Below are 72,089 nucleotides of genomic sequence, written 5' to 3'. Positions count from 1 at the left end.
GGTGCACTACCACTACTGACTGTACTAGGGGGTGCAGTTGCCTTAGGGGCTGTAGTGGTAGGAGTTTGCCCTCCTCTTTTGGTGCACTCACTAAACCAGTGAGACTTACTTTTACAGTATTGGCACCACCTTTTTGACTGGCCTTCTTGAGTCTTCTTTTTCTGCTGTGAAGCCTGACCCCCACCCTCTTTGGTTTGTTGGGGACCTGTTGAAGACTTCTGGTCATTTTGTTCATTCTTGTTACTACCCTTTTGGTCTGCTTTCTTCTGACCACCCTGGTTCTGAGTCTGGTTCTGCTTGACCCTTGTTCTGACCCATCTGTCTGCCTTCTTTCCCAATTCTTGGGGAGAGGTCAGATCTGAGTCAACAAGGTGCTGATGCAACAACTGGTTCTGACAGTTATTTAAAATCTGCTCTCTCATGATCAGATTGTACAACCCTGTATAATCAGTAACCTTACTGCCCAGCAACCAGCCTTCCAAAGCCTTAGTGGCACAATCCACAAAGTCAGACCAATCCTGAGACTGAGTTTTCTGGGTGTCCCTGAACAGCAACCTGTACTGCTCAGTGGTTAGGCCAAACCCATCAACCAGTGTATTTTTCAGGGCTTGGTAATTGTTAGCATCCTCCACTCTAGTAGTGAGGAGCTTATCTCTACCTTTGCCTTCAAAGGAGAGCCACAGTATAGCTGCCCACTGACTCTGGGGGATGCACTGGACAGTGCAGGCCCTCTCCAGAGCAGCCATCCAATTGTGGATGTCATCCCCTTGTTTAAAGGGGGGCACTATCTTACTCAGGTGTTTAGTATCTAAACCCCTTTCCTTATCTCTAGGGAGATTGCTGCCACCAGTGGGTACTATCCCACTCATCTGCTGCTCTCTAGCAAAGGCAAGCTTTTCTTTGGCCAGGGCAAGTTCTTCCCTTTCAATCCTTAGATTAGCCTGTCTCATCCTTGCTTCATGTTCTCTTCTCTGAGGGGAAGTCAATCTCCTCTGGGGAGAAATCCTTCTCCTCTGGGAAGAGGCATTAGAGTGCAGAGATCTATTGGAGTCGCTAGAAGTAGATCTATCCCTTCTAACTCCAAGGTTAGGCCTTATTAGGGTCAGTACTGGGGGTCCCCCAGATCCTTCCCTAAGTAGGTCTAAGTTGGCCCTAGTGAGTCTGCTGACTAACTCAGACCTCTTGTCTGCCTCATCCCCAGAGAGGTCCTCTTGATCCTCCTCCTCAACTGCATTCTCAGTGTCAAGGAGGTCTGGATCACCAAGGGTACCCTCTAAGGCTGGCATCTTCCCATCTGTATGTGAAGCTTTCTTAGCATCATATGTCTCTAAGAGACCTATCAGAAAGGGAATTGTGGGGTTAGACGCCTGTTTTAGTTTCCTGGAGGTACACACTTGTCTCATCTCCTGGAAACTGAGAGCTGCATATCTTGATTTGACCTGTGGAGGGTCATCAACCACTAGGGGAGTCCCTGAAGACTCTCCATGGGTAGACATGCTTTTCTAGTGAGGTGTAAGTGGTGCACTTACCTACACTATTTGTTTGCCTACTGATCCCTTGCTAAGGGTTGTAGTTTAGGGTGTGCTAAGCCCTAGGAGCTACAACAGCTGGTTCAGTAGAACTCAGAGTATTCTAAGCTAAGTTATATGTACCTTAGTACTTATGTGATCTTTCAAATGATATTCTTAGGATATGCGTGGTAAAACAACAGCAAGCTCAAATCCCAACCGCTGCTCACCAATGTGAGAAGTTGGCCTGATATATAATGTTCACTATTCTAGTGAACACTTTGTATCAGTCCAAACAACCCTTATTGATGTTTGGTTGTAAGTCAACCTGATAGACCAGCTATCCTAGTAGCATGGACATGTGCAGTCTTTAGGCTAAACTCTAGAGGGCGTGTTAAGCCAGCTGTTTTACCATCACATTTACCCCTTGAACACCAAGTGAAAGGACACCACACAAGTTGTTATGAAAATAAACAGATATTTATTTATAACAAGACTACCCTGAACTCTTTATGAGTCAGGGAGCTAAGCACACAACAAAACTCTTACGAAAATACTTAAAGTCGCACAATTTACACAAATGCCCGAGGGTCACGAAAAACCATATACTATACAAGTGGAATGCGAAATTACTAGCAGGTAAGTACTACTCTCATGGACTTTAGAAACGCTAGGCCTACAATGCTGAACCCTTAGATTAGAAGCAGGAGGCCTAGGGATGTCGTGTGCAGAGTGGGAACTCTCACGCGTAATGCAGGACAAAGTCTATGGATCCTAGTAAATGCAAAAGTTAGTGTTCTCGGGCGAACCCGACTAGGTAGGTCAAAAACGAAAGTGGACCTAGACACTTAGAGAGTTGGTCTACGCTGGAGCACCGGGGTACTCGGTTTACCTAGCCCAGGGGCTGCGGCTGCATAGGGTTCAAATGTCGTCGGATGTCTTCGTTGAAGAACCAGGAGCCTGAAGTAAAAGTTGCTGGCAGGCGACCAGTGAAGATGTTCCGGGCTGATCCAAGGACTGGATCAGTTGAAGAAGAGTACCTGTAAGCAGAGGGGACCAAGTTCTGAATCACTAGCCAGTGATTAGGTGGGCACCAGGATGGCACCGGACGAGGTCACTCAGCCAGGTGAAGAGGTGACACTGGATTCTGCTGCTGCACGGACCAGGGCGCTGATGTCGACCAGGCTGGAGGTCTGCGAGCTGTCCCACGTCGGATGTCTGCTGCTGGCGATGCTGGATCTGGTGAAGGAGGCAACAAGCCTTGGCTAAGGCAAGTCCACGTGGAGACACAAAATGGCGTCTGGGATGGACCAGGAGGGTCCGAGGAAGTTCCCCTTCAAGAGGAGACAAGAGCCAGTCCAGAGGAGCTAGACCAGCAGTGAAACAAACGTAGGACGTCGTCGGGAGGGTCACTAGCCAACGGGCAAGTGACCGGGACAACGCGGTGAGCAGCAAAGAGCAGAAGGGCCCCACGCAGATCTCGTGGATGCAAGGGGGCTGAACTTCGGTGCTGGAGCTGCTCAGGGTCGGGGCTTTTCTTACCCCAAAGCACTCAGTCGAGGGTCACTCGGTGGTCGTGCTGGACAAGCGTCGTGCAGTCTTGAAGATGGCCGGTCCCTCGAGGTCTCGTCACACCCACGAATCTCAGCTGGGCTGATGATGCAGGTAGAGGTCAGAGGTGCCAGGGAAGCCGGTTTTCGTCGAGCTGGGCAGTCTTGATCCGGAGGAGAGACTTACAGCAGACCGCGATGCTTGGATGGTGCCTGCTGCTGCAGGGTGACTACTCCTTAGTCACAAGGGAGAAATCTTGAGAAGAAGTCTTGAGTTCCTTTCGTAGAAAGTAGTTTCAGGATTCAAAGATGATCTGATTTGGAAGGGGGCCTGCTCCTACCTTTATCCTGGGAAAGGGGGCTGGCACGCGACTAAGTCCTGCCCTATGGGTGGGACTAGGAGGGGGGTGGTTACACCCCTCTCCTTTGGCGGGCTTTTCCCCAGCTCAGGGGCTGGAGTGCCCCTGGAACTGGTTCAAGCCGGCCTATGCACAGTGAGCACCGGGGTGCCACTTGCAGTCACCTTCCTCTAAAGCCCTGCCTACCTAGGATACACAAAATCCTGTCTGGGACGGTGCTGGCACCGCCCCTGACAGGAAACCCTTTGTCCAGGCCTCCGTTGCTGGAAGGACTCCCAGCAGCAGGAGGGCAGACTTGTGTCTGTGGTGGCAGCATCCATTTTGTGGAGCTGAGGCTTGAGTTAACTTTAACTGGGGTTACAGCTACATACATGTCGTGTCCCTCTAGAAGGGTGGAATGCTAACCCCGTCGCCAGAATTGGCGAGGGGTTAGTATTCCAATTCGTATGACACCTTACTCGACATGTTTTGATAAAGCGATACCAGGGTTGGCATATAACCGCGAGGATTATAATGCACTTAAGAGTATATGGTATGCGTTATCATGGAACAGCTATTAGGACTTGGTTCCGCAAGCTGCAAACGGGCTCAGCTCATGCCAGAGCACCATCTCACATTATTCCAAGCACTCTGCCTTCAGGATTGAAAAGGCCTGCCATAGGAGTGACTGATAGGAATATATGTGTCCATTTTAGGGTTAGATATAGGAATACTATATCTAAAGCAAAGGGTGTGTACACCACCTTGCCCCAGCTGTCAAGCAGCCAGTTGTGTCTGTTTTAGTTAGTCAGCCCAGGGGTGGCATAATACATGCTGCAGCCCCTGGGAGACCTCTGGGTGCACCTCTGCCCTGGGTACAGGGACTTGGAGAGGGCCCAGTGCCAATTCAGTACCTGGGTACAATTTGGAATAGAGAGAACAGCTAGGCTGTGGGTCTGATTAGCAGGCCCACAGCCAGGGAAAGTCGTGAACCAGTGAAGCAAAAAGCAAAAATCTGGGTGATCATAGGATTGCAGACCCTACTCTCCTACATGACCCCCCCCCCCAAACTTTGGGACAATAAGCTAACCTTGACCAGGTGAGTCTTCTTGCTCTAAGTGGAAATACCTGGAGAGCCCATCAGCATTGCCATGATCAGTACCAGGTCTATGCTCCACTGTAAAATCCATCCCCTGTAGGGAAATGGACCACCTAAGTAGTTTGGGGTTTTCATCCTTCATCTGATTTAGCCATAAGAGGGGCTTATGGTCGGTCTGAATCTTGAAGTGAGTGCCAAACAAGTATGACCTCAACTTCTTCAGGGCCCACACCACAGCAAAGGCCTCCCTCTCAATAGCTGACCAATTTTTCTCTCTGGGGGTCAGCCTTCTGCTAATAAAAGCAATGGGCTGGTCGTTACCATCAAAATTCAGATGAGATAGAACAGCTCCCACACCCAACTCAGAAGCATCTGTTTGGACAATGAATGTTTTGGAGTAGTCTGGACTCTTTAGGATAGGTGCTGTGCACATGGCCTGCTTTAGGTCATTGAATGCTTTCTGACAGCTTGCTGTCCACTGAACTTTCTTTGGCATCTTTTTACTTGTCAGGTCATTAAGTGGAGTCACAATGGACCCATAATTCTTGACAAACTTTCTATAGTAACCAGTCAGGCCCAGGAAAGCTCGAACCTGAGTCTGGGTGGTTGGAGGAGCCCAGTCCTTGATTGCCTGTATCTTGCTCTCCAATGGCTGAACCTGGCCTCCACCTACAAGGTGGCCCAGGTATACAACCTGTGTCTGCCCTATCTGGCACTTAGTGGCCTTGATAGTGAGACCTGCCTTTTGCAGTGCCTCTAACACTTTCCTCAGGTGGACCAGCTGATCCTCCCAGGTGGAACTAAAGACAGCTATATCATCAAGATATGCTGCACAGAAGTCATCCAACCCAGTGAGAACTTGATTCACCAGCCTTTGGAAGTTGGCAGGTGCATTTTTCAAACCAAAGGGCATTACCACAAATTGATAATGCCCACCAGGGGTAGAAAATGCTGTCTTGGGCTTGGCCTCCTCAGCTAACCTGATTTGCCAATACCCAGCTGTCAGGTCAAATGTACTTAAGTAGTTGGCAGAAGCCAATCTATCTATAAGTTCATCTGCTCTTGGTATTGGGTGGGCATCAGTCTTAGTGACTGCATTGAGTCCTCTGTAGTCTACGCAAAACCTCATCTCTTTCTTACCACCCTGGGTGTGAGGTTTTGGCACTAGAACTACTGGGCTAGCCCAAGGGCTATCTGAGGGCTCAATGACTCCCAGCTCCAACATTTTCTGCACTTCTGTCTTGATGCAGTCTCTGACATGATCAGGCTGTCTGTAGATTCTACTCTTGACAGGCAGACTGTCTCCAGTGTCCACTTCATGGGTACACCAATCAGTTTGGCTGGGTGTCAGAGAGAACATATGTCTAAAGGATTGCAGAACTTGTCTACAATCCTGTTGCTGATGTTCAGAGAGGCTGCCACAAAAGACAACACCATCTACTGATCCATCATCAGGATTCTGAGTGAGCAGGTCTGGGAGAGGGTCACTCTCTTCCTCCTATCCCTCATCTGTGGCCATGAGCAAGCCCATGTCCTTCCTGTCGACATATGCCTTGAGCCTGTTTACATGGAGCACCCTGAGGGGGCTCCTGGGAGTTCCAAGGTCCACCAGGTAGGTGACCTCTCCCTTTTGCTCAATGATTGTGTGGGGCCCAGACCATTTGTCTTTGAGTGCTGCTGGGGCCACTGGCTCCAGCACCCACACCTTCTGTCCAGGCTTGTACACAGTCAGGACAGCCTTTTGGTCATGCCAAGCTTTTTGGAGTTCTTGGCTTGCCTCAAGGTTTTTAGATGCCTTTTCCATATACTCAGCCATCCTGGAGCGGAGACCAAGTACATAGTCCACAATGTTTGTTCCAGGCTTTTTGAGAGGTCTCTCCCATCCTTCATTTACCAAAAAAGGGGTCCTCTTACAGGATGCCCAAACAGAAGCTCAAAAGGGCTGTAACCAACCCCCTTCTGTGGGACCTCTCTGTAAGCAAACAAGAGGCAGGGTGTCAGGACATCCCATCTCCTCCTGAGAGGTTCAGGTAGTCCATGAATCATCCCTTTAAGGGTCCTGTTGAATCTCTCAACAAGCCCATTGCACTGTGGGTGATAGGGTGTGGTGAACTAGTTGACACCACATTCCTTCCACATTGCAGTCAGATATCCTGACATGAAGTTTGCACCTCTGTCAGAGACAACCTCCTTAGGGAAGCCCACTCTGGAGAACACTCCAATTAGGGCTCTTGCCACTACAGGTGCTGTAGTGGTCCTAAGGGGAATAGCTTCAGGATACCTGGTGGCATGATCCACTACCACCAGTATAAACTTGTGCCCTGATGCTGTCTGGAGTTCCATTGGACCAACAATGTCAATCCCCACTCTCTCAAAGGGTACCCCCACCACAGGTAGTGGTATGAGGGGGGCCTTTGTTGGGCCACCTGACTTACCACTGGCTTGCCAGGTGACACAGGAGCGACATAACTCCTTGGTATAATCATTCATGTGTGGCCAGTGAAAGTGTGTGACAAGTCTGTCCCACGTCTTGTTCTGGCCTAAGTGACCTGCAAGGGGAATTTCATGGGCCAAGGTAAGAAGGAAACCTCTCTGAGACAAGGGGATGACCAGCCTCCTGGTTGCACCAGGCTTGGGGTCTCTTGACTCAGAGTACAGGAGTCCATCATCCCAGTATACCTTGTGGGTACCTGTGGCATTCCCTGCTGCCTCAGCAGCAGCCTGCTGTCTGAGGGGTTCAAGTGAGGGGCAGTCCAACTGTGCCTTCCCCAGGTCTGCTCTGGAGGGTCCCCCTGAGCCCAGAAACTCAACCTGATCAGGTTCAAGCTCTTTAGGCTCAGTTTCCCTCAGTTCCTTGAGATCAGCTTCCTCAGAGACTTGATCCACAACCTGGGGCAAGGGGGAAGGCAATGCCTTAACCCTACTGCTCCTCTTCTTGGGAGGTGTCTGGTCCATTGTTCCAGGATCCAGCACCTGTTCAGTGGGGTATCTTTTGGCCTGTGACCTAGTCACAGCGAGGACATGTCCTGGCAAGCCTAACATTTCCAAGTGAGTCCTCTGCTCCACTTCTGACCATAGGGAGGTTTCCAAATAATTGCCCAACAGACATTCTCCTGGGAGGTCTGAACTAACCACAACCTTCTTTGGGCCACTTACCCCTCCCCAGGAGAAATCAGCAATTGCCATACTGTGATTGGTAGGGACATTGCTGGCATTGGTCACCAGGTAATCTGCACCTGGCATGATCTGTCCAGGGAACACAAAGTTAGGTGTCACCATTGTGACACTGGCACAGGTGTCCCTGTAGGCCTGAGCCATCTTTCCATTAATTAAAGGTGTCTGCCTGTATTTGCCCAAAGTATTGGGACTGGCATCAGGGGATATATCCACATCCCCTGTACAGACAAGGACATCCTGAGTGAGTGTGCCAACTAAGTTGTCAGACCCCTCAGTTCCCAAGGTTAACCCAACTATTCCCTTGGGAGGTGCACTACCACTACTGACTGTACTAGGGGGTGCAGTTGCCTTAGGGGCTGTAGTGGTAGGAGTTTGCCCTCCTCTTTTGGTGCACTCACTAAACCAGTGAGACTTACTTTTACAGTATTGATACCACCTTTTTGACTGGCCTTCTTGAGTCTTCTTTTTCTGCTGTGAAGCCTGACCCCCACCCTCTTTGGTTTGTTGGGGACCTGTTGAAGACTTCTGGTCATTTTGTTCATTCTTGTTACTACCCTTTTGGTCTGCTTTCTTCTGACCACCCTGGTTCTGAGTCTGGTTCTGCTTGACCCTTGTTCTGACCCATCTGTCTGCCTTCTTTCCCAATTCTTGGGGAGAGGTCAGATCTGAGTCAACAAGGTGCTGATGCAACAACTGGTTCTGACAGTTATTTAAAATCTGCTCTCTCATGATCAGATTGTACAACCCTGTATAATCAGTAACCTTACTGCCCAGCAACCAGCCTTCCAAAGCCTTAGTGGCACAATCCACAAAGTCAGACCAATCCTGAGACTGAGTTTTCTGGGTGTCCCTGAACAGCAACCTGTACTGCTCAGTGGTTAGGCCAAACCCATCAACCAGTGTATTTTTCAGGGCTTGGTAATTGTTAGCATCCTCAACTCTAGTAGTGAGGAGCTTATCTCTACCTTTGCCTTCAAAGGAGAGCCACAGTATAGCTGCCCACTGACTCTGGGGGATGCACTGGACAGTGCAGGCCCTCTCCAGAGCAGCCATCCAATTGTGGATGTCATCCCCTTGTTTAAAGGGGGGCACTATCTTACTCAGGTGTTTAGTATCTAAACCCCTTTCCTTATCTCTAGGGAGATTGCTGCCACCAGTGGGTACTATCCCACTCATCTGCTGCTCTCTAGCAAAGGCAAGCTTTTCTTTGGCCAGGGCAAGTTCTTCCCTTTCAATCCTTAGATTAGCCTGTCTCATCCTTGCTTCATGCTCTCTTCTCTGAGGGGAAGTCAATCTCCTCTGGGGAGAAATCCTTCTCCTCTGGGAAGAGGCATTAGAGTGCAGAGATCTATTGGAGTCCCTAGAAGTAGATCTATCCCTTCTAACTCCAAGGTTAGGCCTTATTAGGGTCAGTACTGGGGGTCCCCAGATCCTTCCCTAAGTAGGTCTAAGTTGGCCCTAGTGAGTCTGCTGACTAACTCAGACCTCTTGTCTGCCTCATCCCCAGAGAGGTCCTCTTGATCCTCCTCCTCAACTGCATTCTCAGTGTCAAGGAGGTCTGGATCACCAAGGGTACCCTCTAAGGCTGGCATCTTCCCATCTGTATGTGAAGCTTTCTTAGCATCATATGTCTCTAAGAGACCTGTCAGAAAGGGAATGGTGGGGTTAGACCCCTGTTTCAGTTTCCTGGAGGTACACACTTGTCTCATCTCCTGGAAACTGAGAGCTGCATATCTTGATTTGACCTGTGGAGGGTCATCAACCACTAGGGGAGTCCCTGAAGACTCTCCATGGGTAGACATGCTTTTCTAGTGAGGTGTAAGTGGTGCACTTACCTACACTATTTGTTTGCCTACTGATCCCTTGCTAGGAGTTGTAGTTTAGGGTGTGCTAAGCCCTAGGAGCTACAACAGCTGGTTCAGTAGAACTCAGAGTATTCTAAGCTAAGTTATATGTACCTTAGTACTTATGTGATCTTTCAAATGATATTCTTAGGATATGCGTGGTAAAACAACAGCAAGCTCAAATCCCAACCGCTGCTCACCAATGTGAGAAGTTGGCCTGATATATAATGTTCACTATTCTAGTGAACACTTTGTATCAGTCCAAACAACCCTTATTGATGTTTGGTTGTAAGTCAACCTGATAGACCAGCTATCCTAGTAGCATGGACACGTGCAGTCTTTAGGCTAAACTCTAGAGGGCGTGTTAAGCCAGCTGTTTTACCATCACATTTACCCCTTGAACACCAAGTGAAAGGACACCACACAAGTTGTTATGAAAATAAACAGATATTTATTTATAACAAGACTACCCTGAACTCTTTATGAGTCAGGGAGCTAAGCACACAACAAAACTCTTACGAAAATACTTAAAGTCACACAATTTACACAAATGCCCGAGGGTCACGAAAAACCATATACTATACAAGTGGAATGCGAAATTACTAGCAGGTAAGTACTACTCTCATGGACTTTAGAAACGCTAGGCCTACAATGCTGAACCCTTAGATTAGAAGCAGGAGGCCTAGGGACGTCGTGTGCAGAGTGGGAACTCTCACGCGTAATGCGGGACAAAGTCTATGGATCCTAGTAAATGCAAAAGTTAGTGTTCTCGGGCGAACCCGACTAGGTAGGTCAAAAACGAAAGTGAACCTAGACACTTAGAGAGTTGGTCTACGCTGGAGCACCGGGGTACTCGGTTTACCTAGCCCAGGGGCTGCGGCTGCATAGGGTTCAAATGTCGTCGGATGTCTTCGTTGAAGAACCAGGAGCCTGAAGTAAAAGTTGCTGGCAGGCGACCAGTGAAGATGTTCCGGGGTGATCCAAGGACTGGATCAGTTGAAGAAGAGTACCTGTAAGCAGAGGGGACCAAGTTCTGAATCACTAGCCAGTGATTAGGTGGGCACCAGGATGGCACCGGACGAGGTCACTCAGCCAGGTGAAGAGGTGACACTGGATTCTGCTGCTGCACGGACCAGGGCGCTGATGTCGACCAGGCTGGAGGTCTGCGAGCTGTCCCACGTCGGATGTCTGCTGCTGGCGATGCTGGATCCGGTGAAGGAGGCAACAAGCCTTGGCTAAGGCAAGTCCACGTTGAGACACAAAATGGCGTCTGGGATGGACCAGGAGGGTCCGAGGAAGTTCCCCTTCAAGAGGAGACAAGGGCCAGTCCAGAGGAGCTAGACCAGCGGTGAAACAAACGTAGGACGTCGTCGGGAGGGTCACTAGCCAACTGGCAAGTGACCGGGACAACGCAGTGAGCAGCAAAGAGCAGAAGGGCCCCACGCAGATCTCGTGGATGCAAGGGGGCTGAACTTCGGTGCTGGCGCTGCTCAGGGTCGGGGCTTCTCTTACCCCAAAGCACTCAGTCGAGGGTCACTCGGTGGTCGTGCTGGACAAGCGTCGTGCAGTCTTGAAGATGGCCGGTCCCTCGAGGTCTCGTCACACCCACGAATCTCAGCTGGGCTGATGATGCAGGTAGAGGTCAGAGGTGCCAGGGAAGCCAGTTCTCGTCAAGCTGGGCAGTCTTGATCCGGAGGAGAGACTTACAGCAGACCGCGATGCTTGGATGGTGCCTGCTGCTGCAGGGTGACTACTCCTTAGTCACAAGGGAGAAATCTTGAGAAGAAGTCTTGAGTTCCTTTCGTAGAAAGTAGTTTCAGGATTCAAAGATGATCTGATTTGGAAGGGGGCCTGCTCCTACCTTTATCCTGGGAAAGGGGGCTGGCACGCGACTAAGTCCTGCCCTATGGGTGGGACTCGGAGGGGGGTGGTTACACCCCTCTCCTTTGGCAGGCTTTTCCCCAGCTCAGGGGCTGGAGTGCCCCTGGAACTGGTTCAAGCCGGCCTATGCACAGTGAGCACCGGGGTGCCACTTGCAGTCACCTTCCTCTAAAGCCCTGCCTACCTATGATACACAAAATCCTGTCTGGAACGGTCCTGGCACCGCCCCTGACAGGAAACCCTTTGTCCATGCCTCCGTTGCTGGAAGGACTCCCAGCAGCAGGAGGGCAGACTTTTGTCTGTGGTGGCAGCATCCATTTTGTGGAGCTGAGGCTTGAGTTAACTTTAACCGGGGTTACAGCTACATACATGTCGTGTCCCTCTAGAAGGGTGGAATGCTAACCCCGTCACCAGAATTGGCGAGGGGTTAGTATTCCAATTCGTATGACACCTTACTCGACATGTTTTGATAAAGCGATACCAGAGTTGGCATATAACCGCGAGGATTATAATGCACTTAAGAGTATATGGTATGCGTTATCATGGAACAGCTATTAGGACTTGGTTCCGCAAGCTGCAAACGGGCTCAGCTCATGCCAGAGCACCATCTCACATTATTCCAAGCACTCTGCCTTCAGGATTGATAAGGCCTGCCATAGGAGTGACTGATAGGAATATATGTGTCCATTTTAGGGTTAGATATAGGAATACTATATCTAAAGCAAAGGGTGTGTACACCACCTTGCCCCAGCTGTCAAGCAGCCAGTTGTGTCTGTTTTAGTTAGTCAGCCCAGGGGTGGCATAATACATGCTGCAGCCCCTGGGAGACCTCTGGGTGCACCTCTGCCCTGGGTACAGGGACTTGGAGAGGGCCCAGTGCCAATTCAGTACCTGGGTACAATTTGGAATAGAGAGAACAGCTAGGCTGTGGGTCTGATTAGCAGGCCTACAGCCAGGGAAAGTCGTAAACCAGTGAAGCAAAAAGCAAAAATCTGGGTGATCATAGGATTGCAGACCCTACTCTCCTACACGGAGAGCTTGAATTTCTTCTAAAATTAGGATTAATGAGGGTTCTGATGATTCAACCGCCTTTGACTTAATTGGTGGAGGTGAAACTTGTTGCCTTCTTTTGATATGTACAGAATTCTTATTTTCCATTTTAATTATGCAAAAAAAGTCAAATGTTTAGTGAAAAAATATGTATTAGGGGCAAAGTTGGAAGGCAGCAAGAAGAAAACTAAAGCAAAGCTGGTGCAGCAGCTATGTTGGGCTATGGGAGTGGCTAGGCCCAATCCAGGCCCGTTCCTGAGCAGTTGCTCCGCCCCCCTGACTGACTGACCTGGCTGATCCTGAGAGCAGAGCTGGAGGCAGAGGCAGAATGGAGGAAGAAAGCTGCTCACCGTCACAAAAATCATCTATAATCACCACACCCAACAGGTATTACTTTGAAAACATAAGAGACCTTATTTTCGCCGCATTTTTTATTGAATTTTGGCATTTTTAATATAAAAAAACGGGCCCTACGCGCCGGAGCTCTTCAGGCGGCGGCCATCTTGTATCGCGCGTTCCTATCTTCAGAGTTCTTTATTGTCTGTACTTCCTTCACTTTATCTATTGCAACCATGTGTTTGTTGTGAGAAATACATTATATTTTAAGTTGAACCTTTTAGTGGTTGTCACAGATGTGACTGGATTTGTTGTTTCATTAACTCCATTATCCTGGAGTATTTCAAGTGGTAATAAGACGAATGAGTCCCACCGGACTATTGTGAGACATATTATGACTACCCTGGTCCAGGTGGGTTTAATTGTGTCTGTCTTTGTTTTCATATATTAACAAGCATTTGCAATGAAAAAGGTTTTTGCATTTTCAAGAGTTTAGGCTATTGGCATTGTAAATGACAATTCATTTTATTTATGTGTTCTTTTTCAAACAGATAAATAAAAGGCATTGTCATTTACAATGCCAATATCTTAAACTCTTGCAAATGCAAGACCTATTGCATTGCAAATGCGTTTGGCGCCTGTGCTATAATTTTTTTTTAAAGCGTTAGGAGAGAGCGTTTCTGAAAGCTATTTAAAAAAATAGTGCTTGGAGGCTGTAACTAAAGCATACTGAGTAACAACACACGCAACAGGGGGTGTCGCCATGGAAGGTTACAAAATGACACCAGGCTGTACTAAGAAGGGACTACCAAGCCTATTGACCAATGAGCAACCACAGTTTACAGTGGACAATGACACAAACCAATGAAAAATATGGGCGGAGAGTGGGCGGAGCTTAAAGTCCCTACCTGAATACAGCATGCCTCGCAGAGCAGCTCATGCGCTGCTCAGGCTAGACCTAAAATGAGAATGTATGTCACAAATGAATCAGGCTGCTGAGTAGAGGGGCATAGGTTGTACTTGAGAAAGTAACGTCTTTCGACAGCAATGCCAATATTTTTTTAACAGCAACTCGCAGCAACGAATCCTCACTAAAGCGTACTGTAATACATGGATTTCCTGAAAGGAGGAAATATCAGCTACATCCGATACTTGTATTGAAGCACTGATGCAAACCAGAAGTTCAGCTGGAAAAAAAATCTTATATTGTATTGAACGATAAGCTATTGTGGGTGTTACAGGGAACTATTGTCGGAGTAGTAAAAGAGGCTCCTATGAGGTACACATCTTGGTGGGGGTCTCCTGGCTTGAACAGATAAACTATCTTGTACACAGGAATTAAATTACATTGTCATATCCCAAGTAACTGAAAGGAACAATGAAACCTAAACAAGCTTTGGCAAAGTCAATGACACCAGGATCGGACCGATTGGCGTTGCCAGTGCTTGTTTTGTTCCCCAGATGGCCATTGTGCCTGTGCATTCATGTATGGAGGCCATATTATTTTTATGTATTATATTAGATATTTATAGAGTGCAAACCTTGCCGCAGGGGCAAAGGAGTGAGGTACAGAGAACAAAGCTAAACATACAGAAAACATGAAACGGTTAATGTGATCGGTAGTGAATTTATAGATAGGGTGGTAGAATCAGTCAACTGAAAGAAGTAGCAGGGTTAAGGCAGGAAGTGTTTTTTGAACAGGTGAGTTTTGAGTTTTCTCCTAAAGCACAGGAGATTTGGGTTCCATCTCATGTAGCCAAGGATGGAATTCCAGATTTTAGGAGCCAGAATGGAGAAGGCTTGATTAGCAGTTTTCATGTTTCTCCCTTTTTAATTTTGAAAATTTTGCCCTTAGGGAGTGGAATGTTCTAATAGCCTTATAGCCCTTCTGCCTCTGGCTATCCCGGGCTTTGAAGGTCCTCTCCCTAGCTCCGGCCTATAACTTGGGTTCAGGGCCATTAACAACCAGTATAGCCCTCGGCAGCACACGCTAAGGCTATATGAAATACACTGAAATGCTCCCTGCTGCAGATGAGCAGATACTTAACAAGAAAATGGAAAAATGTGACCTAAGGACTGGATCTTTGCCAGGCAAATTCCATGCTCCACCTTGGAATAAAAACAACAGAACTATATCGATACTGCTAATGTGAGAGCAAACACTTGAGGTTAATTTACAAGAAAGTTCTCCAGCAAAGGAACAGGAAGTAGGTGAAAGTGTTTACTCTTCACTCATGGTAGAAGGTTTTGCAGTTTTTCTTCAGTATCGAACAAAAAGATTTAGCCCGTGGCTTTACTGAAGCACCTTCAATTCTTTAAAAAGAATACATTTTTGCATTATCGGCTTATAGCCCGCTGCTGAGGGCTATACCAAATGTTAAAGGCCCTGAGCCTGAGTTATAGGCCTGAGCTGCAGGTGATGCCTATAACGAGGGAGAGAGGGTCTTTAACACCTTGTATAGCCTGAGGCAGAAGGGCTAGAAGGCGATTAGAACAGTCCACCCACTGGGGGTAGAATGTTCAAAATTGAAAGTGATAAACAAGAAGACAAACATTGGAATGTTGAAGCAGACGGCTTGTATCAGCCGTTTGAAGCCCGGAGCTGCTCCGTTGTCTTCAATGGAGCTCTCAACATTCCAAAGTTCTAAATTTATTTTAATTTACATTAACCCCATCACAGCTGGGCAAATTCTCCTGCTGTGCTGGGGGGCGGGCGCGCACAGCGCCCCCATGTTCATGACGAGCTTAGCTCGTCATGCAGCACTGCACAGCGCTCGTCATGACCACACTCCTTTCTTTAGAACGCTCGCACAGCAGGGGAATTATCCCAGCGGGCGGGAGTTCTAAAGGTCATGACGAGCTCAGCTCGTCATTAGCACATTAGCACCGTGGCTCATGACGAGCTCAGCTCGTCATGAGACTCGAAAGGGTTAAGACCAGTACAGAAGGCCTGGTGGACCTTTACACTGCCGGAAGTGGTAATCTAAGGGAAAGTAAGAAAGGGGGTTCAAGGGTGCCTGAGAAAAAGAGAGAAGGGCTGGTGAAGGCAATGGTAGGGCCAGTGGAAGGAGAAGCACAGGAAAGGTAAATTAAATTAAGATGGGGTGAATCAGGAAAGGGGCGGTGGGGGCAAATGGAATTAAGAATGAGAAAGGTTATAGTAAATCATGCAATTAAATCTAGGGAGAGCAAAAGGTGGGTGCAAGGTGGCGGAAGGAGATGGTGAGAACAGGGGGGGGGAATTGGAAGTAATGTCGGGGAGGAGGAGAACAAATTACAAAGGTCTGTGGCATGAATTGGAAAAGAGGAGGTGGCGCTCTGAAGCAGGGTGTCTGGTGCATTGGATAAAGTGACAAAGGCGGCCACAGCGAGAAGAGCTCAAGCTAAAATTTTGATTATTCAACAAGTTGAAAACTCTAAAATAAATCAAAATAAACAAGAGACAGTTGGCAGGGTCTCATCTAGTACTGGAAGTAAAGTTAGGAAGAGCAAAACATAGGGGCCCATTGCCCGCCACGCTAGCGGTGCTGGGACCGACCACCAGTGGTGCAGCGGTCCGGCACCGGCGATTAGGATGCCACCGCCACCGCAGCGGTGGCATCCTCCATTCCCAGCATTGTGGCGGGCGTTGCTCACAGCACCACCCGCCACAATGCTGGGAATACACTGCGTGCATTGTCACACACAAAGTGACAGACACCGCGAGGTGCCTGCCACCATGTCCATGGCAATGCAGGGGGATACTATAGGTACCCCCCATGTGCACCCCTGACACCCCAATACCATGGGGGCCCCGCATCGGGCACCCAAATGCAGAATCCACATGCCTTTCTGTGGCGGCGTTGTTTCCACCACCATGCTAATATGGATGGCGGTGTCTAGCAGCCACCGCCACCATATTAAACCCTTTTCCGCCCAGTCGACCTGTCGACCGGGCGGAAAAGCGGCAGACGGTATTCTCGTCCGCCGCCTTAATCCCGCCATATTAATATAGCGGGGGTAAATGGGTGGCGGGCGGGGAAGGATGTAGGGCAGATCGCCACTGCCATGCGGGCGGTGGCGATCCGCCCTACATCCTAATGGGCCCCATAGTGCAGTAAGAAATGAAACTAGAGTTGGTAGATTGTAAAGAAGTGGGGGGACTCCGTGAGGAATAGTATCAAATCACAAAAGAGAAAGTCAGAGACTCATGGGAAGGAATGGTATAAACCAAGGTGCAGGAGGAAGCGAGAAGGGGCCATGAGATAAAAGACAGACTTGAGGTGGGGAGGGCTCTCTCTCCAGCAAAGAAAGAGCAGGTGGTGACGGTGACATGAGGGAGGGACAGGATGAAAGACGTGGAGCCTGAGAGAATGAGGACCACAGGGAGAAGGAGTCTAAACAAGACAACCAAAGAAGGGGACAAGGGAGGAGCGGCACCAGCACATGGCAACGGTTGGAGGTAAGGCTGGGGGTTGATGGACACAGGAGGGGTTGAAATGCCCATTCAGTGGTGTTCTGCTAAGTTGTCTGCAGGGTCAAGGTTGGAAAGGATGACAACAGCCCTGCATCCCTACTGGAGTCTATGTTTGGCTCAATGTACACAACTTGGGTGCCAAATAATATGTCATTATGAATAAAGCAAGGAACTTTGGGGGACTTCTTGAGAGAACCTACAACTGCTTCAGCGCAAGAGATGCACGAGTAACAGGTATCATGTCTCGGGTCGAGCTATCGCTCTGTGCTCTTGTGACATCCGCTAAGTTCACTCGGTCTGTTGTCACAAAAGAAGTCCTTCAAAGGAATAATTTTGTTGCTTGGTATTTGCTGAAGTAGGGATGTGTGTGTGTGCCCCTGTGTGTGTGTGAGTGTCTGTGTATGTGTGTGTGAGAGAGTCTATATATGGGCCTCATTTATGAGAAGTGACACATCGCTGCGTGAAAACAGCGATGCGTCACTTTTTATAGCGCCATCCATGCGACATGCTGGATGCGTCACATCTATAGTATGACGCATCATGTCGCAAGGAGTTACAGATACATCAGTATTTCTGACATATCTGTAGGCGCAAAAATGATTGAGTGTGTCAAGAAAGTGACGTAACTCCATCAATGGGTCATTTCACATGAGCAGTCCCATTTCAAATGTGTCTGCGTCAGTCTTACGCCTGCTGCTGTGAGGCAGACGTAAGACATTGACGCATTTGCGTCCTAGAAGTGACGCAGTGAAATCTCATAGATTTCACTGCATCACTTTCACGAGGCTTATTTGCATCAGAACGCCCGCCCTGCTTACGTTATACCTGGCGCAGGTATAATGTTGGGCAGGGGCTTACAAAGTGACGCGTCTACCTAGATGCGTCACTTTGTTAATATGATGCAACATGGCACATTTTTTACCGTGCTGGTGCATCACAAACAGTGATGCCCCAGCGGCGCAAAAGTGACGCAAGGGCTCATAACTAAACCCGTATGACTTTACAGAATGTTGATAAACATTTTTTCTTTCTCATCTGATTATAACAACTTACAGCATGGAACCCTCGCTTCACCTCCACAATGTCAGTTGAGTTGGAGAGGCAAAAACAATGAAAAGATTTTGGAACTAATTTAGAATTTGTGGACAGGTAGGCGACTCCATCTAAAACGCAACAGAGTAGCCTGTCCGCCAAAACCTCAGCCCTCCCACCTCATTTAGAGTCAGGCAGACCATAAATATTCCACCCACGGAGACCTCATTGGCTCCATCCACAGAATACTTCATTCCATAGCCTGATGGAGTGTGAGGTGTTAGAGGAAGGAATTTGCACTCTCTTCCCTATCTAAAGGGGCTGGTATCAAGTTTTTTTTTGTTTTGGTCCATCATCACCAGGAAAAACCTGGAGATAAGGAACAGGAAAAAAATATTGATCTCCACACCCTAGTAGAAAACTACCAAGATGTGTGGGCTATTAGATTTTTTGTTTTTAAAAGACAAACTCTCACTTTGACAGTTTGTTTTTGAAAAACAAAAAAAAACTTTTGAGCTGTTTGAAGGCCGGCCCTAATGGCTGACGGCACCATCGGCCAAACTCTTCCTACATTGACAAGAACTGCGATGAGGGTGGTTTCTGTTAGTGTAGAGATTTGTCCGCAGGGCCGACAGACAACCTAAGTTTGCCGGGCAGACATCGCTCTGAAAGATGGAGGTATTGTCCTCTGCTGTCCTGATGGAGTAAACTCCATCCACCAAACTCTAAATCATACTCTTTTACTCTTTTGAAAGTCGGAAAATGAAGTTAAAGTAACGTGGGGCATATCAGCAACAACCGGCGATAATTATCGCTAAGCACGCTTAGCGCTAGGATAATTATCGCCGACTAGTGCTGGATTTTATCGTGGAGCACGCTATCAGCGATGCTTATCTCCATAGTGATAAAAATTCTAGAGTTAGCTGCCAAATGTGCGATTATCGCTGGAAATCCAGCAATAATCGCACAGCGGTTGTCGATACGTTGTTGATAGGGCAGGGCAGACTTAGCCATTATATCCAACTTCCATTGGATATAATGGCTAAGTCAGATTGAAAGCAGGCGTCAAAAAAGTAGCGATAAGTGTGGTTAGTGCTACTTTTCTTATCGCCATGCAAATTAGCGGGAGATTTGTTGATAGGAGAAATGTCGGTTAGCGACATTTCTCATGTCATTTTTGTGCGGAACGCCCACTTTGCATCTCATTAGAGATGCAAAGCTGGGCGTAGAGGGAAAGTGCGCTAAGGCAAGGATTCACGCAATAGCGTGACCTTGCTGATAATGCGATAACATTTTTGCCGCTTTTCGCCCGAAAACGGGTGCTAAAACGCCGTAATTTTATCGCGGGGCCATGATGATATTCCCCCGGGTGACTATCATAAACATTGAATACATGCTTTGTGTACACACCAGCTTCATCTGGCTAGAATTGAGTTAATGATAGTAAGTAATTTAAACATTGACATTCAGTATGTGTGAAGTGGCCTTATGGTGCTGTCAAACTGCAAACACCTTTTTATGAAGCAGCCCAAATCAAACAAACACTGGATTACTCGCCGCTTAAATATATGCAGTGGCTTCCTCGGTTGGCAGGGCAGTTGAAAGTTGCATAAACACATGGGCACATCAATGAGTCCCTTTGTCTTAAATGTCACTTTTGCTATTAGTTAACTGACAAGGTATTGTATTGTATTGAATTGTAATTGCATTTATATAGCGCTTACTACCTCTGACGAGGCGTCAAAGCGCTTTTTCGGAGAGTAGCACGCTACTCCGGGACCCATAGAGGATTAGTGTTGAATTAGTCTAGGGAAACATGCGAGTACATTTTAAGTGGTGGATAAGTTAGTCAGTTATTTGGATTTGGAATGATAGCAGAAGGGTAGAGGAGGACAAAGGTTTGTATTCATTTAGCGCTTCTCCCCACAAACACTGGTCATCCCTCATCAGGACCACCAAGTTGTCCTATTCTGTCTCTGGAAACGCTCTTCACACTGGAGTTAATGATACAACTTCCTGAAGTCCACCATTGCACCACAGGATAATATAAATATGAAGCCCCTGGCTGCGTCACATCTGATGTGAAAAGGCTCTCCAGGCCTCCATCACTCTCTCGGGTACCATTTATAATGCTGTAGGTGACACATATGGCGTAAGGCATAGGAACCCGCCAGAATCAGAGCCGAGGACCACCATCTCACCTCCAGGATGAAGCGGAAGACCCAAGCATCTTCCATCAACACCTTCCTACTGGCATTGTCGCTCTATATTTTAATCCACCCTGTGCTCTTTATCCCATGGTTTACCCCAGCCTCCTGCAACACCCCTCTCTGAATCAATCATTCCAGGTTGCAGGGAGTATTTCAAATGAAACAAACTCAACACACAAATCAATGATTTTTAAGAGTGATGTCCACCTGCAAGGAACTCCCAGCCCCTGGAGCAAGCGCCTCCTACACATGGACTTATGCCCACTCTTCTGCCTCGGCCTCTCTCCCCTTCAGCACATCACTTTGAATCCCACAAGTAACAGTGTCAGTCTGTCCACACAGGTGTTTATATAGCTAGTCTGTCCGCACAGGTGTTTATATAACTATTAGTCTGCCTGCACAGGTGTTTATATAACTATTAGTCTGCCTGCACAGGTGTTTATATAACTATTAGTCTGCCTGCACAGGTGTTTATATAACTATTAGTCTGCCTGCACAGGTGTTTATATAACTATTAGTCCGTCTGCATGGAGGCCACTCTATCTGTTAGTCTGTCTGCACCGGTGTTTATATAACTAGTCTGTCTGCGCATGTGCTTACACAATTAATAGTCTGTCTGCACTGGTGTTCATATAACTAGTCTGTCTGCACAGATGTTTATATAACTATTAGTCTGTCTGCAAATGTGCTTATATAACCAGTCAGTCTGCACAGGTGTTTATATAACTCTAGGTCTCTGTGCACAGGTGTTTATATACCTCGTTTTGCTGCAGAGATGTGTATATAACTGTTTGCCTGTTTGCATGGGCATGGAGGCCTCTCTATCTGTCTGCATAGGTGCTTATATAACTAGTCTGCACAGGTGTTTATATAACTGTCGGCCTTTGTGCATGGAGGCCACTCTATGTGTTGATCTGTCTGCACAGGTGCTTATATAACTAGTCTCTCAGCACAGGGGTTTAAATAACTGTCAGTCTATCTGCATGGAGGCCACTCTATCAGTTAGTCAGTCTGCACAGGTGCTTATGTAGCTAGTTTGTCTGTAAAGGTGTTTATATAACTAGTCTGTCTGCACAGGTGTTTGTATAACAGATGGCCTGTCAGTTATATAAAAAACCTGTGCAGACAGACTAATAGTTATATAAACACCTGTGCACAAACACTAATAGTTGTATAGGCACCTGTACATACAGACTAGTTATATATGCACCTGTGCAGACAGACCAACAGATAGAGTGGCCTACATGCACACAGCCCGACAGTTATATAAAAGCCTGTGCATACAGACTAATCGTTATATAAGCACATGTGCAGACAGACTAGTTATATAAGCCCCTGTGCATACAGATCAGCAGATAGAGAGGCCTCCATGCCAACAGCCAGACAGTTATCCATACACTTGTGCAGGCAGACTAGTTTATTTTGTTTTTTTAAGAGATTTTTATATAGCATGAACTGGACCCGAAGATATCAGGTATCAGAGCGCTTTACATGTGCACCAGTTTTGTTACTGAAGGGCACATTAATTGTTGTTGTGCCCGGGAAGATTAAGTGATTTGCCTAGAATCACAGAATGTTGAGTGTCGGTGCCAAGACTCAAACCCAGTTCCCAGCTTCGAGGTCGACTGCTCTAGCCATAGGCTAGTTATATAAGCACCTGTGCAGTCAGACTAACAGATAGAGAGGCTTCCATGCACACAGGCCGTCAGTTATATAAGCACCTGCGCAGAGGGACTAGTTATATAAGTACCTGCGCAGAGGGACTAGTTATATAAGCACCTGTACAGACAGATCAGCAGATACATTGGACTCCATGCAGACAGGCTGTTAGCTATATAAACACCTGTGCAGACTAGTTAAATAAACATCCGTGCAGAGAGACTAGTTATATAAACCCCTGTGCTGAGAGACTAGTTATATAAGCACCTGTGCAGACAGATCAACACATAGAGTGGCCTCCATGCACAAAGGCCGACAGTTATATAAACACCTGTGCAGACTAGTTATATAAGCACCTGGGCAGACAGACTAACAGATGGAGTGACCTCCATGCAGACAGACTGACAGTTATATAAACCCCTGTGCAGAGAGACTAGTTATATAAGCACCTGCGCAGAGGGACTAGTTATATAAGCACCTGCGCAGAGGGACTAGTTATATAAGCACCTGCGCAGAGGGACTAGTTATATAAGCACCTGCGCAGAGGGACTAGTTATATAAGCACCTGCGCAGAGGGACTAGTTATATAAGCACCTGTACAGACAGATCAGCAGATACATTGGACTCCATGCAGACAGGCTGTCAGCTATATAAACACCTGTGCAGACTAGTTAAATAAACATCCGTGCAGAGAGACTAGTTATATAAGCACCTGTGCAGACTAGTTAAATAAACATCCGTGCAGAGAGACTAGTTATATAAGCACCTGTGCGGACAGACTAGTTATATAAGCACCTGTGCGGACAGACTAGTTATATAAGCACCTGTGCGGACAGACTAGTTATATAAGCACCTGTGCACACAGACTAACAGATGGAGTGGCCTCCATGCACAAAGGCCGAAAGTTATATAAACACCTGTTCAGACTAGTTATATAAGCACCTGTGCAGACAGATAGAGAGGCCTCCGTGCAGACAGGCGGACAGTTATATAAACACCTGTGCAGACTGGTTATATAAACACCTGTGCAGACTAGTTATATAAACACCTGTGCAGACTGGTTATATATACACCTGTGCTGACTAGTTATATATACACCAGTGCAGACAGACTAGTTATATAAGCATCGATGCAGACAGACTAGTTATATAAGCACCGGTGCCGACAGACTAACAGATAGAGTGGCCTCCATGCAGACGGACTAATAGTTATATAAACACCTGTGCAGACGGACTGATAGGTATATAAACACCTGTGCAGGCAGACTAATAGTTATATAAACACCTGTGCGGACAGACTAATAGTTATATAAACACCTGTGCGGACAGACTAGCTATATAAACACCTGTGTGGACAGACTGACACTGTTACTTGTGGGATTCAAAGTGATGTGCTGAAGGGGAGAGAGGCCGGGGCAGAAGAGTGGGCATAAGTCCATGTGTAGGAGGCGCTGGCCCCAGGGGCTGGGAGTTCCTTGCAGGTGGACATCACTCTTAAAAATCATTGATTTGTGTGGTGTTTGTTTTATTTGGAATACTCCCTGCAACCTGGAATGATTGATTCAGAGAGGGGTGTTGCATGAGGCTGGGATAAACCATGGGATAAAGAGCACAGGGTGGATTCAAATATAGAGCGACAATGCCAGTAGGAAGGTGTCGATGGAAGATGCGTGGGTCTTCAGCTTCCTCCTGGAGATGAGACGCTGGTCCTCGGCTCGGATGCTGGAAGGTTCTAACCCATACTGCCGTATGTGTCACATACAGCATTATGAATGGTACCCGAGAGAGTGATGGAGGCCTGGAGAGCCTTTTCACATCAGACCTGACGCAGCCAGGGGTTTCATATTTATATTATCCTGTGGTGTAATGGTGGGCATCAGAAAGATGGATAATAAACTCCCCTGTGATCGCCAAATGTCCTTGCACCACTATGGATGCGCTGCATTTACTAATCAGTTCTCCATGGCGTAAGGATTAACTGATAAATCAGAAATTCTGACGCATCCGTTGGCACAAAAGTGACGCATCGGTGGATTTGCTCAGGAAAGTGACGCAACTCCAGTACTGCACCACAACAGAGAGGTGAGTCCCATTCAAAAAGCCCTGCGTCATTTCTTATGCCTGGTCTGAGCTGGGGTAGGGATTTTGACGCAGTGAAGGCGTAGAGTGAGGCAGTGAAATGTTGTAAATTTCACTGCGTCAGTTTTGCATGGCTTTTTTTGCATGGGATCGCCCACCCTGCATACATTATACCTGATGCAGGTATAATGTGGCGCAGAGCTTTACAACGTGACCCATCTCCCTAGATGCATCACGTTGTAAATGGGCCGCAATGTGTCACATTGTTTACGCCACCACTGCGTCACAAAAAGTGATGCAATGGCAGCGCGAAAGTGTCGCAAGGGGCTTGTAAATCTGCCCCTCAGAGTTTATTGAGCCGGGTCCCCTAATCTGCCTTATCAGTACCCCTATAGTTCACAACGACCTAAGACATGTAAGCGTAGACGTGGCCACACTGCGCATCACTGAGGTCATGAGGCGGTTACCTCAAACTCTGAGGCCGTGCTCTCGTGCCACCTGTCAGCGGTGGGTCCCTTACCAGCTCAGAGATCCATGCCAGGCTGGGGGGTCTCTGAATGGAGCAGAATCTGGGACCCCTCGCTAGAGCAGAGAAGCCCGCCCTACTCTAACGGGCCAGCTGGCCAACTACCAAGGTTTATGTCACCCCTACTCTCAGAAGAGCTAGTGACGTCATTGCCTACAGAGCAGGGAATTAGGATCTCTAAACAGAGAGGTTTGTTGTATTTCAGGTTTATGACACACATCCAGTGAAGAGGGGCTTGTTGTTTTTCAGATTTAATGATCTTTCATCAAGTTTCATTTATCTCAAGGGTGAATCAGTTGTAGTTTCGCCTGGTACATTATTGCTAAATACTTCTAAAGTGTTTAATAATGCTGACCATGCAAGATTTAGAGGCAGAGAAAAAAAAACAGTGAATGTGATTTTCGGTGAAACATGTGTCATTGTTTGATACCGTTGTGGTCGGTATTGTCCAAAGGTGAGAGCCATTCAGCATCAAACACACACCTGCTACGAACAAGTACGAAGAGAGCAACCTGCAGCCCTGGCCGACCTCCAGAAGGTCCCTCAAAGGATGACAGATAGCTGCAACCCTTGGCAAACAGAGGGGGCAGGGGTTACTGTACCCTTTGGAGCCTGTGACTCTTGTCGGCGGAGCCTCTGATATGGATGTCCAAACATTTATTTAATCTTCCATAAAAATGTACCTGCTGCACAAGCAGCCACCGGTAAACATGGAATTTGTTTGAAGAGTTGTTTAACTACCGCTAATCCCCTCACACCTGCGGTGTCTTGAAACGCAAAAGGATTATAAATGCTACAAACTGGAAACAGGCGAACGAAAGGAGGTCAACGCAGTTTCACTCTTAGCGACACACCTGACTCCTGAATGACTAAATTGCCTCTTTCAGTCCCTTAATAAGATATATGAATGTGGACTACATGTTTTAATACATTTATTAGAGGAAGGTATGAGGCATAGTGGATTGTGGCCTAGGGCACATTCTCTTTAGGCCTCGTCACAAGCAGCTTAAGTTGTCAGAAATAACTTATGCCATCAATTCTTTAAAATAAGCTGAGAGTGGGTTTTCAGTCATTGGCTTTCATGTGGTTTCCATGGGTTGCAATTGCTTGTGTGGACTGTCCCTCAAGGCCTTTGCATTTGGTGGATAGTTACCTTTCTCCACTTGGTTTTGGTATACTCAAATATTTTTAGGTCATGGTTTACAGACCTGTTGTCTTTGATTTCGTAACTGAGGGCCCGTTTCACAGAACTAATCTGAGACAAAATCCTGAATTTACTACTTTTGGTATTTACAGAAGACATTTAGTAGTAGTAAAGTTAGGATTTTGTCTTAAATTAGGATTTTGTCTTAAGTTAAACTTGTTTGTCTAAAGTTAAGACAAAATCCTAAATTAAGACAAAATCCTAATTTAAGGCAAAATCTTAATTTAAGACAAAATCCTAATTTAAGACAAAATCCTAACTTAATACAAAATCTTAACTAAAGATAAAATCATAACTTTACTACTACTAAATGCCTTCTGTGAATAACAAAAGTAGTATCCTGCAGTCTTTGGGTCAACCTCTGTCAAGCATTGGCTTCTTTTGGCTAGTCTTTCTCAATCACTTATTGGCTGAGCACTGTGGAGTGTGTCTCTTTCACCTAATGCTATTGGGTGTTTCCCTCCACATCCAAACCACTGCTTGCATTGAACTGCAGGAGGGACTCTTTTACCACTGCAGTTTTCACTGTCGGCTCCTTGATGCTCGGTAATCCTTGTGTCTACCTGTCTGTCTGCCCCCCCTCCTCTGTGTGTTCCTTCTCAGTCCTCCTCCCCTGTCTCTTTTTGCTGTGTGATGCTCCTCATGCTCCCACTCCATGGGGTCTTCCTTGTTCCCTCTTACTCCTCCATCTTGTTTTCTTGCTCGTTGGCATCAGCTACGCCCACCTTTCTTTCTCCTGCCATCGCTTAATAATAATAATAATAATAATAATAATAATAATATTCCACATCGCTTCAGCCTCCTTGCCCATTTTCTTCCCCATCATTTCTTCACCTGCCTGCTTCGTCTCCTCTGTTCCCCTGCCAATGGTTATTTGTTAAAAAGCAAAGCACTGTCTCTGCTGAAGGCTTCCTTCCCTTCATTGCAGTCCCCTTTTATTTCCACATGAAATGAAGCTGTGGTGACAAGAAATCCCTCATTATAGTTCTTGTTTCTTTCTTTATCATGGAAACAGCAGAAAGACTTTAATGAACTGCCAACTGAGCTTCATTTCACATAGAAACAAAATAAGTATTGCAATGTAGGCAAGGCAGCCTTCAATACAGACACCTTTTAATTTCTTAGATAGGTCCTGCTTCATGGTGGTAACGGTTTATTTTGATTTATTAGCAATTTAAACCCAGACCTTTTGGCCTAGGTAAGCCTGTGATAGTATTTACTTTGCTGAGAAGAGAATACATTTATTGCAGTTTTATTTCTTTTTCCTTTGGTCAGTGCTTTCTGTTGCTAGGTGCATTATGCTACCATAAAGACACAGGGCCTCATTTACGAAAAGTGACGCATCGCTGCGTGAAAACAGCGATGCGTCACTTTTAATTGCGCCCTCCTTGCGACATGCTCGATGCGTCATATTTACAATATGACGAATCATGTCGCAAGGAGTTACAGATATGTCAGTATTTCTGACGTATCTGTAGGTGCAAAAATTACGCATTGCTGGAGTGTGTCACAAAAGTGACGCAACTCTAGCAATGGGTCATTACACATGGGCGAGTTCCATTTCAATGTGCCTGCGTCGGTCTTACGCCATGAGGCAGGTGTAAGATATTGACGCATTTGCATCCTAGAAGTGACGCTGTGAAATCTCATAGATTTCACTGCGTCACTTCCACGAGGCTTACTTGCGTCAGAGCGCCCACCCTGCATACATTATACCTGACGCAGGTATAATGTGGCTCAGGGGTTTACAAAGTGACGCATCTACCTAGATGCGTTACTTTTTAAATATGACGTAACATGGCACATTTTTTACCCTGCCGGTGCGTTGCAAAAAGGGACGCACCGGCGAGGCGAACGTGATGCAAGGCCTCATAAATAAGCCCCTCGGTGCTATTTGCTACTTCACCTTTGGTATCTTCCTGTTTTACTTTGCTGCCATGATAACATATTGTTGTATGTATGGGGTACTCCAATCTGTGATTTGTGTGTGCACTCCTGCCGTCAATGGGGGCACACAGGTGCTGAGCAGTACATTCTCCTGGTTTTCTTGATCTCAGAACAGCCTGGTTGCCGCCAGTAAAAGTACGTCCGCTTCGGGTCGGAGTAGAAAAGGGCGCGGTCAGCAGCGGAAGACCGTCTTAAGCACACTGATCTGTTAAGACTCCAGCATTAATCCCACTGCCCAGTGTCTGCTGATTTTTCATAGCAAAGATGCCTTTTGTGTCTTCGGTTTCCCTGGGAGTGCATGCAACTGTCTGAGAAGCACTTCCGGTTCTTGAGCAGACAGGAAAGGTGTGGCCTCAGCCCTCTTCCATTCTTCACCATAGGCAGTCGTGTCGGCTGTGCAGGTCGAGGAAGCCTTTCTTATGCGGCCATTCACCGAGGGACTGGTGACAGGAACTAATCCTATCTATGTCCAGAAAGTTTCCACAGTCAAGCTAACCCACTTTTTCAGTACTTGGTATCACTCTACAACTCTGACCCAGAAAACCATGCTTAGGGGTCTTTCAAATGCAGGAGCCCTAGTATGAAGCTGTGTCCCCCAGCAGGAAATTTAAATTAAGATGAGGAAACACCCACAGAGAATAAACCTGTCTGATCCTGAGCGCAGGCCACCCACTGTGTGGACAAGAGCCCGCCTCTCTGGATGTAGTTCCATTCAAAACAAGTCGTTTGGCAGAGTCTTATTTACCACGCAAATGATGCTCTGGAAGTTCCGGCGTTCCTCTTTGTGCTGTCAGTCAGTTGTCCATGTTTTTCTCACCAAAACTGTCTTTAAAAGACGAATCCAAGCAAGAGGACTCATTTCCATCATCCACCTATCCAGGAAGTGACAGCAATGGATTTCCCATCATCCACCTGCACAGGAAGTGACATCAATGGATTTCTATTCATCCATCTGCACAGGAAGTGACATCAATGGATTTCCCATCATCCACCTGCACAGGAAGTGACATCAATGGATTTCCATTCATCCATCTGCACAGGAAGTGACATCAATGGATTTCCCATCATCCATCTACCAAGTCACATCACTCCTCTCTCCTCCCAGGAGTTACTTAATGTCTGCTACAGAGTCGACACGCAGGGGCTGTGCAGCTGACACGCTGAAGGCACAACAAAGGCAAATCCGTCTGCACCTGTCTGTTCTGGACCGCTCCAAGCGCCAGGAACCCAGGTCTACCCCCCTCCAACCGTCACCATGCTATGACCTCCAACCTGCCCTCAACCCCAGCTCCCACTCGGCCCACTGCTTCCTCACTGCACCACACAACACTGAGAGATCATTCTCCTGCACTTCCTCCAGGTTTCCTGCCGACCTATTTTAATGGACTAAAGGTCAGTGCGGAAGACCCCTCACTCCTCTTCCTACACACGCCCAAAGATTTTAATAGAGCCTGAAATTAGACTTAATAAATTCCTTGCTCTATCTGGTCACTCAAGCTTTTTAAATTTGAACACCTTCTTTTTTCTTTTCATACGCACCATTGTTGATCAATGATCACTACTGTTGTAACCAGTGGTTTACCTCCGGGTGGAGGAAGCATAACAACTAACCCGATGATGATGCTGCCACGTACCATTTAAAGGCAGAGAACCAAGATATATCGCCATCCGAACCTTGGTACGTGATTGAGGGTTTTTTACCGGTATCGTGAAACGAAAAACAAAAAAACCCTGGTGACCCAGGACAAGTGATCCGTTCCCTCTCTGATTTTTCGATAATATAATCTTGCAGCTTCCTTACTAAATTGGTCAAGGTAAGCCATCAATTATTGATTATATTTTTTTATCTCAAGTGACTTGCCACCTAAATTAGCTAGTTCATGTGTGAAAGTGTCAAATTTATGCCTCACGGTGATCACAATCTGTTTCTTCTGTCCCTTCAGCGACGTAATCTTAAGATGCAAGACTCATCTCATGTGCGGAAGGAGAGGTTTACAATAGCAGGTGGAGGCAAACTTAAATGAGAACATGTTAGTCCACCAAATAGCCTAAAAATAATATTGTTACCAACCTGGGTGTTTTTTTTTTAATTGTTTTACTTCTTTGGATAATTGTGGTATTTTTAGTTCTTTTAATAGGATTACCAAGGTTATCGATATTTATTTAACAGACCTTTCCAGTTAAGTCTCATGGTGAAAGGCAGTTCAATAATGCATACTCAAAGGCTAATGGGAACCCGAAGAAAGCTCTTGATTGGAAACCTGAAAATACAATTGAACTGGCGACTTGTAGATTTCACTATAAAGAAGTGGTTAGAGCCAGGAAGAATGAGAAACATGACACAGCTTGTCACGATATTATTCTCTCCAGTCAAACTAAGAATGTGGGATCCATTTGGAAATGTACCAATTCTATCTTTTTTTATGTTAACAAGGGTACTGAATTAGATTCATGAATCAATTATGCAGAAGACTGGATTACGCATTTTTCTAATATTTATGAAGAGGACGGTAGCTTTCCCTCCAATGGGCTGGGTCCAAACACCAGGATATATATGACTTTTTGTAACTTAGAAGGCAGAGATGCAATTATAAGACACCCTTCCTTCAAAGCCCCAACCTTGATGAGGTACTCACGGATTTATTTAAGACAAACAACTGATCGTTGGGCCCCTGTTGTTACCAGGGTCCTCAATGCTACTTGTAAGACAAGGATCCCAGACTCGCGGCCCCAGGGCGGAAGAGAAAGGTCTTTTGTTGAATGTACAGTATGGATTTAGATATGCTTTGGAAACTACTGGCCAGTGCCTCAATCTGCATCTTTTTATTGAGATGTATGCCCCGGGAATAATTGGCTTTTTGCATATGGTTTTTATGAACCCCAGTTCAGTCTTTGACCGTGTCAATAGGCCAAAACTCTGTTCCTTACTTGACAACACAGATTTTGGAATTCCATCCTTTTTGCAACATCCTCACAGTGGTCTAAATGCTGAAATGCAATATAATATGGGGGGGGGGGGTTGTGCTGCCCCCTTTAAATTGACACGGTTGTAGGAGAAGGCTCTCTACTGGCTCCAATTTTATTTCTTTTATATGTTATTTAACTGGAATCAACCTTAGTTTTCCCGCCTATAAGGATGTCTCTGTGTTGGTGGCTGATTGTTGCCATTTTCCCGATGCTTTTCTATTGTATAGGGTAGCTAACACCCTAAAAGAAACGTTTGGAGATTTTTGTTGCCTCCATGGATGACAGGGATCTTATTACAAATATTAATAAGACCTATGCAATGGTCACCATAAGATCACATGATATTTTTTATTTTAAAACAAGTCATAAACTAGAGATAGTCAAGGTTTTTTAGGTCTCGCCTAGGCAGTGCTTGCGCTGTCTCTTCGAGACATGCTGCATTCAGGTTAGGAATTGAAGCTCCCCCCATTTTCTGCCCATCTTTTCAATTGGCTCTTCTTACTGTCCTTTGTAAATGGTGGCTTTTGATTTGTGAATAGGTTTACTAGTCCCTCCTTCGTACTGCCTTTTCTCCTTTTGCAACCTCCCATGAAGACTGCCCCTGTAACACATGTTGTCACTCTGTATGTTTTATTTACAGTTTGTGAGCAATATTTTATTAATGACTTTCTCCCAGCAGCTGCATGCATGACACGCTCTCCCGCTTATACCCTGCACACGACCTAATTGTAAGCAGCGAGGCATGCCTTCTGCTTTAACAATAGCAGCCGCGCCGATCTTTTCTTTGGCGTGGCTCGCCAAACTCTATTTTTTCAATATTATATGGTTTGAGTAAACAGGGCAGCACTCCTCTATCCTTCATCTTTAGCAATGGCGGCTGCGCTTTTCTTTGGTGTGGCTCGCCAAACTCTATTTTTTCAATATTATTTGCTTTTAGTGAGCAGCGCGGCACAGGCGGCGTGCAGCGCTGCTTATGAAAAACTTACAATATTGAAAAAACAGAGTTTAGTGAGCCGCGCCTTTTATTTCTTTGGCACCGCTTGCCAAACTCTATTTTTTCAATCTGGTATTGTGATGTATTCCTATAGGTTCTGGATCGATCCCCCTATTCCTGACCCTATTCTGGTTAACAAGTTAACTAGCAGCCAGCCCATGAGGCAGAAAACCCCCATGATGCAGGAACCGTTATCTGATAAAGCCACACTACGGCACAGGAACATGTTATCTGATTAGGTCATAACGCTTGCAATCTAATTAGACAAGCGATATTCCTCCAGCCCCTGATAAGGCATACGGAGTTCTCTAAACAAATCAAACCTATGACAACCTGGGAAAAACCCTGTGGCCATTGTTTTGATTTCACCGAGAACTTCAGCAAAAGAATGTGCTAACGACCTGGTCGTATGACATCTTTATTGACGTATCTATGTCCATCCTTACGTCAATCTCGGCACCTTAAAGGTATAAATATTACCGATATTGCCCTATGCAAACACACGCGGTGGTGACGAGACGGAGCAGCCATACTTGCCGAAGCCCAGAGCAGAGCAGACCCCGCTGGCGCAGCCCCGCCCCGCCCCGCCTTCCTGACGCGCTGAGAGAAGCTGCTTTCTCCTGCCGAGAAAATCCAGCACCGGCGTTTCCGGGTAGCCCTCGCAGGCAGCCTGGAATATCGAGACCAGAGACGAGAGATACCATCCCTCATTCATCCTAGATTCCAGGTACAGAACTGAATAACCCCTCGCAGAGAATTCTTTAGTCAGTCACTTGGCAAAAACAAACTTAACTTAAACTGTAACTTTCTATTCCCGCCCACGTATTAGGCTTAGGTCAGGTACACGGGGTAGGCGTATTTAGAAACACCAGTTGAGTACGTTTAGTCAAATGTATATGTGTATGTAATATATTTTATTCATTTTAAACCTTCATATGGCTTAGAAACCATATCAATGTTTTTACAGTATTATTTTATACTTCTGCTTTTAATGTATGCACTTTACTTAGCTATAAGTATTGCAATAATATCGATCCATTTCTCTTGTACGAGAAAAGAGACTGATCAATAAATAACATCTTTTATTGAACACGCCCGTCTCTTCCTTTTCTCTACAATCTGATGAGACTAAGAATGCACGTACTGACTGAGTAAAATAAATTGCCTTTTGTTCACACGACTCTCGAGATACACTCTTGATTAGGGGAGAGCAAAGTTGTCATGTTCTATGGTTGTCAGAAACTAAATCCCTTCTTGTCTAATCAGGGAAGTTAATTCCTTCCTGAACATTCGAGAAAGTTTCTAGTGAACTCTGAGCTAGCTGGCAAACCCAAAACCTTAAGTCTAATATCGACAGTAGTAGACCTAGTTAACGTCTGGTCTAGGCCTATACTATTGAAGGTATTATTCCAATACGCAGAAAATGGACTGACACCTAGAGGTGGCACAGTCATATTCGTAATTGAGGCACACGAATATCGGCAGACAGAGGTATACTATTCATGGATAAATTTTCCAGCAGCAAATGCTGTAACAAAGTACTTCCACTATTACAAAATAGAGGAACCTCCTGAAACGTACACTCCTTTCGAGGAGGTGGAAGTACCACTCAAATTTCAAGAGCACCTGCTCTTATTTGATGGCGCCCTAAAACATAATAATCACATCACCAGGCTCGGTCCTTTAGGTAGACCAGGAGCAACGTGGCCAGTCCTAGCCGGATACACACCACATCCAGACATCGACGGGATGTCTGCAGCAAACCTTTTAACACAGCTAAAACAATTAATAAAAATACATAGACAATTAGTCCAATATGTGATGCGGACTTCAAAAATTCAACCAGCAATCAAAATTCCACAGCTGACCCCGCACCAGGGGAACACAAATAAAATTACACCACAGAACATACAGTCCTGCCTAGGTAAAGTACCGGCTAAACGGGAACAAATACCATTCTGGTCGGCACAGAAAATCACCCAAATAGAGGCGGTGTTTCCCGACACCACCCCGTTAGAAAAACACAGGATTCTGACTATCTGTCTTCCAATGGGAATCGCACCACACATTGAGGACTGTGACACTTGGGGTACAGTCTTTGCTTCCATCTACACAAAAACGCACGGTGTTCCATCCATTTCGGTAATACCAGATGTGCTAAAACAAATTCAAGACGAATATGGTCCAGAACCCGCTTTAACTCTTGGTATGAAATTACTAAAAGACTTCAAGCAGGTCTCGGCTATATTATTAGCCAACATAAAGGGAGAAGCAGCAAACGTGGCGATCCGCCAGAGGTTAAAGGAGACAGATATAGCAGACCAACCAGCTGAAATTGCCAGAATCATAGAAAAATCCTATGAGGAACTAGGTAGAGATAGTTTAGGTGGAATACCAGTAAAACCACAACTGATTGAAAGTCCAGAAAAAATATTTTTTAATAATAATTCAACATCACAGAAAAAGAGCTGGGATGGAAACAAACAATCCAATCCTAAAGAAAAGAAATTCCAGTCCAGAGGAAGGTCTCCTAGGCGAAGAGAGAAATCTCCGAACCAAAGACACAGGTCACCCCAGAGTGACCCCTCTGGGAAAAGATATAACCTTAGAAATAGGGATAATATAAAAAAGCCTGATAGATATCAAGACATTGATACACGTCCCTCTCAATCTTTTCAGACTTCCTCGCAGAAATCGGAAAGAAGAGGACGATCAGAACAAAGAGAAGAGCACGCCAAGTCCAAAGACAAGGAACCTGCTCAGCTAAAAAAGAAATGACAATTTCCAAAAAAGAAGGTAGCCAGTATCAAGGTAGTTAACAATGCCGAGAATACTGAGGACACAACTGAAAAACGGAGAATGGGCTCAGACAATGCTAGACAGCGCAGCAGAAGTGAGCATAGCTCGCAAAGTCCTTATGAATCATCTGGAGACAGTGGACACGAATGAATATCTTCAAGTGGAAACTGCAGACACCAGAGTTAGCAAACCTCACAAAATATATGAAATAACATTACGTATAGAGGGGGATAAGACTAGAAAAATAAGGGGACTATTTTGGGATAATCTCTCCAAGGGCTATGACATCCTTCTAGCTGAAAAAGACTGGCCACCAGAGTTTGTCAGGGATTGCCCTCATGGCGAAGAAATAATTATGCCTGCCTTCTCAAATCATATCCCAATTCATAAAAAATACACACTTGCTAGAAAGTGGGCAGTGGCTCTAGCTCCTGCTTTATATAAAAATCACGTAGGATGGGATGAGGACTCTCCTCCTCACAAAATCCAGTTAAAATCACAACCTACTGCACAAAGGCAGTACCCAATCAAGCAAGAAGCTAAGAAACAGGTAAAAGAAATACTAGATCAGCTAGAATACCAGGGGGTGATTGAAACTTGCACCTCACAAATGAACAACCCTTTGTTTCCGGTCTCCAAACCAGACAATTCATACCGTCTAGTTTTGGATTACCGACACCTTAACTCATGTTGCAAAACTTTTGCAGTGCAAAACTCACATAGTGCTGCACTAATGAATAACATAGTGCGCAAAAAATACAAGACAACCTTAGACATCTCTAATGGATTATTTTGTCAAAACATAGCACCAGAGAGCAGATATTTGTCTGCATTCTCAATAAATGGCACTCAAAAACAATTCTGTCGGTTAGCCCAGGGGTACAAAAATAGCCCGGGAGTATTCTCAGCGAGAGTAACAGAATTACTACAAATATATGATGATGAAGCATTATCTTATGTCGACGACATTTACTTAACAGATGATGACTTGGAGACTCACTTGAAGAGAGTGAACACCATAATACTTGGGTTCGCTGCAGAGGGTTACAAATTCAACTTTAAAAAATCCAGAATTGCCCATCTGACCGTCCTGTTCTTAGGATATGAATTATCAAGTGAAGGCAAAAGCCTGGCTGACAATTTTCTAGAGAAATGTGCCGTAATCCAAGCACCTAGAACACTAAAAAACCTACAGTCAATTCTAGGCTTCCTAAATTTCGGAAGAACCTACATTGCAAATTACGCAGAAAGGGTCAAACCCCTTTATGATCTGATAAAACCAGATTTTAAAAGAACTAATTGGACTCAAATACACACAGAAATTTTGAGATCCCTACAAACAGACATGCTAATTAAAACAAAATTAGAAACACGTGATAACACACGCAATCTTGTGATTCGAGTCATCCCAGGAAGATGTGGATTCACATACCTGACCTCTAATGAGGGAGAAAAGGTACCAATTGCATTCAAATCACACTTGTACACTAAGGCTGAAATGAAATTTAGCCCAACAGAAAAAATTCTAACTGCAACACAGACAGCTATAGCAAAAGAACGAGCCCTGGCACAAGGTAAACGAATAATAATCGTGACACCGATACCAGCCCTAGAGGCTGTAACAAAAGCAAGCATTCCGAATGCTAAAGCACTCCATCCGAGATGGATACAATGGGCTAATTCTCTTGCTGCAACAGACGTGGCATACGAATTTGATCCCAACTTAAAAACACAAGAATTTCTCCAATATGAATTTGAATGTCCTCCGCCGACCGAAATTCTGCCTCTAGAACATTACGGCTGTATAATATATACAGACGGATCAGCACAACCCGCAGTGGGGGGTAAACAAGCTTACAGTGCTGCGTGCGCGATTGTTAAAGGTCGCTGGCACGAAGGGAAATTTAAACCATTGGTCACTAAAACACAATCTCTAGGAGATTGTACAGCTCAGCGAGCTGAACTACTGGCATTCAAGATGGCGCTTGAAAATACCGATCGAGAATTCCCCACACTCATAGTGTGCGATTCGTATTATTGCGTTCAGTCTTACAATGAATACTTGCAGATCTGGCTTCAGAATGGTTTTAAAGATGCAAAAGGAGGCACAATCAAGCATAAAATGCTCTGGGAACAAGTAGTTCTTTTACAAAAAGAACTACCAAAAACTCACGTGATACATACGCTGAGTCATCAACGTGATGGCGTTCACGTTGCAGGGAATTCATTGGCTGATGAGGCCGCGAAGGCAGCTGTGCAAACGGCTTCCGTAGCTGCCATCACACGGTCAAAAACAAAAATAGACAGCGAAATATTACAGGCTGTCAGCGCTACAGAAAAGGAATCGATAGAAACACTCCTGAAAGGCTTTCCTATAAAATACTCATACATAACTGATGCAAACAATGTTCCTTTTGCTCGAATCCCTGGAGTGGGGGATAGGGCAATTCCAAACATGGAACATAGGTTAGGACTGATAATAGCGGCATACGAAGGGCTTGCTTCTATACATGCTGGCGTCTCAGCCACAGTATCATTATTAAAACAGAGATACTGGTGGCCACAAATGAGAATACAAACAAGGAATTATGTTCTAGAATGTGAGATATGTCAAAAAATGAAAGTATCAACGGTGAGACGTCCAGCGCAGACGCCCCTTCTAATCTCGGATAAACCATTAGCCTGTGTTTACCTAGACCACTGTGGTCCCTTACAAAGGGATGGTAACTATAAATATATCTTGGTTGCAGTGGACTCATGTACGAGATTCATATGATGTGGCCCCAGCGAACGGCTGACGCCAGAACTGTTATAAAAGATTTGCGAGTCTTTATCGGCACATACGCAATTGGCATGCTGCATTCAGACCACGGTCCTGCTTTTAGCTCTCGGGCTCATAAGGAGGCCATGGTCAGCATGGGCGTGGCATTGCGGTACTCTTGTCCATTTCACCCTGAGGGGAACGCAATTGTTGAAAGAAAAAACCGTGACATAAAGCAATCTATAACGGCAAAGGTATTAGGTTCGGGAGCTGGGTGGGTCAAACATCTAATAAGTGTCCAACGTAGTCTAAATAACTTGCCAAGAAATTCTCTGAAGGGATTCAGTCCGTACGAATTATTATTTGGAACTAGGATGTTGATCTCTGACCTTGACAGTCAGACTTCAGTGGTGAAGGAAAAAAGCTTTGATATCAAAGACCGTTTGGCTATTTTACAGGACTTAAACGAAACAAGAAAAGACCTGAGCAACATAAAGTTGAAACAACAGCCAACAACCACTGAAGAACCACCACCTGTCCCAGCAAGACCTGTCTGGATTCCAAAAGTCGGGGATCTAGTCAGAGAAAAGATCGCGGTAAAGAAGGAATTTGGGCCTTCTTACAGAAAAGCAGTTCCTGTCTTGTCTGTCAACGGGACAAGATCAGTTGTACTACCGCCGCTTGCTGGTAAAAAGGAGAACCGAGTTGTATCCATCAACCTGGTAAAACCACAATCATGTGGCCGATAACAAATAGTAGGCCAAGTGGACTCCCAATAAGTAGCAGAACACCAAGGTTTGCTACCAGTACAGAGGTCCTAACAAAGAGGCTAATCACATTCGAAACGCCTACAGAAGAACAACAAGGACTATGCAACAACGCAATGGAACGTAGACCTCTGAAAACCCAAATAAAAACATTTAGCAGAGACACACCAATCTATAATGAAGTACCAAGTGAAAATGCAAGAAATAGTAATCCTGAAGCAATTGGAACAATTGACAGAACTGCATCCGGCTACTTCATAAACTTCGATGATTCCTCTGAAGGCTTCAGTGAATCAAAGACACAGCCATCATCAAAAACCTTTAAAGAAAAAGCTAAAGAACTTTTGAAACAACTGAAAGAAACATATCTGATTTCTCCATGGATCGAATTTTGGGTGGGTTTTGGTGCATTTATCCTCATACTTTGGCTCATCATGGTACTTACTTTGGGACGCTTCATTGAGGGAAAATATGCTAAAATGGACACAGCAAGTCAGAAAATCAACTTGATCCTCAAACCACACACATCTTCGCACGTCGAGAAAAGAGAACTTTCTTCAGTCAACTTCACAGCCAATCCTATACCGGGTGGGGTAGCATGGGACAACACTGACTACCAAATGTATGGTCCGGTTGAAATCCTGAAATATCCACACCAAATTAAGATCTCATTGAGTGACTTTGTAAAACCAAGCTCATTTGCTGATGATTGGGACTTCGAAAGCATTAATAATATGATGTCTGACTTAGTAATGCCTGCTAAATTTACCAAACATGATTATTTGCAGGGTTCTACAAATTATGATAGTATGTATTGCTACAACCACTATGGTAACCATTTTTTACATAAATCTGCACAACCTAGAAATGTTTTAAATTATAATCAATGGGAACATTGTGCAACCCCTCCAAAAGGAAGCTCAAGAACCGTTTACGACAAATATTCATACTTTTCAGGTTTTAACATAAGTAATGCTGAAACATTTTATTTCAAATTGTCAAACAAGACAGGGACAAAGACCATGATAACCAACACAAAATTGATATATTCAGACTCATTCTTTGAACAAATGAATACTTTTGGTTTTGATTATTGGGACAAAAATGTTGAATTGAAAAGTGTTTGGGGCACAAAAGAATGGCAAGTACAGGGTATAGAATCCATGTTTAGAGCCTGCATGATCCCAGAACAAATTATATTTTTAAATGACACTGTTCAACAAACTACCTGTCTTGGCTTAGCCAAAATCAAAGATTTAAATAAACCGTCTATTCCAAAGCCAACAATGTACAGCAATACCTCTACAGATGAGGAGATAGACGTAAATTATGTATTAAACCAAAACAGAACACATCCTGATTGGAAACAGTGGTTGATCTGGCCCACAGATACTAATAACTGTCAAGACAGATTCCTGAACAAAACACAGGGGTTCAAAATGACCAGGCCAGACCCTAGATATCCTCAAAGACAACACCCAGGGATAATAACCACCTACAGTGTGGGCAAATTATGCCTTCAATGGCTACAAACTTCCACACTGGCAGAAATTAAGCAACACCTAACTTTACTTACTGATGGTGCTGACTTGCGTGATTTCATTATGGGACCGCGCAAACAGCGTCAAAAACGTTTCATAGCAGCCTCTGTATATGCAGCATACAATGAGGCCTGGAAGGTTACTCAAATTGAAACAGCAGAGAGAATACGGGAAATTGACCGTATTAATTTGGAAAAATCACTTTCTGTAGTGGACAATGGGTTAATGACTCTGTCCTCCAGAATTTTTTCTCTGGACAGCATTGTGTCTTCAGCAATCGACATATTATCGCAGGACTTACTGTTGTTACAACACGGTCAGTCTCAATTGCGTTCTATTGTACAGCTTGGCTGGACGTTACAAAATCTGCGTTCAGGCTATGTGCCTTGGCGTTTAATCAACACAACGTCACTATTTCATATCTTTAACCTTACTGATAGACAAATCAGTATGGCACAAAAGGGTGCTGATTATACAATCCTGAGCATTGAGAAACTTGAAAGATTACCAGTGACAATGTCAGAACGACCTGTCAGTGAATGGATAATACATGGGATAATTAATATTCCAATTTCAACCTTCAGGTTTCAATACTGCCAAAAATATATACAGGCTGGCATGTACGAAAAATTGGGAAAGGGGTACATTAAAACAACATGGAACCTGCCCTATTCACATGCATGTGTCAGTAATAAAGGACAGAAAGTGTTTCTTAGTGGCAATAATTGTGCGATGTCACTAAGCGGTACACTTCTGTGTAACGGAATTAGTTTGCATGGAGCCTGTGAAGGGAACTCAAATAACCTTTCATGTCACCAGCAAGGCGCACCTGCAACAGAGATAGAACCATTCTTTCAAAGACTCTATAATGGGAGTTACATTCTAATTGTAGATCGCAGATGTTGTAGTCTTATGCCCGGGACTCCTTATCTCGTAACTACGACTGCGAAGGTCAAGTGCTGTGGACACTCATTGTTCCCCAGCTCCTTTCCAGACAGGGAGGCAAGGGCATGGCCCAACTTGAAAATTACTTCTATTCGAATAGATACTTTAAGCAGAATGAAAAAAGTGCTTCTTCAGACGCCGACAAGGCTCACGTCATCAAAAGAAACGTATGATCTTCAAGTCGCAAGGACGACTGCAGAGATACATTCATTGTTATCAACTAATTCCCCCATACATTTAGCAGAAATCCTGAATGAAATCTTAAATATTTCTGATACCAGTGGGGTCTCACAAGTATTTAAGACAGTATTTTCGATGGCATTAACACCATTCAAAGCCATACTGGGTATTTTTCCAGATTTCGTCCACTCGATTTTTGGCGGACTTCCCCTCATTTTGGGACTGATTGCAGGAATCCTATTCCTAGTCCTTATATTTCGTTATGGCAAACCATGTCACAGACAAAACACCTGCGACAAGGGAAGAAACAATCCTAGCCATTGGATACCGGGACCGGATATCAAAAATCCTGGGACTATCCCGGCTTAGAGACCTGAACATGACTTGGTTTCTATCATTTCGACCAATGTGGCAACGATGTGTTTTACCTGTATTAAGGTGCCTGCTATGCGGAGAAGAATGCGTGTTAGACACCTGTCTGACGCTACAATCGGATGCGCCAATGGATGCAGAAACATTGTTGAGTCCAATCAAGGCTCACGCTTTGTGCTGCCCTCAACGGCTACCAATCCTGATGACGGCATTCGTGGAAGCTTCACCACTACGATTAAGGGGTAGTGAAGTTCAAGATGAAAGCAGCATCGATCAGGTACGACCTTCTGTCAGCAATCCAAATCAGAATGTCAATGGAGACAATCATGCGCACGAATGCATGGTTACACCGATTTCCGAGTTAGTGGAACTCTCCCAGGAAGCTGTTGACAGCTTTTTCGAAAGCCTAAATGATATGATGTTCTCATCAGAGCAGAAATAGAGACTTTTGAGCAAGCTCGCACACGGCGTTCCCTGAATTTGGCCTTCAACTTTAATAATAGAGTCACATGAACATTTTTCCCTCCAGTTCACGGACAGCAATTTTTTCAAGCAGCCCCACAATATTTTTGCATATTTTTCGGGACACTTATCTTCTGCTTAAAGTAAGAACTATTCTTAGAGAACTAAAAAATTTCTAATTTTTAGATAGCTTATAGACATTAGCTGCCCGCTGGTATGTTCATAAATATTTTATTCTGTGATGGAATGGTCTCAAACCTTTTTTCTGTATTAAGAGCCATTTCATGTGTAAATTCTCATATACCGAATAGCAATAATGTATACAAATGCGTGATTACTTTAGCATTATTCTACAGCTTGAGTGCATACAATACATATGACTGCATTTTTTCCGTATATTTGAAAATTTCAAAATGCATTTATGTATTTTGGGGTGGTAAGGTATACACACTACTCTATAGTATGTTGTACTATGTTTTACTATGCATAGATTAGTAAATATGTCCATAGTTAGCGTGGAGTGGGTGTGATGTATTCCTATAGGTTCTGGATCAATCCCCCTATTCCTGACCCTATTCTGGTTAACAAGTTAACTAGCAGCCAGCCCATGAGGCAGAAAACCCCCATGATGCAGGAACCGTTATCTGATAAAGCCACACTACGGCACAGGAACGTGTTATCTGATTAGGTCATAACGCTTGCAATCTAATTAGACAAGCGATATTCCTCCAGCCCCTGATAAGGCATACGGAGTTCTCTAAACAAATCAAACCTATGACAACCTGGGAAAAACCCTGCGGCCATTGTTTTGATTTCACCGAGAACTTCAGCAAAAGAATGTGCTAACGACCTGGTCGTATGACATCTTTATTGACGTATCTATGTCCATCCTTACGTCAATCTCGGCACCTTAAAGGTATAAATATTACCGATATTGCCCTATGCAAACACACGCGGTGGTGACGAGACGGAGCAGCCATACTTGCCGAAGCCCAGAGCAGAGCAGACCCCGCTGGCGCAGCCCCGCCTTCCTGACGCGCTGAGAGAAGCTGCTTTCTCCTGCCGAGAAAATCCAGCACCGGCGTTTCCGGGTAGCCCTCGCAGGCAGCCTGGAATATCGAGACCAGAGACGAGAGATACCATCCCTCATTCATCCTAGATTCCAGGTACAGAACTGAATAACCCCTCGCAGAGAATTCTTTAGTCAGTCACTTGGCAAAAACAAACTTAACTTAAACTGTAACTTTCTATTCCCGCCCACGTATTAGGCTTAGGTCAGGTACACGGGGTAGGCGTATTTAGAAACACCAGTTGAGTACGTTTAGTCAAATGTATATGTGTATGTAATATATTTTATTCATTTTAAACCTTCATATGGCTTAGAAACCATATCAATGTTTTTACAGTATTATTTTATACTTCTGCTTTTAATGTATGCACTTTACTTAGCTATAAGTATTGCAATAATATCGATCCATTTCTCTTGTACGAGAAAAGAGACTGATCAATAAATAACATCTTTTATTGAACACGCCCGTCTCTTCCTTTTCTCTACAATCTGATGAGACTAAGAATGCACGTACTGACTGAGTAAAATAAATTGCCTTTTGTTCACACGACTCTCGAGATACACTCTTGATTAGGGGAGAGCAAAGTTGTCATGTTCTATGGTTGTCAGAAACTAAATCCCTTCTTGTCTAATCAGGGAAGTTAATTCCTTCCTGAACATTCGAGAAAGTTTCTAGTGAACTCTGAGCTAGCTGGCAAACCCAAAACTTTAAGTCTAATATCGACAGTAGTAGACCTAGTTAACGTCTGGTCTAGGCCTATACTATTGAAGGTATTATTCCAATGCGCAGAGCCTATTGGGATGATAGGAACTACACTACAGTATTTTTTTCACAAGCAGCGCAGCACGCCACCTCCAACTTTAACAATGGCGTCCGTACTTTTCTTTTCTTCAGTGCTGCTCGGCCAACTTCCTTCTCTCCCTTTCTCGTGCCAGGCAGCTAATGTAACAAACAAATGCACTGCAATAGGTCTCGCATTACTAAAAGTTTCAGCTATTGGCATTGCAAATAACAATGCAACACCAATAGCTCAAACTTTCAGTAATGCGAGACCTATTGCTTTGCAAATGCTTGTTCTTATTTGGATCTGGCCTTTAAATATTGTTCTTCTTGTAAAGAAATATTAAAAAAGCGAAGGTATGGTATGGGTGTTTGGGGATATATTGCTCCTGCACCTTTATATAAGGAGGAAAATACATTTTGTTTCCCTGTTATCTGTTCCACGCTCTTGGCCGCATCACTCCTGTCACGAGGAGGTTGTGGTCCCCTACCTAGAGGATTCAACTTTCTCCAACCTTGTTATGGGTCTCTATATGTCCTAACCCCAATGCTACCTTAAATAGAATGATAGTTAAATATATGTTATCTATGGAGGGACATTTTAGGTGATGGTTGAGTTCTATTAAATACCTTTGTAAGAGCTTTGAAGAGCTGCATTTATTATTCCCCTGAGACCATCACCAGTAGGGATACAATATGGGTAAGGCTCCCTGTTTTCCGTTTTTACGGATTTTTACAGATAAATACAGTCAGAAAACAATCTGTTTTCTGTCTGCATTTATTTTTTAAAGTCGATAAATACAGAAATTCGTGCTGCTTTTAAGTGACTCTCCGTGCTGTCTTTCAAGAATTATAGCCTAACAGCCAAGGAGATAGACCGCATCGGAAAATAAAAAAAACGGATTACATTTCTATAAATAACGACATGTGTTAATATACATTTGTGGTATAATGCTAGTATTTACCAGTGGATGTATTGTTATGTAATATTTGGCAGTTTAATTAGCTAAAACACGACAGACATCAAAGTATGTGCGTCTATAAGTTAAATAAATGTGGAAATGTACAGTTTTACAGCTTCATTTATACGCAAAACACAAAATAAACATGGATAAATACAGATAAAATGATCAAAAGATAATTATGGATAAATACAGACGGAAAGGTTAAAAAATAAATACCATAAAACCGGGAGCCCTAATTATGGACTAAGACAATCTTCGCCCAACACAGAGTGTATGATGGAAACCATATTGAGTTATTGTAATAATGATTAAAAATCCAAATAGTAGGAAAGCAGGTTTATTGGCAGCTCAGCTTCACATCTGCTCAGGTTGATCCTCAGTGACAACTGAAGCCAACAAGATGGAATGCAGATTACAGCGATCTGTGTGGAATGTAGGATCCCAATAAAAAGATACAAAGCGCATGCTAATATAACATACAGTCTGAACCTAATATAACACAGCAGGACGCAATTTATGGCAAGACCACTCATGAAATATATATTTGTGACTCCGGGGATCGCTAACTGTTAGCGCATTTTAGGATGTGTCTGGTGCATTTTAATCTAGCCTCAACATTAGGCAGAAATTAGCATTGATTTCTGTCCTAGTGATAATCTATCATTACAACGCACTACGCACTTTATGCGTTTTTGTAAATATGCTATCTTTCCGCGTAAGACGTTTATTGTGCCTATTTTCAAACAAGTGAATTTTGCTCAGTGTAGACCTGCACTTTTGTATTTACCAATGCTCCTTACCTCCAGTGTGCTAAGCTGTTAGTCGATATTTGTTTGCTGCTTTTAGAATACCGAAAGGTTTAGAAACGTAGGTCATGGTGTAATGTGTTTTTATGTATTGATTAATCTGTTGCTTTTATGGCTCTTGCAACCTAATAAAGATGATGATGAAACTGTCAATAAAGGAAGTGGAGCCTGCCAGGACCAGTTTAATGATTATCCATGCTTCAGTCATGCTCCAGGCAGAGATGGAAACAGGGGGGGGGTTATTGGAGCCTATGCAGTGAGAGAGCACCGTTACTGCTTCCACTGAGGAGTATGCTGATTTAAATACTGGGTGCAGGGTCAAGACTGATTTGCATATGGCTGGGTTCAAACTGGAATGGCATAGGGACCAAAACAAATGATGGATTTAGTCCCAGATCTCTGTACTGGGGTGAATGTATGACATTGTTCTGCATTTGTCACCCCGAGTGGGACGGGTATGCCTAGACTTGGGTCCCGTGCTCTCCATGCCACTGGAGTCAAGCTATCCTGGCTGATGAGGGGTGTAACCCCGAACCGGCCCTAGGATGCTTGTTTCCAGTCCAGGGAGGACCTGGCTTGGCTGTTTGGGCTGGACTGCTCCCATTGGGCGCAGGGTCAAGACTGATTTGCATATGGCTGGGTCCAAACTAGGGTGGCATGGGGAGCGAAAAAACAATGGATCTCTGTACTGGGGTGAATGTATGACATTGTTCTGCATTCTGTCCATCAAGTGTTCTTTTTGCAATATCAATACAGGGCAGGTCTTCCTTTTTAAACATATGTACTCATGCCTGGTGTGACCCAAGCAAACACAAGGAGACGATGGACGAAGGACTGAAACTTTACAACCACTCACCCCCGGTCACAAATCTGGGTTTAATCCATCATTCTTTTGCTCACTATGTCCCCCCAGGCTGGACCCAGTCACAGGTGTGAACCAACACTCTTTTGTCCTTGCAGCTACCTGGCCTTTTGGTGTAAGACTCATCCTGTTTGCAGGGACAGGGTCACAATAGAAAGTGGTCCTATTTAAGGGTGACTTACTGAATGTAAAAAGTAGGTTTTTGAACAGGTTATGAATGGTTTACTTAAGCTGGCAGCAGCTTTGGGCCAAAGTTGCTCAGGTCAGTAATAGCAGCCCAGAAACCATGGTTTTAAAGTCACACTTGTGGAGGGGGGTGGAGGGGGAGGGGGTAAAACTAATCTGCATCCCAGATCTGACATTTGATATTTGAGCCACTGGTGAACTTTTTGTGCATTTTACTGTGGCCTTGCTAAAAAAAAAGTCAAATATTCCTAATGGAAATACTGTTTTCTACCAGGTTTAGGGGTCACAGCTTATATACTGGGCTCTGTTTACCAGTCTTCCAGTGCCCAACGTCCTAACACACCAGCAAACACAGCCCCATAAAACTGCGATACAGAATACCTGTTTGTGCGTTGTCTGTAGAGGTGGGGTGGGAAGGGAACACATTCACCTGTAGACACGTGAAGTTGGAAACTCCCTCCACGCCCTATACAAAGGCGCTTTCTTCCAGTCAGGGAAGTAGGGGCATGTCACATAGATATGTGGTAGAGGCCTGGGAGTGGGAATTGAGTTCTGATGACTCTGCTCATGGGATAAAAACAGTGGCGTAGCAAGGGGGGGCACAGGTTTTGTTCTTACCTGAGCCCGTCGCGGGGCGGCAAACTCAGGTATCGCCAGCACCCTCCCCCCACGCTTTCATTCAGCCGCAGCGGGCGGCAAATGCAGGGACCGCTATGGGTGGCACAAGGCCTAGCTACGCCACTGCTTAACCCGTTAAACGCAGCGCAAAATACGCCGCAGTGCGGACGTTCTATTGCGCATGCGGGGCCGCGTCGCCCAATGGACGTGCGCAGCACTACCGAGGTAGTGCCCACGACGGCCGTTGGCCGACGCACACACGCAACGGGTTAAAGGAAAGAGGGGTAATTTGGCAGCGGATGATGCCAAGTGGTGGTATGTTCAGGGACTGACAAGGGTGGCTTATGATTCAGAAAACTTTGCCACTTTACACACTCCAAGTTGTTTTCCTGTGCATGTGGCCGTATGTGCATGGTGGCTCGCATATGGTAGTGTTACTATATTGCCGGGTCTGGTGGCTTAGTGGACTAATGCGTCCACTATAGGGGGCAGTGTTTGACATCATGGTCACAGGTTCAAATGCTGGCGCGTCCGCTCAGCTTTTCATCCTTCTGAGGTCGATAAAATGAGTACCATTGAGTTGGTTAACAATAAACATCTATTATTCAGAGCCAAGATACCCTTGGGTGACCGTGTGCTTTACAAATACACGTTATGTGTAAATTAATATCCGTATGAGTATAGTGTGTTCCTCGTCTGCATGTGCCTGTCTATGCCCCTGCTTCTGGGCACATGTAATGTACAAAGCCAACCCCATTGGGTCTCCCACTGGCTGCTTCGGTTGGCTGTAAATCTCCCTCTTCGTTTTATCATTACTCTGCGCTTTGTGTGCATTGGCATTTTCTATATTTACAAGTCGTTCATCAAATGTCACAACCGCAAACCACTCGTGTTCCCTGACCTACAAACCGCCACCTCAGATCTCGCTGTTTTGTGCACTAAATGCTCAACTCTGCACCCACCGCCTCCCCCACACCACCTCCAGCTCTGTTTGCTTTCCATTGTTTCCAGTGGGTGTATGGTGCTACGTCATCAGCCATTCAAATCAACTATTATCACATGGGCGTGGCCATCACCTCAACATACCCTGAGCTGGACACGGCAGGTCCATCAATCGAGGATTCATAAAGCGTGTGGCTAATCCAGGCAGGTAAGTCAGCAGCAGATGCAAACGCCAGCCTACTGATCAGCCGATTGCAACAACCAGAGGGGCAGATTACAAGGAAGTGATGCATCTTTACAGATGTGTCACTTTCTTCTAAATCTGCCCCCTGTGCCACCATTAGAAAACCTTGCGCCACCATGGATGCACCGTATTTACAATTTGACGCACCATGGTGCAAGGATTGACAGATGCGTCAGAAATTCTGATGCATCCGTTGACGCAAAAGTCACACATTGCTGGAGTCGTGACGCAAGCACAACGCAACTCCAGCGATGCGGGTGGAGGCCTATCCTCATTGTGCTGCGTCACTCCTTACGCCTGCTTCAAGCAGGTGTAAGAATTCAACGCAGTGGCGTCCTAGAAGTGGTGCAGTGAAATCTTGTAGATTTCACTGCGTCACTTCTACGAGGCTTTTTTGCGTTGGAAAGCCCACCCTGCATACGTTATACCTGGCAAAGGGAGAATGTGATGCATGGCTTTACAACATGACGCATCTCCCTAGAAGCGTCACGTTGTAAATGGGCTGCATTTTTACGCTGCTGCTGCGTCACAAAAAGTGATGCAACAGCGGCGCAAAAATGATGCAAGGGGCTTGTAAATCTGCCCCCAGGATTTGAGACTGCATCTAAAGTGAAATGCATCCTTCATTACCCATAAGTCCAAATGAAGGGCATTCCAAGCACGAGCAGCGAGAAAAGAGGCAGATGTACCACCCCATTGTTACCGCCAAAATCGAGGCCCAACCTCCAGCCCTGCGCTAAAGGAGCGAAGGGTCCTTGTAGGATGATAAGGAGCGAGCCTATCAGTCAGAGGCATAGGGCCAGACTTATAGAGCGCTCTATGAACCAATGGGAGACATTTGAATCAGCTTCTTTCTGTGATAGGCAACTAGTGAGACACCTTAAGGAATTGGTGAATGTGCACATGTCTGGGAACTTTTAGTAGCAGCCACGTTTAGCACCAACTGAAGTCTCTTCAGCAAATACGCGAGGAGACCCAAGTAGAAATTGTTGGCACAATTAAGATGTGAAGTAATGAGAGCATAAGCAACCAACTTCTATGCCTGATCCAGAAGTAAATTCACAAATTTCTTTATTGACTTTAAAAGTCCAAAACAAGAGCCCATCGTGGCCACCTCCTCAGGGCCAAAGGAAGTCTGATCATCAAACGTGACCCATAGATTTCGCACTGTGGTGGCCGGGGCAAGTGGGGACTGGATGTGGCTAGGCTAGCTATCTCCATCCCATGGTGGTGAGACAAACAACAGGCTCTCTGTTTTACTAGTGCTACACTTTAAATTACTATACTGCATCCAATGGAAAACAGACGCCGGACAGGACTTGAACCTATCAAGAGTGAGAAAGGTCTGAGTGTCTTCGGCGTAAGATACACTCTGGGCAACAAAAGAATCCACCAACCAGGCCAAGGGAGTTATATAGATATTAAAAAGAATTGACTCAAGGCAGAGTCCCGAGAGACTCCAAACGTTAACGGCTTAGGATCAGTGGCAAATGGTGTTATGCAAAATGATTGGCTTCTATCAATCACTAAAGAGTGAGTCCAAGCGAGGGAGGATTCACAGTTACCTACATTTTCCAGACGGTGGAGGAGAATAGAGTGAGACACCATATCGAAAGCTGCAGATAAATCAAGTAATATCATTGTGACCTCTTTCCCTTGGTCAACAGTCAACCTGATGAAAACAGCGACCTCTACCAGGGTCGACTCGGTGCTAGGGGATGGAAGCCAGACTGGGACAGGTGCAACAGTTGACCTTCTTCTAGGAACTGAGACAATTGGCCATCAATAAACTTCTCCAACAACTTAGAAAAGGCAAGTAACAGAGATCAGCCTGAAATTGCTCAAAATAGATCTTTCCACTGATTGCTTTTATAGTAGGGGTACCACTCTGGCTTGTTTTTAGCACACAGGTACTATTGCCTATTGATTGGAGCAATTCAAGAGAAGGTTTAAAATGAGATTGATAGCTTTTGAACCAGTGATCAGAATTCGAGAAGGACAACGGCCGCCTGGTGTGCCGGGCTTACATAATTTCAAGGCCTGCCCAGCCTCTTCCAAAGAAATGGTAGAAAACTTACGACGAGAGCAAGACAAAATCTTAGATGGCAGGGTAGTCTATTCCCACACTTGACTGTTATCTGGGAAGCCACCAGGAAGCTTCTGCTTGAGAGATTCAACAATATCAGTGATCTTACTCTGAAAGAAGTCGGATAGCTTCTCGCAGAGGTTAGCGTATGCTTTTAAGGGCTGCAAGAGTGCATCAGGGCAGGAGAACTGCTTTACTATCCTAAAGATGTCTCTGGCTTTGTTCGTTACATGATTCTGCTATTTGGCCGGCAAAGAAAGCAGCTTGTACTTTCTTACCTGTACAGTGATAGTTATTCAGAGCTTTTTCATAGTGTTTCTTGTCTTCGAGAAGATAGTTTTTCCTCCAAGACCTTTCAAGGTTTTTTACAAGGCTTCCGCATACCTCTTAGCTCCTCATTAAACCAAGGGGCAGAAGGTAGTCTACTGGTGGGTTTGACAGACTTGTGCCCTTCGATAGGAGCCACGTGTTGGCCACGTGCGACAGCCATCAGTTGGGGATCTTCATGTCCGCCTCGATCACCCTGCTAATACTCGGAGTGGAGTGATCAGGATCGACAGAATGGCACAAGCGGAGACTTTTGAGCAGATCCTGCATGGGACCGAAGGCATAAGCCTTCCATCCAGGAGACATGAGCAGCATTCCAGGAAGAATGGATAATAGAGTGATCAAACAACTCAATAGTTCTAATGTCAGTAATGTTCAGCAATTAGAAAAACTTTGGTTAAGGATATGACCAGCAGGATGGGTAGGTTGATCAATGAATTGTTTCGGATTCCACAAGGCCATGTCTGGCTTGGTCAGAAGCTCTGTCCAAGTGTAAATTTAGGTCACCTAAGACATGGAAATTGGAAAATTGAAGTGGGTATTTAGATAAAATCTTATCCTGGGAGGTCTGAAACTCTCCTTCATAGCTCCGGGGGGTCGATAGATCAAAGTTCCGGTCAGGGACTTTTTGACAGAGAGTGAAAAACCAAAAACAAGATCAGTAGATCAGTTAGTTCAATCAAGACACCCTTGAAACTTTTTTTAAAGAAAAAAGCTGCACCACTCCTGGTTTCCCTATTTTGTCACAATGTAGCATGGTGTATCCCCTGGGTTTCAGATTCTTGACATCGGGGGCCGAGATATCAGACGTACAGGTCTCAGTAAGAAATATGAACGTCAAGCTCTTTATGAGTAGGTCAATATACGTGCAAAGCATGATTTATGCAGTGAGCGCATATTAACCAGGGTTGCCTGTATGTTTGATAACCCCCCCCTGTCTGCAATATGTGAGGGAACTGAACGCAAGAGTTTGCGTCTGCCCTATCTAGCCCGGGGAGGGTACACATACAATGGACACAGACATTAAGCAACATTTTGTAGGAAGATAAGCACACAGTTCTACAGTGAGATCCTGAATGCAGAGAGTGAAGTTCTGAAGAAGAGTAAATAAGACCCAGGCAATAAGCGGGATTGAAACGCGGACCAGGCGCGGACGGGTGCAGACGGGCTTGCCTTAGGTGTGCTAGTGTTGCGGCTGCACATCGGCTCAACTTATACGGGATCGGTACATTCCCTATCAGACAACTAGACTGCTGACTGCAAAGATGGTATTTGGGGAAGAGGGGAGTCTCTATCTCCTTTGGGCCTAGAGGCCCGCAGGAACGAATGGGAAACCATTTGCAATTTGCGATTACCCAAAAGGTCATCGCAAATTGCGCATGCAATTTCAAGGGTGATAGGGGGTCAAAAGGCCACCCTGATTCACTCCCAAAACTGGCATGTGTGCACATGTGGCGCACACACATGCACTAAGGGTATGTGTGTCACAAGGCACTTCGAAAAATTAAATTTTTAGCATTTTTCCAAGGAATTGCAACTTACCACCAACTTAATGCAAAGCCGCAATGCCAGATTGCTTCTTGCATTGCATTTAAGGAATCACAAATTGCGATTCCCTAAATGCATTTGCAAAATAGGTAATCGCAAATTTTGCGATTACCTATTTTGCGATTGGGTTTTGGCTTGATGCATCGAAAATGTCAAAATACGAGTCGCAAAGGGGCAAATTCTGTGAATCGGCCGGTTTGCGATCAGTATATTGCTTGACGCATGTGCCCCATAGTGCTTAGGCAAGTATACAAGCCCACTAAAAAACAAAAAACAAGTGCAAACGGAATAAGAATGAGCAGATTCAGCAGACAGTACAGTCAACAATTCAAAAAATCAATTAATTCAGAGATTAAAATATGACGTAAAAACAACTATTGAAGAAGGTCATATTTAGGCGGTCAGCATAGCAGCACAAACGTTTTATTTTTATTTTTTAAAGATGAGAACTAACCTACACCACTATAACAGGTTCACTTTTCTAAGAGCAATGTAAGTGGTGTCATTTGCAGGTGTTGTCGATGCATTGCTTGTCACTGTGAAGGTGTGCCCTCTGGAGTTTCCTCTGAGAGGCTGATCTCAATCTCCCACACAGCGAGATGCTAACCCCTAAAGTGTCTGAGTAGCATAGGTTGACCAGTGACTTCAGAGGTCCCCTGAAAACCTCGTTTTTAAGTTTATTTAAGCTTATCTAACTTTAAATGCAGACACTAAGTGTTGTAAGTAATTGTGTGTAAGTGTGTTTTTAATGCAGATTGTTATTGCTTCGGTTGTATGCAAAGACCCCCTTCATGCATGAACAAGTGTTGCTTACATGCCAGTCTGATGAGTAGTTCCTAGTCCCCCAGTCAGTGCTTAATTTGAGCAGGTGCTTTCAGATGCTCAGTACTGGCACTTAATTATCAACATTGGGATTGTGTACAGTCCGCCACAAGGTGGCGCTGCCTATCTAATTTGGCGATGAACACAACGATAGTTAATTATTAATTCAATATGCATTTAAAAAACTATTACCTGCCTCCCAAGGCATTCTTATAGCTTTGGGGGCCTGGAATAGTGCGAACTGTCACACTTGCATGAGTGTGATGGTAAGTTGTTGTCTTGTTACTATTGTTTGCAGCACAGCAGGGGCAGTGTGTGGTACAAGCTGCAGCGGCCTCCTGACGAGATCCCGGGCACTTATTTTTTTACAAATTAAGCACTGCCCTCAGCCCATGACGTCATGCTGGCAGTCCAGTGCTGTCTCCGCCCACAAGACCGTTTAGGCTTCTGACATCAAACATATGAGAAGGGCCAGTTTCTTTGGCAATAGTTCATCAGCCCAAACTTGAGATTATAAATGACAATGGCTGCCCTGGCACATATCTTTAGTTGTGCAAATATGCTGAAATGTGCTTGGCTGAAGCGTCCAGGGTGGGGTCGGCCGCTCACAATGCGACAGGTTATCAAAAAGCGTATAAACCATCCAAACGCTCGAATCGAAAAGCAAACAGCACAAGAAGGCTGCCAAGTGTTTGCCCAAGAATTACAGGCTCTTTTATGCCGTGTGTTGGCGCTTGCGGGCACCCTTGCGAATACAGGGAGAGCCGCTGATAAATAAAGGTGGGTTCAAGGCGAGCTTGGTGGCCAGCTTTGAGGAAGTGAGAGGAAGATTCTAGCAGGTCTCACCTCCAGCACCCTGGCTCCAGGCTGAACTCTCAACCTGAGAGTGACCCTCTCGCACTCTAGGGGTTAAAGAGTGGGAGGTGCATGGCCAATAGTCTGGAAGTAGGGTCTCACCTCCAGCACCCTGGCTCCAGGCTGAACTCCCAACCTGAGAGTGACCCTCTCGCACTCTAGGGGTTAAAGAGTGGGAGGTGCATGGCCAATAGTCTGGAAGTAGGGTCTCACCTCCAGCACCCTGGCTCCAGGCTGAACTCCCAACCTGAGAGTGACCCTCTCGCACTCTAGGGGTTAAAGAGTGGGGGGTGCATGGCCAATAGTCTGGAAGTAGGGTCTCACCTCCAGCACCCTGGCTCCAGGCTGAACTCCCAACCTGAGAGTGACCCTCTCGCACTCTAGGGGTTAAAGAGTGGGGGGTGCATGGCCAATAGTCTGGAAGTAGGGTCTCACCTCCAGCACCCTGGCTCCAGGCTGAACTCTCAACCTGAGAGTGACCCTCTCAAACTCTAGGGGTTGAGGGGTGCATGGTCAATAGTCTGGAAGTAGGGTCTCACCTCCAGCACCCTGGCTCCAGGCTGAACTCCCAACCTGAGAGTGACCCTCTCACACTCGAGGGGTTGAGGGGTGAGGGGTGCATGGTCAATAGTCTGGAAGTTGGGTCAAGAAGTTGACTCTGAATCTAGACTCTGTTGTACCCAACTTGGAAAGAGGAGATTGCAGTAGGGTGCAGTGTGTTAAGAGCTTTCCCCATCACCCACTGGAGAGGTCTTCCGTGTCCCCTCTTCCCACGTACTCCTCGTTCATGACTCTTCTTTGCCCACGCTTCTCTTTCAAGTCAAGTCAGAGGGCCATATTATCAAGAAAGGGCGATACATTATCGCCGTTTTTATCGGCAGGAAACTGCAGCTAAAGCGGCGATAATGGGCTTGATAATATGCCCTTGTGAATTCCCATAGAAGCCCAGGTTAACACCCTTTCTTGATAATTTGGCCCAGAATTCTTTATTTCCAAGAAATACTTTATTACAGAAATATTGCACATTACCCAATTCATTGACATGTATAATTACAAATATCATAAAATCAACGGTACATGGCACTTAATTGAGTCAATATGACCAACATGTGTCACCAGCCTAAAATAAATACAAAATAGTATAAAAATTAAAACATCTACTCGCTACAACTCATTAAGTGATTGACAGCCCATTATGCCACGCGAATTCAAATGTTTGAAAGTGAAGCAGATTATCCAGCTGCAGGCAACTCATTTCCTCAACAAGAAGGCATAACAAAGTGCATTGTGCAGAACCAAAGTATGGCAACCCACAAGTGTCTCATTCAGTCTAACCTCGCTAACAAAACCAATTTTCCCATTAAAAGACCAAAATCCTAATCACCCTCCTCATTCTAAGCTTCCAAGATATCCCCACTCCCGATGCAAAACCTGAAAGCTCCCACTCAACAGCGCCACCTATGTCTAAAGGAAGTCATTCCCTCAGCTAGCTCCCCACTCAACTGCGCCACCTGTGTCTAAAGGAAGTCATTCCCTCAGCAAGCTCCCCACTCAACAGCGCCACTTATGTCTAAAGAAAGTTATTCCCTCAGCAAGCTCCCCACTCAACAGCGCCACCTATGTCTATAGAAAGTAATTCCCTCAGCAAGCTCCCCCACTCAACAGCGCCACCTATGTCTATAGAAAGTTATTCCCTAAGCAAGCTCCCCACTCAACAGCGCCACCTATGTCTATAGAAAGTTATTCCCTAAGCAAGCTCCCCACTCAACAGCGCCACCTGTGTCTATAGAAAGTTATTCCCTTAGCAAGCTCCCTACTCAACAGCGCCACCTATGTCTGAAGAAAGTAATTCCCTCAGCAAGCTCACCCGCAACAGCGCCAACTATGTCTAAAGGAAGTCATTGCCTATGCAAGCTCCCCCGCAACAGTGCCACCTATGTCTAAAGGAAGTCATTCCCTCAGCAAGCTCCCCACTCAACAGCGCCACCTATGTCTAAAGGAAGTCATTCCCTCAGCTAGCTCCCCACTCAACTGCGCCACCTGTGTCTAAAGGAAGTCATTCCCTCAGCAAGCTCCCCACTCAACAGCGCCACTTATGTCTAAAGAAAGTTATTCCCTCAGCAAGCTCCCCACTCAACAGCGCCACCTATGTCTATAGAAAGTAATTCCCTCAGCAAGCTCCCCCACTCAACAGCGCCACCTATGTCTATAGAAAGTTATTCCCTAAGCAAGCTCCCCACTCAACAGCGCCACCTATGTCTATAGAAAGTTATTCCCTAAGCAAGCTCCCCACTCAACAGCGCCACCTGTGTCTATAGAAAGTTATTCCCTCAGCAAGCTCCCTACTCAACAGCGCCACCTATGTCTGAAGAAAGTAATTCCCTCAGCAAGCTCACCCGCAACAGCGCCAACTATGTCTAAAGGAAGTCATTGCCTATGCAAGCTCCCCCGCAACAGTGCCACCTATGTCTAAAGGAAGTCATTCCCTCAGCAAGCTCCCCACTCAACAGTGCCACCTATGTCTAAAGGAAGTCATTCCCTCAGCAAGCTCCCCCGCAACAGCGCCACCTATGTCTAAAGGAAGTCATTCCCTCAGGAAACTCCCCGGTGCAACAGCGCCAACTATGTTTAAAGGAAGTCATTCCCTCAGGAAACTCCCCGGTGCAACAGTGCCACCTATGTCTAAAGGAAGTCATTGCCTCAGCAAGCTCCCCACTCAACAGCGCCACCTATGTCTATAGAAAGTTATTCCCTCAGCAAGCTCCCCACTCGACAGCGCCACCTATGTCTAAAGGAAGTCATTCCCTCAGGAAACTCCCCGGTGCAACAGCGCCAACTATGTTTAAAGGAAGTCATTGCCTCAGCAAGCTCCCCGGCGCAACAGAGCCACCTATGTCTAAAGGAAGTCATTCCCTCAGCAAGCTCCCCACTCAACAGCGCCACTTATGTCTAAAGAAAGTTATTCCCTCAGCAAGCTCCCCACTCAACAGCGCCACATATGTCTATAGAAAGTTATTCCCTCAGCTAGCTCCCCACTCAACAGCGCCACCTATGTCTATAGAAAGTCATTCCCTCAGCAAGCTCCCCACTCGACAGCGCCACCTATGTCTAAAGGAAGTCATTCCCTCAGCAAGCTCCCCACTCAACAGCGCCACCTATGTCTAAAGGAAGTCATTCCCTCAGCAAGCTCCCCCACTCGACAGCGCCACCTATGTTTAATAAAAGTCATTCCCTCAGCAAGCTCCCCCACTCAACAGCGCCACCTATGTCTAAAGAAAGTAATTCCCTCAGCAAGCGCCCCCACTCGACAGCGCCACCTATGTGTAAGGGAAGTTATTCCCTCAGCAAGCTCCCCGGTGCAACAGCTCCAACTATGTCTAAGGGAAGTCATTCCCTCAGCAAGCTCCCCACTCAACAGCGCCACCTATGTCTAAAGAAAGTCATTCCCTCAGCAATCTCTCCCACAACAGCGCCACCTATGGCTAAAGATAGTCATTCCCTCAGCAAGCGCCCCCACTCGACAGCGCCACCTATGTCTAAAGGAAGTAATTCCCTCAGCAAGCTCCCCGGTGCAACAGTGCCACCTAGGTCTAAAGGATGTCATTCCCTCAGCAAGCTCCACTCTCAACAGTGCCACCTATGTCTAAAGGATGGCATTCCCTCAGCAAGCTCCACTCTCAACAGTGCCACCTATGTCTAAAGGATGGCATTCCCTCAGCAAGCTCCACTCTCAACAGTGCCACCTATGTCTAAAGGATGGCATTCCCTCAGCAAGCTCCCCCTCTCAACAGCGCCACCTATGTATAAAGAAAGTCATTCCCTTAGCAAGCTCTCCCACTCAACAGCGCCACCTATGTCTAAAGGAAGCCATTCCCTCAGCAAGCTCCCCCACTCAACAGCGCCACCTATGTCTAAGGGAAGTCATTCCCTCAGCAAGCTCCACTCTCAACAGTGCCACCTATGTCTGAAGAAAGACATTCCCTCAGCAAGCTCCCCCACTCGACAGCGCCACCTATGTCTAAAGGAAGTCATTCCCTCAGCAAGCTCCCCCACTCGACAGCGCCACCTATGTCTAAAGGAAGTCATTCCCTCAGCAAGCTCCCCCACTCAACTGCGCCACCTATGTCTAAAGAAAGTCATTCCCTCAGCAAGCTCCCCACTCGACAGCGCCACCTATGTCTAAAGGAAGTCATTCCCTCAGCAAGCTCCCACTCAACAGCGCCACCTATGTCTAAAGGAAGTCATTCCCTCAGCAAGCTCCCCCACTCAACAGCGCCACCTATGTCTAAAGAAAGTCATTCCCTCAGCAAGCTCCCCCACTCAACTGCGCCACCTATGTCTAAAGAAAGTCATTCCCTCAGCAAGCTCCCCATTCAACAGCGCCACCTATGTCTGAAGAAAGACATTCCCTCAGCAAGCTCCCCCGCAACAGCGCCACCTATGTCTAAAGGAAGTCATTCCCTCAGCAAGCTCCCCATTCAACAGCGCCACCTATGTCTGAAGAAAGACATTCCCTCAGCAAGCTCCCCCGCAACAGCTCCACCTATGTCTAAAGGAAGTCATTCCCTCAGCAAGCTCCCCCACTCAACAGCGCCACCTATGTCTAAAGAAAGTCATTCCCTCAGCAAGCTCCCCCACTCAACTGCGCCACCTATGTCTAAAGAAAGTCATTCCCTTAGCAAGCTCCCCCATGCAACAGCGCCACCTATGTCTCAAGAAAGTCATTCCCTCAACAAGCTCTCCCACTCAACAGCGCCACCTATGTATAAAGAAAGTCATTCCCTTAGCAAGCTCCCCCATGCAACAGCGCCACCTATGTCTAAAGAAAGTCATTCCCTCAACAAGCTCTCCCACTCAACAGCGCCACCTATGTCTAAAGAAAGTCATTCCCTGAACAAGTTCTCCCACTCAACAGCGCCACCTATGTCTAAAGAAAGTCATTCCCTCAGAAAGCTCCCCCACTCGACAGCGCCACCTATGTCTAAAGGAAGTCATTCCCTCAGCAAGCTCCCCCACTCAACAGCGCCACCTATGTTTAATGAAAGTCATTCCCTTAGCAAGCTCCCCCACTCAACAGCGCCACTTATGTCTAAAGGAAGTCATTCCCTCAGCAAGCTCCCCCACTCAACAGCGCCACCTATGTCTTAAGAAAGTCATTCCCTCGGCAAGTTCTCCCCCTCAACAGCGCCACCTATGTCTAAAGAAAGTCATTCCCTCAGCAAGCTCCCCCTCTCAACAGCGCCACCTATGTCTATGTGAAGTAATTCCCTCAGCAAGCTCCCCCACTCAACAGCGCCACCTATGTCTAAAGGAAGTGATACCCTTAGCAAGCTCCCCGGTGCAACAGCGCCACCTATGTCTAAAGAAAGTCATTCCCTCAGCAAGCTCCCCCTCTCAACAGCGCCACCTATGTCTGAGGGAAGTCATTCCCTCAGCAAGCACCCCCACTCGACAGCGCCACCTATGTCTAAAGGAAGTCATTCAATCAGCAAGCTCCCCCACTCAACAGCGCCAGCTATGTCTAAAGGAAGTCATTCCATCAGCAAGCTCCCCCACTCAACAGCGCTACCTATGTCTAAAGAAAGTCATTCCCTCAGCAAGCTCCCCCTCTCAGTAGCGCCACCTATGTCTGAGGGAAGTCATTCCCTCAGCAAGCACCCCCACTCGACAGCGCCACCTATGTCTAAAGGAAGTCATTCCCTCAGCAAGCACCCCCACTCGACAGCGCCACCTATGTCTAAAGGAAGCCATTCAATCAGCAAGCTCCCCCACTCAACAGCGCCAGCTATGTCTAAAGGAAGTCATTCCATCAGCAAGCTCCCCCTCTCTACAGCGCCACCTATGTTTAATGAAAGTTATTCCCTCAGCAAGCTCCCCCACTCAACAGCGCCACCTATGTCTAAAGAAAGTCATTCCCTCAGCAAGCTCCCCCACTCAACAGCGCCACCTATGTCTGAGGGAAGTCATTCCCTCAGCAAGCACCCCCACTCGACAGCGCCACCTATGTCTAAAGGAAGTCATTCCCTCAGCAAGCTCCCCCACTCAACAGCGCCACCTATGTCTGAGGGAAGTCATTCCCTCAGCAAGCACCCCCACTCGACAGCGCCACCTATGTCTAAAGGAAGCCATTCAATCAGCAAGCTCCCCCACTCAACAGCGCCAGCTATGTCTAAAGGAAGTCATTCCCTCAGCAAGCTCCCCCACTCAACAGCGCCACCTATGTCTATAGAAAGTTATTCCCTCAGCAAGCTCCCCCACTCGACAGCGCCACCTATGTCTAAAGAAAGTCATTCCCTCAGCAAGCTCCCCCACTCAACAGCGCCACCTATGTCTAAAGAAAGTCATTCCCTCAGCAAGCTCCCCCACTCAACAGCGCCACCTATGTCTGAGGGAAGTCATTCCCTCAGCAAGCTCCCCCACTCGACAGCGCCACCTATGTCTAAAGGAAGTCATTCCTTCAGCAAGCACCCCCACTCGACAGCGCCACCTATGTCTGAGGGAAGTCATTCCCTCAGCAAGCACCCCCACTCGACAGCGCCACCTATGTCTAAAGAAAGTCATTCCCTCAGCAAGCTCCCCCGCAACAGCGCCACCTATGGCTAAAGATAGTCATTCCCTCAGCAAGCTCCCCCGCAATAGCGCCACCTATGTCTCAAGGAAGTCATTCCCTCAGCAAGCTCCACTCTCAACAGCGCCACCTATGTCTAAAGAAAGTCATTCCCTCAGCAAGCTCCCCCACTCGACAGCGCCACCTATGTCTAAAGGAAGTCATTCCCTCAGCAAGCTCCCCCACTCGACAGCGCCACCTATGTCTAAAGGAAGTCATTCCATCAGCAAGCTCCCCACTCAACAGCGCCACCTATGGCTAAAGATAGTCATTCCCTCAGCAAGCGCCCCCACTCGACAGCGCCACCTATGTCTAAAGGAAGTCATTCCCTCAGCAAGCTCCCCCGCAATAGCGCCACCTATGTCTAAAGGAAGTCATTCCCTCAGCAAGCTCCCCCACTCGACAGTGCCACCTATGTCTAAATAAAGTCATTCCATCAGCAAGCTCCCCCGCAACAGTGCCACCTATGTCTAAATAAAGTTATTCCCTCAGCAAGCGCCCCCACTCGACAGTGCCACCTATGTCTAAATAAAGTCATTCCCTCAGCAAGCTCCCCCGCAACAGTGCCACCTATGTCTAAATAAAGTTATTCCCTCAGCAAGCTCCCCTGCAACAGCGCCACCTATGTCTAAAGAAAGTCATTCCCTCAACAAGCTCCCCCACTCAACAGCGCCACCTGTGTCTAAAGGAAGTCATTCCCTCAGCAAGCTCCCCGGTGCAACAGCGCCACCTATTTCTAACGTAAGTTATTCCCTCCACTGCTGCCGCTCGCCCTTACAGCCAGTACTGAAATGTTATGTCAACTGTCGTCACCAGCCACCCAACCACGCGCTGCCATCCAATCAGAGTGGAGTGATCTATCTAAAACACTCACCTGTTCTGCACCAGCAACATTGGCCAAAAGTCTCTGCACAGACCTACAGAAGTAGCGACCCTGCCACAGAACTTTCAAAATAATGAAATGTATGTTTTTAGGTCTGGCCCTAAGGACCTGAAGGGCTATTTTGCTATCCGAATGCAATCAACACAATTCATAAACAATGCATTCATGTATGAATGGGAGGGCTTTGGTCAGCTCCCTGTTAACCATTTGTCTGTTCAACTGTCATTCACATTTTGCTTCAGCCAACCACAGCACAGAGCTTGGAGCAGGGGGTCGGACAACTACAGCCATATGAGAGTGTTAAGTTATGTTAAGTTGTGTTATGTTAAGTTGTGATATGTTCTGTTATGTTACCGGAATGTAAGTGCATGTACACCAGTCGGCTTCTTGGCGCTGAAATGTAACTTTTCAAAGTCCACACAAGAAAAATAAAATTATTTTCTTTTTCACCAAGTTGACAACAGGAATGAGCTGCTGTCCCTGTCCAGAGAGAGACCCCCTCCTGCTGGCCATTCTCACCCTTCCACAGGTCCAACAGCAGAGTTTGCTGGGTTGTCCTGTCAGGGGGGCCATATGGGATTGTGGGAGGTTGTGGGACATGAAAAGTTGTGACCTGCATTGAAATCTGTTGAGGCATTGGGATAGTCACACCCACGAGGGCCACTCAAGAAGGTTTGGACTGCACAAGCAAGAGCAATTGCCCTTGTACAGATATAACCTTCATTTACCAGTTTTAAAGCACAGTGGGGCATATTATCAACGATTCGCGTTGAACCTCGCCAATCGCGCTTAGCGCGATTTTGAATATTGTCGTATATCGCCGGTTTACATCGCCGTGTTTGCTATTATTTCCAAACAGGCGATGTGAAAGCTGGCGATATACGGCAATTTTCATCAATATCATCTGAACACCAGCGACCGATATTACAACTGTGCTGCGCTGTGGTTGAACCTTACAACCCACCTCCCATTATGCACATGGCTAAGTCAAAATATTTGTAGACTTTAGTTTTCCCCGCTATCCGTGGTTAGTGCGGCTTTTTTCTTTCCCTACGCGAGTACTAGCCCGGTTTGTAAATATCGCAATGTGCGGTTAGCGAATATTCTCATGTTGTTCCCTAAAAGGTACGCCTACTTTGCATCTCATTAGCGATGCGAAGTGAGGCGATACCAAAACGGCTGCTAACATACGCTAATGCATGTTAGCGCCGCCTTGTTAATAGGGCGATTAAATTATTGCCGCTTTAGCGGTAAAAAGTGCAGCTAAAGCAACGATACTGCCCTTGTAAATATGCCCCAGAGCACTCATAGTGGCAGAGAGGGGTAGTTCTCCAAAAAGTATTACTGGGTTCCTTGCTGGAATTCAAATGTGCTTTCTTGATTTCTCAGCTGGTCGCTGAGGACAGCGTGGTCGGCCATCTTCTTTTTTACATGGGTTCGCTATCCAGCGGAGTAAAGAAATTTGAGGAGGCCGCCCCGGCGTAGTGCCTAGAGGGTCTGCTCACACCCACACAGACTTGGCAAAGATGATACTTGGCTGAGGGCCACTGCAGAACCAGGTGCCTTGGGACCCCTTGCACTGCGGGGGGCTGTGTTTCTCCCCTGGCTCTATGTGGTCTTTGGTCCAGTTTGTTCCAGGCAGGACATTGATCTAACGCGGATACTCCCTCATTTGTTGAGTGTGGGGGTTGGAACCTCAAACAGCTCTGACTCTACTGGAGATGGAAGATGAAAGAAGACTTCCAAAAGTGTCTCAGATCCAGGCCTGTTAACCTCATCACTGCGGCGCAAATTCCGCCGCAGTGCTGAACATTCCTATCGCGGGCGTGGTCATGACGGCTCCCGGCCGTCATCAGCACACGCCCACCGTGACTCATGACGGCTCCGAAGAGGTTAAGAGCTTGGAGATGCCACTGAGGTATCATTGCTGCCTCATGACTGTGGCTGATGGGTCATTGGCTGTCCTCACACTGCTCTTCCCTCATTCACCAATCCAGCTGCCCCCATGGCTTCATGATGGCTTCCTATTATTGTCAAGCAGGATGAGTGTGGCAGACGGTCTGCGCCTGGATACGTGAGTGTTGTGAACTGCGCCAAGAGTGTATGGGGGCTGAAAACTTCCATAAAACTATTTATTGATTAGGTCAACCTCAACTGCAAAGGAGAGTGGGACGTGGAAGAAAAGAAGGAGAGATTCATGTTTAAGGATCAGGTCCAGAAAAGTGTAAAGACAAGAACCTAGAGCTGTGGGACATCTGGAGCTGTGGGACATCTGGAACTGTGGGACATCTGGAGCTGTGGGACATCTGGAGCTCTGGGAAATCTGGAGCTGTGGGACATCTGGAGCTGTGGGATATCTTGATCCTTGGGATATCTGGAGCTGTGGTACAGATGGAGCTGTGAAATATCTTGAATAGTAGGACATCTGAAGCTGCATGACACCTGGAGCTGTGGGACATCTATATTGGTGGGACATCTGGAGCTTTGGGGAATCCGTAACTGCGGGATATCTGAAGCTGTGTGATATCTCGAACTGTGGCACATCTGTAGCTGTACAAAAGGGGGTGGTGATGGACGGAGCATCTGAATCAATCAAACACTCACACCCAGTCAAAAGATCTGGGTTTAATCCATCACTGTTCTTTATCCCACTCTGCCACCCCAGTTCAGACATGGCTATATGCAAATCAGTCTGACCCTGTGCCTCATGGGAACAGTCCAGCCCGAACTGCCAAGCCATGCCTTCCCTGGACCGGAAACAAGCTTCCGAGGACCGGTTTCTGGCATTCCAGCCGTCTTCAGCCAGGCTTGCTTGAGTCCAGTGGCAAAGTGAGCAAGGGACTCACGTCTGAGCATACCCTGCCACACTTATGGCGGCCAAAAGCGGTACAAAAGGGGGTGGTGATGGACGGAAGCTTGTTTCCGGTCCAGGTATGGCATGGCTTGGCAGTTCGGGCTGGACTGTTCCCATGAGGCACAGGGTCAGACTGATTTGCATATAGCCATGTCTGAACTGGGGTGGCAGAGTGGGCTAAAGAACGGTGATGGATTAAACCCAGATCTTTTGACTGGGTGTGAGTGTTTGATTGGTTCAGATGCTCCATCCATCACCACCCCCTTTGTACCGCCTTTGGCCGCCATAAGTGTGGCAGGGTATGCTCAGACGTGAGTCCCTTGCTCACTTTGCCACTGGATTCAAGCAAGCCGGGCTGAATACGGCTGGAATGCCAGAAACCGGTCCTCGGAAGCTTGTTTCTGGTTCAGGGAAGACCTGGCTTGGCAGTTCGGGCTGGACTGTTCCCATGAGGCACAGGGTCAGACTGATTTGCATATAGCCATGTCTGAACTGGGGTGGCTGAGTGAGCTAAAGAATGGTGATGGATTAAACCCAGATCAGTTGACTGGGGGTGAGTGTTTGATTTGCTCAAACGCTCCGTCCATCATCCCCTTTTGTATCGATATCTGTAGCTGTGGCACATCTAGAGTTGTTGAATATTTAGAGCGGTGGGACATCTGGCACTGTGGGATATGTGGAGCCGTGGGACATCTGGAACTTTGGGATATCTGGAGCTGTGGGACATCTGGAGCTCTGGCATATCTGGAGCAGTGGGACATCTGGAGCTGTGGGATATCCAAAGCTGTGGAATATCTGGAGCTGTGGAACATCTTGAGATTTGGCACAACTGGAGCCGTGGGACTTCTGGAGCCCTGGGACATATGGAACTTTGGGATATCTGGAGCTATGGGACATCTGGAGCTCCAGCATGTCTGGAGCTTTGGCACATCTGGAGCTGTGGGACATCTAGAGCTGTGGTACATGTGGAGCTGTGAGACGTCTGATGCTGTGGGATATCTGGAATCGTGGGGCATGTGGAGCTGTGGGACATCTGGAGCTGTGGGACATCTGGAGCTGTGGGACATCTGTAACTCTGTTATTGTGCACCTGATTTTTCCAACTCGATCTATCTTGGCCTCCCTCTTGGTCTGCAAAAAAGGCTTCAGATGGTCCAAAACCATGCTGCCAGATTGATATACAAACAGCCTAAGTGGTCGTCAGCAAGACCCTACCTGGCACAACTTCATTTGGCTCCCGATAGCTCATCGGGTCTCCTTTAAGATAGGCTGCCTAGCCTTTAAACCCTTTCACGGAAACAGCCCCAGATTCATTAGTCGCATACTCACCAAATATACCCCCCGCGTAGCCTCCGTTCTGCTCACCATCTTCTGCTTAATTCACCGTCTTGCAGACTGAAACGTCAGGGAGGGTGTAGTTTTTCTCATCTTGCCCCAAGATTCTGGAACTCTCTTCCTCTAGCTTTGAGAAGTTGCAACGATCTCCTCTGCTTTAGGAAATCTTTGAAGACACTGCTATTTGAGCAAGCGTACGCCTAGTATTCCTGATCGCACCTGACTTCAATAATCAGCGCCATAAAACCCTCGGGTGTACGCGCGCTTAATAAATTCCTACTAACATAACATCATTACAGGCTGCAGCTAGGTTCTGTCGCTGAAAATACATGCACCTTTTCATGTGGAAGATGGGAGTAAATAATTTTGCATGGTGTGAATTGAAACGCCCCAATATGTAATGGGTGTGCAGGTAAGGAACTACTCTACAGTAAAACATGCAGTCCCTGAGATTAGAAAGTCAACGTGCCAATGCACATTTGTGCATGATTTTCACGTGCAAAGTTTTCTCATTTTGGACTAATCCGATGAGCATAGGTAACAAAATACAGTACACCTGAAAATGTATGCAATGCTCCCAAGATTCTTTGCGAATCCCTTAAAAGCAAGAAATCTACTACAAATGAAAGGCCTTGGTGTATAATCTTCAGTAACTATTTGCTTTAACTTCCCAGCTGTACTTAATATCTGAATAATGCTAATTGGTGGCCTGATCTACGAATACAGTGATATTGCACTAGTGGTGTCAAGTAAAGTCACAACTGTGTGTAGTCAGAAGTTGCCTTTGTTTTGCAAAACTTCAACCACAACAGGCAGGGTTTATGACTGACAGGACAGATGTAGGCCTGTGGGACCTACAAACAAAACAAGTGCATTTGTTTTCTTAGCCAGGTATTCAAGTATTTAAAAAAATGAGCAACATTCTTTTTTTGGGGGGTTAGGAAAGTATTTACTTGTTTGTTTTTACTTCCAAAATCCTTTATTCTCACACTTGAAAAGATTTTCCCTGACAGAATTCTTGCCCAACAGCCCCTGGTGGGAAACATCCATTACAACGCAATGCTTTTCCAATGCAGCCAATACAACACCAGTTCTATTACAACGCATGCTAAGTGGAAGAGGTGTGGCGCAGCGACCAGGACGACTGACTCTGGAACCCTGGGGCTCATGGTCCGATCCCTGGCGCCGGAGACAGATCAGCCCAGCACCATGTGACACTGGGCAATAGCTTGCTTAATCTTCCCGAGGGTCCCCAGAGCCTTGACACGTTCGGGTAATTATTCGCGCTTTACAAATACTGGACATTTACATTAGAATGCATGCCATCACAACGCATAAGTCTCACTGACCAGCACCTTCCCTGAGGTAAGCACCTATGGGAGGACCTGGGGAGGGGGTGATTACACCCCTTCCCCTTTGTCCAGTTTCGTGCCAGAGCTGGGGCTGAGTGCCCCAGCAACTGGTTTGAACTGGGAAATGCATGGAGCACCTTGTGTGCCCCAGGCAGTGTCTGAAAAGCATTCACTGAATGCAACCCACCCTGCCCCAATACACTAAAGCCTGTCTGGGGAGGTGCTGGCACCTCCCTGGACAGGAAACCTATTGTCCAGGCCTCCCCTGCTGGAGTTTCGTCCAGCAGCAGGAGGGCAGACATGTGTCCGTGGCAGCAGCATCCATTTTGTGGTGCTGGGGCTCTGTTCAACTTTAACCGGGTTTACCAGTAACTACATGTCTTCTCCCTCTAGAAGGGTGGAATGCTACCCCCGCCGCCAGGACTGGTGGGGGGGTGGTAGTATTCCAAAGTGTTTGACACCTTACACGACATGTTTTGATAAAGCCAAACCAAAGTTAGCGTTAACCGCGAGGATTATAATGCACTTAAGAGTATGTGGTATGGCTATATCATAGAACAGCTATAAGGAGATGGCTCCGAAAGCTGCCGAGGGGCTCAGCCCATGCTAGGGCACCCTCTCACACAAAACCAAGCACTCTGCCTCCAGGATAGTCAAGGCCTGCCCTAGGAGTGACTTATAGGTTAATATGTGTATATATATATATATATATATATATATATATAGATATAGGTGTACTATATCTATGTAAGGGGTGATTACACCACCTTACCCAGGCTGCAAGTACAGACCATCTGAAGGACTGAGCTATTTAAGACCCAGCGGTGCCAGGGAACAACACCTATAACCTTCGTGGGATACCTGTTTCGGCGCACAAGTGACAGAGACACGGGAGGCTTCCTTCGGCATCAAAGATCAGAGTTTATTACTGCAGGGAGGCAAAAGTCACTAGAAGTACAACAGCGTGTAGGTTCTACGAGTCTGCTTCAACTTGCATATGTGAGTCGCTCTCTTTTATACAGGATTTTGCCATTTGCACAACATGTGAACAAAAGGTTACAACCCAGTTCCCACAATAAACTTCAAAAAGGGTCGCTTTCATGCTTTCAGAACTCCGGAACATAATCACAGTAACATTATCAGTCCCCAACTGTAAAAGCACATCTTCCCATTGTTAGGCACATTCCACTTGAGTTGTAAATGAGCAAGAGTAAGAGACAAGAACAGCTGCTAGGAAGTCAGGCACAGATAAAGAAAAGAGTGTGGGGGTAATATTGAAGAGATGATCATAGGATCAAAGAGCTTGATCCCAGCGCATGCACGGCTGAAACAATAGGCCGCTACGGCACGATTACCCTCAAACTGAGCCATTTGCCTCTGCAGTGTCATTCCTCCGGTCATAAAGGAGCATGAAAGGAATATGCGTCTTCCGTATGTCTTGGGAACTAAAGGTTCATGGTGCGGACACTTGCCTGTTCACTGACTACGTGAGGGCAAGGAACAAAAATGGATGTCGTATCTAAAATGGAACCCACGGGTTCAGATGCAGAAACACGTGAATAAGGCGAACCAAGCCAGGTAGTGTAGTGAAAACGCGTACACTTACCAAGCTCGCCATTTACGGTTCATAGATACCACTTTCGTCCATATTCGGCAAGGCCCAAAACACCGTAACGATTTTCACGGAACCTCAGACGCTCCTTTTGCCCTCATGTAGGCAAGCACTAGTCGAAATCAGAATCGATCTCGATATTCATCAGATCGTTCAGGTGTTGCTGGAACATTATTCTATCCATCAATGCCTCTCTGGAAACAGTCGGCCTTCTCATACACGTTGTAGCACAAAGGCCACATAAGGCAGGACCACACTGTACACAAAGACAACACGTGAACAGGAACGCCACAACAACCCCTATAATCATCAGAATCTTCCAACCCCAGGTCGACATCAGGCCCCAAAACCATCCTAGAAGCGTCCAATCTCCCTCGTCCACGTGTATGGACTCCGAGATTTTGTGCAACTTGGAGATGGCTTGATAAACCGTTGGAGCGTTATCAGGTATGAATATGCAGCAGCTCGAATGGATGACCTTACACACACCTCCTCTATCTGCTAGAACAATGTCGAGAACCATACGGTTCTGTAACGTCATAAGCCTATCCGCTTGAAGTTCTGCTGTCAAATTACCAAGGGCACTTGCGGTTATGTTAGCAGTTGACTCCACTACACGGGTTAACTGTCTCAGATTTCTGCTATTAACCATAGGGCCCAAAAACGGTAGGAAACCCTTAAAGAAGTCTCCTGCTTCTTGACCGGCAGTATCTTCTTTGCTAATAACACCTCTCTCAACTCTGGCTCTGTGATAATCTGAGGCAACAGTGAAGGTCGGAGGCAAGAGATTTGCAATATAGCAGATACCCGAGAAATCATGAGGCAACCACGTATATGCTCGATCATAACATACAAAATAGGTACCCTTGGCAGTTAAGAAGACAGGGGAAGAGAGCATCGGTAGAACGTAAGTATCCACACAAGCGCTCTTCCCAAGCTGGGCTCTTGGATTTCGGCCACGACCTTGCAGACAAAAATGGCCTAGGTGAGGTACAATCCAGATTGGAGATGAGCTTTTAAGCTGCCTATCACCCACTGATATACTATACTCAGCCTCACTAAGGTACTTATAGGCCTGCACTTCCTCCTCTGGGATAAGTGAGGTATCGAAAATGTCTCTATCTAGATCAGCAATCGCCGTTGCCAGAGACTTATGGTATGGACCAGGACCAGAGCTTGCTGAGCGTGGCTCTCGGTGGGGGTAGGAATCTAGTGCACTATGGAACATGATTTGGAATGCCCGAGCTGACCCTTGGGGACTGTACGGAAGCACAAAATACGGGATACCCCTGTCCATGGTATGTGGCATTAGTCCACACACCCAACAATTTGTAGTATTTACCACCATCTGATGCTGGTGCAAAAGTTGCACAAAAGAATTGTTTCGAAATTCCGCACGTCTGACCTGCTCATGTTGGGGCAGTATGTGGAAAGAATGTGGAGAAACAGTAGAGATGAATTTTAGATCATTAGAAGGAGAGGTAGGCAAGGCAGAAGGCAGTAATGATTGAAAACCATAATATACTCCACTCACCAGCAGCATAGAAACAGTTAGGAACAACATGAAGACCTGTAGCAAGAAACATTTTGTACGCAACACCTTATCTAATGCAGATCTTTGCGCCGACATTTTCTCTCTTTTCGACAGCTTAGAAAATTCCATCCTCTAACGACCGTCCGTGACGTTCTTGACGCACTTCGTTCTGTGTAGCGATCATCAATTCCCAGGAGTTCCCAGAAATTGACAAAAGAAACCGACCTAGTGTCGATAACTGCTAACCAGAAGAAAGTACCCGCACGGCCCTACGGTCAACCCGGATGATAGGTTCTAGATAAATTGAACATTCAATTTATTATAAGGTTCTCGGCTGCACGAAAAAGGAAAAAGGTACACCATATAAAATGTCCACAATGTTCAGAGTTTCTGCGGGATCCAAAAATAAAAAATTATTTTATTAGTCTTTTGTGCGTGGGCGAAAAAAAGTATCGGCTGCTCCCAGGGCGTGTCTGATCTTCAAACAGTGAATTGGATGGCAAATGAGTGTTCGATTGTTCAGACAATTGTTCAGCACTTGAAGTTTTTGAAGTAGAGGGAAAGGAAATTGTTTGAGGGGAATCAACAAGGGTGTCAGATATGGGCTGAGCTTCACTGAACGGGACAAAACGTTGTGGGGCGTCGGTCTCGGACGAGGAAAAACCCTTTATTATCCAAGTATCCGCCGGCAAAGGAAGCGGGACTTTCTTGGTGTGGGTGGCATGCACCCAATGCTTCCGTCCCTCCAGCCGAACCGCCGTTCTTGTTGCCAGTAGCACCTGGAAAGGTCCCACAAACCTCGGCTCAAGGCTTCGTTTTCGTCCGAAGTTACGGGTGAGGACCCAGTCCCCTGGTTGCAGCCGATGACCAGGACCCTCTGTCTGTGACGGCAGAGCCTCAAAGACCTGTTGATGAATCAAACTCAATTTAGCAGTCAGATCATGGAGATAATCAATCAGCATGGGATATTCAATTCTATCAAATTCTTTAGGTCTCGGGACTCCCCAAATATTAGCAGGACGGCCGAACACAATCTCATATGGGTTAAGCCCTACTCGAGAGTGCACAGTTGCCCTGGTCGATAAGAGAGCTAGAGGCAAAGCATCTGGCCATGATAAACCAGTTGTTGCCTGAATTTTCGCAAGTTTCAGTTTCAGGGTGCCATTGTATCCTTCCACCAAACCCGCTGACTGAGGATGATTAGCACTATGAAATTTCTGCACTATACCTAAGCCACGACACACACTCTTCATCACACTTCCCACAAACTCACTTCCGTTGTCCGACCATACAATCCGAGGCATGCCGTATCTGGGGAAATACTCTTTGAGCAGAATTTTTGCTGTGGATAGGGCAGTGTTATCCTTAAGGGGGTAAGCCTCAATTCATCTGGAGAAGGCACATACTACAACCAAAACATATTTCAAATTGTTGCATCTCTCCATATGGATGAAGTCCAACTGGATAACTTCGAAAGGGCATGTAGGAGGGGCAAAATGACCAGGTGGAGTGGGAGTGCCCTTACCGGGATTATACATCAAACACACCATACAATTCTTAACCACTCTCTCCGCACATTTAGTGATACCATCATTCTTCCATACAGGAGACAATAACTTGCATATGCCTTTTGCGCTTATGTGTGCTGGACCATGAGCCATTGTAACAACAGCGAGCACATATGCATCCGGTAACATCCATCTCTGCTTTTCTGACAAATCAACCCAACATCCATTTTCATCCAACTTCCCTGTGCTCTTTTTCCATTTAGTCTTTTCCGTCTCAGTGGCCTCATTCTGTATTCCCTTCACACTTTCAACTGTGTCTTCACACATACTAGTCTCCGTTGGCCATCTCACTGAACTCGTAACATACATTCGATTTGTCAGATCTTTAGCTGTCTCCTTAGCAATCTCGTCTGCAAACGCATTACCACGACCAACATCATCCGTCACTTTCCGATGCGCACTACATTTGATTATTGCCACCTGTTTAGGCAATGTAAGTGCATCTAGAAGGTCGTTCACAAGCTGACCATGCTGAATCTTCGTGCCATGAGACGTTAAGAATCCTCTTTCTCTCCACAATCGCCCAAAACTGTGCGCCACACCAAAAGCAT

Source organism: Lissotriton helveticus, chromosome 11 (genome assembly GCF_964261635.1).
Source record: "Lissotriton helveticus chromosome 11, aLisHel1.1, whole genome shotgun sequence".
NCBI classification, from domain to species: domain Eukaryota; kingdom Metazoa; phylum Chordata; class Amphibia; order Caudata; family Salamandridae; genus Lissotriton; species Lissotriton helveticus.
This window is presented reverse-complemented; position numbering follows the sequence as displayed.